At 43.2% G+C, this 71353-nt stretch overlaps 2 protein-coding genes across 3 annotated transcripts; one reads left to right on the forward strand and one right to left on the reverse strand.

Annotated features, from left to right (window-relative positions):
- Nucleotides 1–34550: 34550 nt before the first annotated feature.
- TMEM179 (transmembrane protein 179) lies at nucleotides 34551–46580 on the forward strand. The gene is made up of 4 exons (XM_039712946.1): nucleotides 34551–35015; nucleotides 38868–39005; nucleotides 40496–40574; nucleotides 41500–46580. Exons 1-4 carry the CDS (start codon nucleotides 34714–34716, stop codon nucleotides 41677–41679), a joined length of 699 nt encoding a protein of 232 aa, XP_039568880.1. The 5' UTR covers nucleotides 34551–34713; the 3' UTR covers nucleotides 41680–46580.
- Nucleotides 46581–52211: 5631 nt separating this feature from the next.
- CUNH14orf180 (chromosome unknown C14orf180 homolog) lies at nucleotides 52212–61533 on the reverse strand. Of its 2 annotated transcripts, none has more exons than XM_039712848.1 (4): nucleotides 61054–61533; nucleotides 58639–58765; nucleotides 56887–56913; nucleotides 52212–54097 (listed from the first exon to the last, which is right to left on the reverse strand). In XM_039712848.1, the coding sequence occupies exons 1-4, from the start codon at nucleotides 61516–61518 to the stop codon at nucleotides 53898–53900; spliced, it is 819 nt and encodes a 272-aa protein (XP_039568782.1). In that variant the 5' UTR covers nucleotides 61519–61533; the 3' UTR covers nucleotides 52212–53897. The 2 variants fall into 2 exon arrangements, with proteins under 2 accessions (XP_039568782.1, XP_039568781.1); XM_039712847.1 differs by having other exon boundaries at nucleotides 52212–54100.
- Between the last annotated feature and the right edge of the window lie 9820 nt (nucleotides 61534–71353).

The raw sequence follows: 71353 nt of genomic DNA on the forward strand, positions 1-71353 counted from the left end.
CTGTGGTCTGTATGCAAATATGACTATGACTCCATTGTCTTACTCCACAAATAGTGACAGCCCAGAGCCTGTTGAGCTCCCTGGACAGGAGCAGAGTGTGTACCAGGATTCCCCTTGAGTAGGAATATCTTTCCAGGTGCCTTCTTGAGGCTGAGAGGTTCCTTATCATATCAGATACTCAGAAAATGAATTGTGAATATGTGCACTGAAAGTGAAATGATACAAAGGATTGATTGTGTTTATACAATGCTTTAGACACAAATTGTTGATGAAGCATGGATCCAGCTGCACATAAACTCTCATTTGAGAAGCTGTTTGCAACCCTAAGGGGGTTCTTTCTGAACCTCATGATGTGATGGGAGTACATGACAGCTTTGTCTGACCCTGTCCTCTAGGCAGTAAATGCCCAACTGTACCTTGCCATCAAATTTTGTTAAACCCCCTTGCATTTACCATTAAACTTTATTTACTCACTGCTCTATATTAATAAAATACGTTTTTGCTTCTCTCCTGAGAGTAAAGTGCATGATTCCACCCACAACAAAAAAGGAAGCAGATACTTTTCTGTGGAGGATGCAGCCTCTGGGGTTTGTCAGGGCTCAGCAAAGTGAAGATGAGTCAGGTCTGGAACAAGTGCACATCATTTCAGGCACATTATGTTCCTGTGGAGATGTTCTCAGTCAGGCTCCAAGTGACATATTTCCTTGCCACTTCACTTTCTTCACAGGATTAAAATAATTCCTGCTGCGGATCTGTCGTGATCCTTCTGGCTGCCCCCAGAGCCGTTGTCTTAAGGGGCAGGAAGAAGGTCTGGTTGCTTTAGGCATGTCTGAGCCTGTACCTTCAGCAAGCTCCCAGACAGTCTGGGAGTGTTTTATAATTATATCCTCCTCTCTGGAGTGTGCAAAAAACTACCAGAGGCATTTGGAGCAGGACCCAAAGGCCGGATGGGTGGAAGTTTGGTGCAGGAGTCAGGATGGGTGGGAGAGCCAGGAGGGAAGCAGGGGCTGTTTGAGGGGTGCCTGTCAGACAGAGCTGCCCACACACAGCAGGGGGATCAAGTGGCACTCTTGGCATCGAGGTGCAGATAATTGTCAGGATATCATACCAGAAAAGTGACAAATTTGTGTGTCTTTCAGAACCCCTGCCTACATGGAAAGGGAATTAAATCAGAGAGCAAGGAGGTGCTAGCCTTGTCTTACGTCCAGAGGGGAAGAGAGGATGAGACTGGGAGTTAGGAAAGAGACCAAGATAATTCCTGTATCCCTGGATCATGAAGTTTAACTAGAAATCCTTTAAAAACATTTTTCAAAGTTCATGTCCACTGGTGATTTCTACCTCTTCTGTCAAACTCTCACTCTGTCATTTTGGACAAATTGCCATAAAAAAATCGCATGGGTGGAAAATTTCAGCCTATGTAGAAATGCTCACCAGTAAAGAGGAATGAGAAAACTGATTGCCAGTATTGATCAGTGTGCACCTAAAATTTTGCAGATCCCTAATGAGTTTGTCCACCCATGATCTCATCTGACAGGGGGGTTTTGGCAACAATAACAGTTTGTCTTGATTCTGTGGCTTCATTTTGTGTACATTATGTTTGATAGTACCAGAGCAAAAAGAGTGTAAAATGTATCTTTTCCCACCTGAGAAGCTCTAGTCACACAATTCATGTAGATTTAAAATGATGGCATGCAATCAGCACAGTGAAAAACGCTCTGAAAACCCATCACCCCAATAAGTGGATCTCTTTAAGTAAGAGAATGAAAATAAAAGCTTGTTTTCTAAGTGCTGAGACTTCCCAGGAGAGCAAACAGTAGGAGTGGTGGATGGAAGGCAGCTCATTTCATGGGAATGGAGCAAGGTTGGTGTCTGGTGCTCTGAAAAATCCTGACCAAAGGGGGGAATATCAACATACCCCCTGGCAGCAGCAGGAATCAGGGTCTGTCCAGTATAAACACCCCTGCAGAATAGAGAAAGGAGGAGGTTTGCTCAGGGATGCTGGATTTATGGCTCCAGAAGGGGATGTTGATTCTCTTGGGGCTGGGTTTTGGTGCCCATTCGTGTTTGCTCTGTGTGCACCAGCACAGCAGCACCCACTGGGACTGATGGGAGCTGAGGGACTTCTCAGCATGTCCATGCACAAAAAAGAGTGACACTGCTCTGCAGGGTGCCAGAGGAACCATAGATGAAATGTCCATTTCCTATCCCTCCCCTAGGTACTGAACTTGCTGTTTTGCGCAAAAAAAAATTTTTAAAGTGCCAAAATTTGCCAATAGTTGCAGAAACTTGCCAGCTCTTCTTGCAACCAACTCATCCAATCCATTGTGTTTGGCTTTTTCTGGGGGTGCTCAGCTGCTGGGGTGGCAAGTGTTGTCTCTGGGGTTGGCTGGAGATGGTGGGGAGGGCTGTGAGCAGCAGAGCAGAGCCTGTCACGCCGCGTGCAGCTCTTGGGTAACCACATCACACAGCCCCATCTCACATCTGCATAATCCATCACTTTTAAAGACGTTTCCTTATATGGGTTAATATAAAATGTTGCTCATTGTGTCAGCCAGCGGGAGGTTTCATAGGTCCTTTAGGCAACTTAAACAGTGATTAATCAAAAAAAAGCCTCCACCTTCTTCGTGCTGTTAATGTTGTTGTTAGGTTGCAGGCAGCATAATTTATGGCATTTTCTGATCCTGTTAGCTAGGATGTCTGATTAATTTTGGCTCTGGGATTAAGTCAGCAAAAGAAATTTGACTTCCACAAGCAAGTGATATATATCATCCACCCGAGAGTGGGAGGGACACAACACTATCTTTCTGCCAGCACTTTTATAGTGTCCTCAACTATAGCCAGGAGGTGGCATTATGTACTCATTTTGTTACTGCTGCTGGCTGGGGACTAAATAGATTTTAAAGTCCAGGACATGGTCAGCTTCCTGATCTTGACCAGGAAGGAAGAGCACTACCAAGAGATGCTGGAGACCCTGCCCCTGCTCCCCAACATGGACCACAATGTGCAAACTGACACATTTCTCATCCTTTCTCCTGGATAATTCAGAAAAATGATATATCAATGATTTAATTATTAGCCAGCATCTTGCTTTTCACATATTTTTCATTCTTGGTACTCAGGTGTGTTTTTGATACTTGTTTCATTTTGTCTTACTGCTCATATCTTGTCTGTGCTTCTTGGGGCTGGAGAGCAAAGTTGGGGGATAAGACAAAATACTCAGTTTATCTTTGCTTTTCTTTTATATATAGAGCTTTTCTTTCATTTTGTTTTTTTTTCCCTCATTATGGAGCCCTTTATGAATAAGGCATTAAGGTCCTTTAGTAGCTCTGGGAATTTGTCAGCTGATGAAACAATCTTGTCTAGGTAGGTTTCTATGAGGTTATTTAAGCCACCCTCAAGTGCAGACATAGCAGGAGCGCCTTCATCTGGGAGCGTTTGGTCTTTTTAGGTGGGATCCTTGCCTGGGAGGCCTGGCAGCAGCCATGCTGCTCTCCATGGGTACAAACAAAGCATGGCAATTAAAAACACCACCTTTCTTCCCATTTCCATGCCTGTCACCTCCATTCCTTCACTTTGGGTAGCAATATGCAGCTCATAGACTAAATATCTCTTCTACATTTCTGCAGGATGAAACGAAAGGAGAGAAGGGTCAGACAAACCTCAGGTTGCTGCAAGTGATTCAGTGTTTTGATGGAAAGTTCAAGAAGAAATCTCTGCCCCACCTTGGCCTGGCAGTCCCTAAGGAAAGGCAATTCCACATCACAGCTGGGGATGTGACTGCAGCCTGGAAAAAAGCAGCAGAGATCTGGGTCTGGAACTGTCAGGAGGTCACTATTGAGAGGTGACTGTAACCCTAAGATGCTGCAGTTTATATTCTTGCTCCATTAACTCTGACAACAGACTTCAGAGACCAGAGTTTTCTCAACCTGGTTTATAAATCATGCTGGTAAAATTGCACTGGGATTTACTTGTGCATAGCAGGAAGCTCTGCAAGTAAAAGCAATCCTTTGAATGAGAACTGAGTGAGTGTGAAGCAGAAGCTTGGCACCTATGTGAGGCTGCTCAAGCTTTGGGTTGGGTTTATGGAAGCCCAAGAGCAGATACTGCACACCCTGAGCTTCAGATATTCATCTTTTCCCCAGCCAGACCCAGACAGCTGAGAGGGCAGAGCTGGTGGGATGAGACCAGCCCCAGCCTGGAAGGTGTTACAGACATATCCTGAAACAGGATGGTCCAATGCTGGTCCAATGCTGGACCTTCCCCTTTGCTTCCCAGCAACCAAAGATTCCAAGCCTCAGGCTGGGCTTACACCAACCTTCTCAGAGTGATGGAACTTAATAGTTTTTGTACCCAAAGATTTCCTCTGCCCTTGGAAAGATCTGCTTTCCAGAACCTACCAAAACCTCTTCAGTTTATTTGTGAAAATACAAGCCTTTAAAAATAGCTCAACTGCTCACCCAGGCAGAGACCCACTTGAAGTCATGAGCTGTTTTTCAAAACCTTCACCTTAATCTCTGAAAGGATGCTGCCTTCTGCAAGACCCAGGCAGTCCTGCCAGGTGTGTGGGGCTCGAAGCTGTGCCTGTGCACACAGGCTGTGTGTGGCACTGTGTGACAGGGTCACAGTGGCTCTGCAAGAGTGAACCGGTCACTCCTCACTCATGCATCAGCAGCAAAACTGGGAGCTCAGTGCTGGTGGCAGGACCTTTATCTGCAGTGATGAATGGCAGGGGGGATTTTCATCTCTTTGATTAATTTTGCTTGGCTGACAGAAAGATCACATCTCGGCTCCTGCACCAGGAGATTTGAGTGAGGGAAGGTCTGGATGAGCTAACTTTACTTCTGCAACCTCAAAACCTTGAGCCCTCACAGCTCCTGAAAGGTGGGAAGTGCTGGTGGGCTTAGGGAAGCAACACTTGTGCTGTCAGGCTGGGAAGAGAAACAGTGATGGTCTGAAGTCATTGTGCTTGTAAAGGAAACACTGAGGCAGGAACAATCCATTTTGCTTACAGGAAGAATATCCCTTCCTTCTGTGGATGTTTGGAAAATAAAGACAGAATGAATTTGACCTCTGTTTTGTTTGATATTTACTGATTTGAGAGATGGAGGTTTGCAGTCCAGGGCTGCTGTGGCTGTTCTGTGGCTGGGGAGGAGGGAGTTGGACTGCAGCAGCTGGAAAGTGTCACGAGTGCCACAGGGGGCATGAACCTTCCTGGACAGAGGCTCAGGGTGGGAGTTTTAAGCAGCTGGAGCTTTTCCTTTGCTCATCACCTCTTCCCTTCTGCCATGGCTCATTCATTCTCCTCACCTCTCCCCCAACAGTGCTTCTGAGCATCTCTGTCCTCAGTGACCTGGGTCACCTATAGAGAGCAATTCTTTGCTTTTCCTTCTGTCAAAACCAGTTATTCCTTACTCAGCTGATTCCTCTCTCACCCTCATGCCCTCCTGTACAGCCACAATAAGGATCTGGATACCTTCTCGTGAGATAGCTACCTACAGTCTGAGTCTGACCATTTTTTTTTTTTTAATTAGGGCAATGCAAACCTAATGTTACTTCACCGCTCAAGAAAAAACCTCCCCTTTAAGCATAATATGTGATATTTCAGCTGGGACCGTGAACTCAACAGATGAAGGGACCTCCAGCAGTTCCAAAACCACAGAATCTTTTTCTCCACATTACTGTTACAAACAGTGTAGCATGATAAGCAAAATGATGGAATATGCTGATTTTTTTTCTCCAGTCCCATGGGATGCTCTAATCTCTCTATGGGTCTTCAGATACTGAGTGATCTTGCACTTAATCTATTATTAGACTGTGGAATCCCAGGCACAAATCCTAAAGAGGGCAGCCGAATCAAACCCAGACCTTTGCCTGTGGCCGGCCAAAACAGTGCTGGTGCTGCTAATTGAATGTGCTTTATGTACAGGAGCAGTTCAGCACACACCCAGAACATGCTGCACATCCTTTGGTGATGTACAAACCGACTGGGACAATTTACAATGGTGATTTTTCCACTGACGGGTAAATTAATGCTCTCTATTATAGGCATTTAATCAATGCCAGCTCCCCAAGTCTCTGAACAGGCCACCAAGATAGAAGATTGATTGGGCTGAATGCATCATATATAAAACAGGGATACTTCATAAGGGCATAAATGATGTGTTTGTTTCCCAAAGCCACAAAGACAGCTCTGTGGTGGGGAGTGTTGACAGCCACTTGCTGAGACACAGTGAAGGGACAAGACCTGGGTTTAATGTGGGGTTTTTGTCTTGGTTTTGTCTTGGTTTTTTTCAAGGCAAGGCTGAAATTACCTAGAGATGGGGAGCAAAACCCTTGCAGCTCTGCAGATGGGCAAGGCTGTTTGCTTGGAGGGGATCCTGGTGATCCCTGCACTGCCTGTGTGGCTTATGGAGATGCTGCTCCTAGATGCTGCTCACCTTGGCAGCAAAATTTGCAGTTAATCACAAAGTACTGAAATTTGGCTTCATATATACATAAGCAGCCAAAACCTCAGAGGAGTTGTTCCCCCCACCCCATCCCCTTTTCTATGTAATTTTTCATTTTATTCAGACCAATATAATGATTTTTTTCTTAGCTCATCCAGAGGCTTAGCCTCATTTCCGAGCTGTGGTTTGGATGCACAGGGGTGTGGAAAGGATATTGCTGGGACCTTGGGAATCCAGGGTCTGTCTGAGTGTGTCCATTCTCTTAACTGGGACAAATCTCAAATAAAATACATGAACACAGGTCCCCCTGAAAGATTTATTAAGTGTCTGATTGTATCTCACATGAGAAATGGGTTAAAGCACACAGAGGGTCAGTTTCCATTACTTTTAACCTTTGCAAAGTCATCAAGCTGAAGTACTAAGCAGTGATTTGATTTGGAAACTGAGACTCATCCTAAATCAATGGGAAAATGTATACCTTTTATTAATATGGCTAAACACACCCCTAGTTGCATAATTTAAAGGGGAACACATGAAGTGATGGTCACTGTCAGGATCCTGAGCCCTGACTGCCTGTGAAAGCCAGTGAGGCTGGGGAGGCTCAGACACAAACCTTAATCATGCTTAAAATGGGATTTAGCTGTCCATGTGCCTTAAAATTACATTTCCTTTGGCTTCTGTCAGGTCTGTGAGGCTGTGATTAGAAAATCAGTCTAAATTCACAGCTGGAAAGTTTGCCGCCATATTCCTCCCAAGTGGATGGCCAGGGCCATGTTTCTCATGGAAAGATAGAGAGCTCAATAAATAAAATCTGGCATATTGAAACTTCATGACTTTACTTCCACAGAGTATTTTGGGTAGACCACTGAAAAAAGTTTAAAACAGGAGTTTGTGGTAATGTTTCTGGGGCAGCAGGGAAGCAGTAGCATCCTTTTAATACATTCTGACTCTGTGCTGCAGAATTCAGTACAGGGATCAGTGCAGGTTTTACCTTTAGTCCTGAAAAGTTCTGCTTTGTGAGCTGGTTTATCTTCTCAATAAGACACACAAGGGTATCATTTAAAGCCCAGTAAATTCATACTTCCCACATTCAGTGGCACATGATCTTTAGGCTCCCAGTTAAGAACTCACAAACATGACATGCTGTGCTGTAAGTCACACTCTTTCACAGCTCCTGGATTAATTATAAAGCACTAAAAATGTGAAATAACAAAAATAATTACTGTAATAAAGTAATGAAGTGAAATATGTTATGTTGAAATTAAAGAGGTCACTGTCCAGGCTGAAAAATCCAAACATTAACCTGTGTGGGGGGACTAATAACAGTGTGAGGTATATGATGGTAATGATGACTTCTGCTGTACTGTTCTGCTTCTGAGATCAGATCTTAATTGTAGGAGGAATAAAAAAATCCTTATGTTTGGATAACACTTCCAACAAGTTTATTTGTTTCTGTGAAATCTGAAATCCCCCACTGCTGTGGGATATTAGCCCAGGTGGATTGGACTTCAGTGGTCCCTGTGGATCCCTTCTATCTCGGGATATTCTAAAATGTTAGGATTTTATGATTGTGTTTACAGTGAGCCAGACCTGGGAAACAGCAGAGACTACATACAAATTCTCCTGTTGTGTGGGGAGAGGATCCAGTGGAAGGCAACAAAGGTTCTGAAGGGACTGGAGCATTTCTCTTATAGGGAAAGGCTGAGTGAGCTGGGCTTGTCCAGCCCTGTTTGGGGTTTTTTTGTCTGTGAAAAACAGGCTTTAATACATCAGTCTCATGCATTTGACTTCTAAAAATCAGTGTTTAGACTTCTGAAATTGGCACCTGTTGGAACATCAAAATATTATGCTTGGTGTCTCTTCTGCATGCACTGGATGTATGATAGATGTCACAAGGACACCAGTTTTCATTGATAATGCAGTCAGGCAGAGTCAGATTTGCCTTGTTGACAGGAGCTAATGTGTTTGGGCCACCAGCTGACAGGGCACTGGCCATCTCCATCCAAGAGGTGTGTCCTGAAGAAACATAAATGTGATCTGTAACATACCAATCCTGTCTTTAAAACCACACTTAGAAGTTCCTGTAGCATCAACCCGTTTGTTAAAATTGCATTTGGAGCAATATCCCCATGGCTCCCCACTAACAAATCCAAAATTTACTGCACTGTGGAAATAGGCAGCTTTACAGAACTGTGGCCTTAACTGGCAAAACACCAAGAGCAGAAATCGTGCCATTGTCTTCCCATCTCACAGACCCACTGCAATGGTTTTTGGTAATTTTTCATATTGCTTTTCATGGATATTAAGCTTTTTTCCATAGGATTTTTGTGTTTTTAAGTGTCACACGTGATCTCAGTTGTCAGGGCCCAGTTCATCCACCACAGAAGGAACTTGTGCTTTTCCCTTGGTGTTACCTGGCTGTAAAATGGCATCTGGGCATGGCAGCTACTCACTAATCTGTGAAAGCAAGAATGAGAATTGTGTTTAATGGGCCTGTTCAGTAATGCCTGCAGTGAGGATTTCACAGTGTCTGGGGTTCCTGCTGATTGTGGGCTGCCACGCAGAGAACTGTGATTTGCAAAGGTGCCCAATTGTTGTTGGGATTGGCTCTTGCTGTTCTTGTTTGTAAAAATACATTTACAGTAAGAGCAAGCATTTAATTGGCATTTTAAAATGCCAATTAAGGGAAAAGCTTCAGAGTTTTGCCCTGCTCTCATTTTTCACCATTGAAGTTAAAATAAGTTATAGCCATCAACTTCTATACCAGGTTTCAGCACAGGACAGGGTTAATGAGAAAGCAAGTGTTTGACAGCAGTAATGCCCTGGTAAACTCCATGAGCACATCTCTGCTAAGCCTGGGCCGGGGGGAGCAGAATTAAATTTTCTTCACACAGCCCTGTGTCTGGTTCCCATCCCTGCTCACATGCACCCTCTGAGTGCCTGAAATAGGGGGTCTTCCCTGCAAAATAAATCTGGCTGTAGGTTTGTGCTTAATTCCACTGTCCCTTACAGTCTGGGCATGGGTTCATTGAGGAGAGAGTACATTGACTTATTCCCACCCATGGTACCCAGGACTCAGTGAAAGGAAAGTTTTTGTAAATATTCCAGAAGCTTTAGAAATTCTATGGAGTCTCCACATCAATCACATGTCTTTCCAGGGTATACTTGGGCAGAAATCTTCAACCTGGATCCTCTCTGAAGTTTCCAATGGAATAAAACCATGGAGTATGAAAAAACCCCCACCTCTTGGGGACCAGAAGTGCTTCTCCATATATCCTAGAATCTTAAAATGGTGTGGGTGGAAGGGAGGTTGAAGGTTTTAATTCCAGACCCCTCTGTTATGTTAAGGGACAGCTCATACTTGACCAGGTTCCTCAACACCCCTTCCAGCCTGACCTTGAATATTTCCAGGGATGGGGCATCCAAAGCTCCTCTAGGAAAAATCTGCCACTTTCTCACACCCTTACAGCAAAGAATTTCTTCCTACTATCTAATCTAAATCTACTCTCTTTCCGTTTAAAGCCATTACCTCTTGTCCTGTCACTCCATGTCCTTGTCAAAGGTCTGTCCTGGTTGTTTTTTAGCCCCTCTAGGTATTGAAAGGCTGCTAAAAGTGTCACCTTGTAGGAGGCAGCCCTGGTGCAGATGTGTCCAGCTGTGTGTTCTCAGGGAGGTGCTGAAGGAGATGTCCAGGTGTAGCTGGCAGCATTTACCCAAAACTGCTGATTGTCCTTTAGGGTCATGTTAGAGGCTGGTACTTGCCCTTGCACAGATCAAAAGAAATTTCATGTTTAGGATTATCAGATTTCCAGCTCCTCTGCAGAAACAGCTGTCAGCAAGTCTGTGACAGCAGATGCTGGGATGTTATTCAGTGTGCTGTGGGCTAATCTGCTGCTCTGCCCTCCACAATTACAGTCATTTTTTGCTATCACAGGAGGAAGCTTGGACAAACACTGTGATAAGAATGTGCATCAAAGTTGTCTGGGTCCTTCCAGAGTGAGGAGCCTTAGGCAGATTCTCACTTTTCCAGTCAATTGACTTTATTTAAAGAGCTCTGTCAAGACAATCCATGCTTTGCTTTCCCACTACTCCATGGGCATTGTCAGGGTGGATTGCCTCAAAAGAGCAGGAAAGAAACCTGGGGGGGACAGAGACTGCTTAGAGGTGTCAGCAAAAGGAACACACAGCCTGAACTGCACTCCAGTAATCTCCAGCTACCTGGGCCTTCAGCTTGCTGGGAGGTTGGTGTAAATTGTGACATAACTTGAAAATACCATCTTTTTGTATGTGAGACATGCATTATGTCTTTGGGTATATGAGAAAGGATCTGCCAGCCAATCCACAGGGCTAGCTGCTCCTGAAATCCTTTGGCATCCCAGCTGGAATTCAGATACAGCAAGTGTGAATGCTCAGCCACTAAAACTCAGACTCAGAAGAAGCACCTAATGTAGTCCAGTTTTATGTGGCTCTCTCAGCAGCAGTGCTGGTTGGAGCAGATCTCCCATTCCAGGCTTTGAAAGTTAAAAAGTCACCATTTGTAAGGGCATCTTCTCTCCTTCTTATCTGGAAGTATACAGAGCTGGTATTGCTGAGAGAAACTCACAGGTCATCTTTGGGAGTAATGCCCCCTTGGACGTGATGCCCCTTTGTTTCTTCTCTGTGAGATGAATGTAATTCCTGAGTGAAATGGTACATGGACAAACCCAACACAATTTCTGCTTGCTGACCTGTAACCACATCATTGGACAGTCTGAATTTCAGAATGAACCACCTTAGAAACCTCAGGTTATTTTTATGTCTGCATTTTTTGAATAAAAGCCAAAATGAGTGGAAAGAAAAGTTATTATGGATTTTTACTCAAATTAATGTCCAGTATTGTGGGAAATCCAGCCATTAGAGAACTGACATGACAGATGTGAAATCAGAAGCAAAACTGAAGCTGGTTCCTGGATTTTCTCTGTCCAGTAAAGACTCTTAGAAAAAGTTGCCTGATACGTGGCCTTAATGTGTGAGTCTTCCTCAGAGCTGTCATGCAAAACCACAGTGAATGGAAAGAAGATATTGAAGAGAAATGTTCATATAATCTATTTTAGGACAAGATGAGTGATGTCTTAAAAACGTTTCTGTGCCTGTAGACAGAGTCAAGGTTACTTGCTTAGATACAACATTCACATTGCTGACTTTTTTGGCAAGAAAAATCCTGTTTGTGGTGATGATGTAACTGAATTTAGAAAAATATTGTAGCAAAACACAAAACAGAGAAGGAAAGACTATGTTTATATGGCACTGCATATTGTGGTCAGTCATTATTAAAGGCAAATGCACATTTTGAAAAGCAGTTCAGGTCTCTCAAAAGAATCATCTGTGTGAGCTGACAGGAAAGGTTTACAGAGCAGCATTTCATCATGTTTTCATTGTGTCTGGTGAGGATGCTGTGCAAATTCATTGTTTGCCTTGATCTGGAAAGACCTGCCCCTGGAGAGGAAGAGGAGGAAGCAAGACACAATAACTATGGTTTCTGAGAAACTTTGCAAGGAAATTAAACAATAACAGAGTAGAAGATCGACAATTCTAGGTAAACAAAACATCAATATGTTGATTTTACACGTATGGGAATTTTCATCTGTATGTTATTAAGGTCCCATGGCTTATGCTGTGATTTGTTTTCTCCTTTCAAATCAAGGTAAAGATTTACTGTAGTGTCTGTGGAAGGGATTGACCACAATTCCCATATTAAATACAAAAGTAATATGATTTTCATGGTGACAATCTGCATAGAAAGTTAATTTCTTTTCAATTTCCCTGTGCAAACATACCAACATGGTTTTTTTTGGTTTTTTTTTTTTTGGTTTTTTTTTGTTTTTTTTTGTTTCAGCAACACCTGGGATGAGTCTGTACCACAGAGCAAAGCTGTTGGCTACCCCAAAATGAACTCCTTTGCTTTTTGGTGTACTTACTGCACTTCTGCTGACTCCTGCAGTTTTTTCCCACATTCACTCATGTTTTCCTCGACTTAAAAATTTTCAGCTCCAGTGGAAAACAGAAAATCTGTAGTTTCAGTTTCTACCCCCTTCCCGCCTTGTAATCACTGTGGCCAAAATGGTGATTTCCTGCTTGGTTTCTACTAGAATTTCTTCTAGAATTTAGGACTAGAAAAATAGTTTTGCTGAGGCCATAACCAGATGTTGCTCTGCTGCAGCGTGGCTGTCATGGTCCTGACCACCTCCTGTTTCAGAGATGGGCATCGAGTTGCAATCCCATCCCTCTAGGATAAGATGTGAGCCTCCAACAAATGATCATCCCAGCTCATGAATGCACACAGTGCTCATAAAATCAGAGCTGGAATTCGTAAATTGGCCATAGGTGGTCCCCAGACTGTTGCAATGTGCTGCTCTGTCTGCTGTCATGGCTGCACTCTCTAAACCTCTCTCTCCCCCCGGCCAGACAATCACTTCTTCCAGGATCCACAGAGCAGCACTTACACTGAAATTTGTTCTATTTCATTCTGTTAAACTCACTCGATGCTCTCTCTTGCACAGAATGCAAGATTACCCTGAAGAATAAAATAAAGGAATTAATTGACATTTTAATTAATTGCAAGTTTTAATTAATATTCACCAGAGTGACAAGTGTTCTGGAATGCAAAACAGGAGTAATTTCTGAGGAAAAGGGGAAAAGGCCCTGCAGTTTTTGTTCAGGTTAAATGAAGACCTTGTAGCTGAATATATATCAGGTATTTGCTGACTCCATTCAACACCTGAAGTTTCACTCATTTTGAACCAGCGCAGACAGATCTTTTTTAACAATATCAGGGCTCAGGGATGGAGGACACTGAGTAGAAAGCATGATCTGTAATTTGACCAGCTCCATGTTTAATGCTCTTGGTTGAGCTCAGGCACCACAGAGAGTGAGGCCAGGCAATGGACATGGCAGGTGTCAGGTCCATTCCCTGCCTTCTCCCCCCTTTTGCAGCCTGCCTTCTCCCATGGGCTGAGGTTGTTCCAGGTAGGAGCCCACAGGAGACCTGGAGCCTGTTGATGACTCTGCAGGAGCTGAGGCTGTTGTAAAGTGTTGCATAGATGTGTTGTGTTTTATTTGCATAGTGAGGATCCCTTTCCTGAATTGCTGTAAAAGCTAGCCTGTAATTTTCTCCCTGGCATGAACTATAGCCTTTGATAAACCTGTGAAAGATGGGCTCCTTTTACTCACTGTTGGTAAAGAGGGGGGAATGGAAATTGTCCCTCTATACAATTTAATATTCACTTCATAATGCAGTTTTTATGTCAGCAATACTCCCCTGATTTCAAGGGATTGTGTGCTTACAGGCTGTGACCTTAAAGGATGGGACAGGAATGTACTACAGGCAGGATCAAATGTTTGACAAAATAAAGCAACCAATCTTTTTATTTTTTCCCCCCAGATTTTAAGCAGCTGTAGATCTTCCTGGAACAAGATGAACTAAGAGCAGTGAAGAGCTCCTTGTTCTGCCTTTGCAGCATAAATATCTGTACCTTTTGAAGGGATAATAGAGTATTTCCCAAAATTATCTTACTGCTCAAAAATAGTTCTTAGCTCATTTGACTTCACAGTAGATTTGAAATCATGAAGGTGGAAAAGACTTTGCATTCCTTGGCTGTTCTCTGAAACAGAAATTTCTCTTCCCCAATGGTAGGCATGACCACACATCACATCAAGCTGACTCAGTTATTAATTTTCACTAATAAAAACCTCTCCCTCCTTCCTCTCTCTTCCTTTCCTCCTCACCCCTACCTGCAGCCCAGCAGCCTGACCCTTGCATGAGCCAATGCAGCTTTTTTGCTGCATTCATTTTCTGCCAGGATGGTGAGCTCACTCAGTCCAGCAAGGAAAACCACCCCAGTCACAAAGAAGAGGAACACATAGCTGGGAGAATGGGAAAAAGAAGACAGGTAGGATGCAATGACCATTAGAACCAGACTCTGATACTGTAAAAATTTACCTGGAAAAACTCTCCTGGGTTGCAAATGATCAGTTGCAGCAGCAGAGCAGTCCTGGCAGAGGCTGAGCCTGCTCCTTTGGAGGGCTGAACCTGCTTTTGTTCAGTCATGCTCTCTCATGGATGGTGGTGATGGCTTCCACGTGTCAGGGAATGGTCCCAGTCCTCTGGTGACCTCTGGGTGATGAGAACCCTCTTTGTTTTGAGTCAGGTCTACACTCAAGTGCTTTGGAAGCTGCTTGGAGGAAACTGGGGACCATCCTTGAGTTTCTCTGTCGTTGGTTATGTGATATTACAGTAGAGGTGGAGTAGCTGGAGTGGGACTTCTCTGTCCATGTGGCAGCTAGGCTGTAGGTTACACTGAGGCAAAGAAGAGTTCTTGACTCTTCCACTGTGAGGAAAAGATTAAACTGAAATCACTGAGTAGGAGAACAAGGTAAACAACCACAAAACGTGATCTTTTGGCCACTACAGCACTCCAGAAATCAAGAAAACCAACTGATTTAAGGATGAAAGTACAGTTCCCTCTGTGCATCATCTATGCAAAACCAAACCCTAAACAGCAAAATAATTTACTGTAATCCCATCTTTGCCAATTAAGTGTCTTCTGCTTCTAAATTGAAAGAAACTTCAATGTTAATTTTAAAATATTGCTGGCATTTATCATAGTAATTACTTTAGCCATGTAAAACTCCAGACACCATAAATACTGTTGATACTATAGATTAAATGCTCCCAAGGCACATGTTACTGATGCTACAAAATGCACAAGGAGACAAGGATATTCTCCAAGCTCAGCATTTGTTGGGCTCATGCAAAGCCATTTGAGCACACAGTTGCCTCATCAGATTTTTGAAAATGACTGATGTTCCTTGTCAAAAGCCATCCATCTTTATCAGCGACTGTATTTTGGAGGAGCACACCTGGGCAAACACACTCACGAGCTCTGATACCAACATATGCTTCACTGCAATTACATTTTCCAATCAGTAACTTTTAAAGATGGGAAAAGTTTATTTCAGGGACACTGAATTGCCATGATCTTCACTTGCCAAATTCTCAGACTCTAAAAATCAGATTTCTTTGATCTCTTATAGGTATTGTGGGTATATAACCCATAAATGAATCATTCTGAATTACAAATCAGCTTAGACCTAATCTACTGCTGTGGACCTCTGCACCCAAAAGCAATGAATGGTGTCTGTGTAGGCAGGAAAACACAGAGTCTTCATCAGACACATTTCTCCAGTGGACAGGCTTGGAAAGTTGGAGAGGGTGAGAATTTAGGGATATCAGCAATCAGCTGGGATCTGGTACCAAATCAAACTGTGAGGTACTTGAAACCAGAAACTGGCCAAGTTTACGGAGGTAAAGTGTGACCATTTTTGTAATAATCTAATGTGAATATTATTTATAACACTACTGATTATAGGCACACCTGACAGGGAAACTTTTGCTACCTTTCTGTGAATATTACTAAAGGGTAATATCTTCAAGGAAGTGAAATTGGTTTCTGTTAATTTGGCTATGGTCTCTCCCTGCAGAGAACCTGCCCCTTCACCTGGTGATGGCACGGACAAAGGGGTTTTGGGGTTCTCTTTCAGCAGGTTTTCCTGCTGGCAGGAGGAGGCTGAGTGGAGTCTGCATGAAGCAGGAGCTGGCTGAGCCCTTAGAAGCAGCAAGATGCATGCACAGTGATGTGTATTGAGTAAAATACACATTTATCACTCCATTGCTTTTTATTAATAGGAGGAAAGATACTAAAAAATAACTCAACCCCAAGACACAGAATGGAGATAAAGCTGTTTTATAGCAGCTGAAAGCATGTGGAAAAATTGTTGCGTAGCTGGAACTTATTCGGCACTAGGGAAAATATTTGTTGGGCTGCCAGTAAAACTGTAGAAGAGGAAATGCTTATAAGAAGACATCCAAACAAGCACTGAGCTTCCTTTCCATGAAAATCAAGGTCAAATAGAGCATTTGAAATCATCAGGAACACGTAAAAAATTAGCTCATATTGTTACTGGGAATGATTCAGACAACAATTGGAAATACGTGTTTGTTGTGGTAATCACATTTGTAAGGACCCAAAAATTTTCTGCCACCCATGAAATTGCTCAGGATTTATTTCTTGAGCATTCTGACTGGCACAGCTTGGGCAGAGTTCCCAAAACTCAGCTTGTGTGGCCGGAGGGGTGAGCTCTGCCTGCAGTACTGTCGCTCTTGCTCGTGTTTAGCCCAAGGGGAGATTTCCTTGCCCATCACCTTCCATCCAGGAGAGGTGGCAGCATGCCCTGCACAAACCTGGCCAGCTGCTGCAGTGCAGGGCACTGGAAGGCTGTGTGGATGATCTGACTGCTTTAAAGGATGCAACTTCTGCTGAAGAGAACTGCATCCAATTTGCTTCCATATGGAAGCATTGGCTCAACATTAGCACTTTGTGTCCTGTGGCTGCAGTGGTTTTGTCCTAAATATAACATAGAGACCCAGCTGCTTAGAACATTGATGTAGAAAGTGTTCAGTGGCAGTAAGAAATCCCAGGCAGTCAGTGCACTAGAAAGTTTAGTGTTGTAGGTGGCTTTTGATTTTCCCTGGAGTTACACTGGGATTTTTTCAGATGACAAGCTGACTTCAGGAACAGAATACAAGCTCTGTATATTTTGGCATCATTTGAAACTTTCTTTTATTTTGTATTGCGCTTCACACAAGAGAAATAAGGGGTTTCTTTGCTGTTTTCAAAGCAAAATATGCATTTTGCTCTGTTTCCATGGGCTCTAACTAAGAGTTTTCTGTGATCAGCTTTTGCAGCCAGTGTGTTGCTGGTTTTTTAAGAACTTGTGGTCATTATGGAAGATAAATGACAGTCCTTGGAGCCCATGGCTGAAGCACACATTAGTCACTAGTAAATGATGTATAAAAAATATTCAGCTTGCAAAAAGATAATGGTGGTTCCTATTTGAAAATGCAGAAAAATGCACATATCTGGAGCACAAAAGTGTCTCATCAATATCTCTGTGGGTAGAAAACTAACCTGTCAAGAAGAAAATGTTGAAGAGATGGGGATATTTATGCACTTGCAGCACTGATCGTAATGATCTAAAGGACTATTAAAGCAAACTTAAAACATTAGATACTGGAAGTAGACCACATAATTGTTTTTTTCCATGCAGCCTAGGAACGCTTTAAAAAAATTCAGTAAGGAATTGCTCATTCCACATCTTTGACCTCCAGTGATCCTGCCTTTCTCCATTTCATTGTTATCTGTAAATTTAATAGCCCTTCCTGATTTGACCTTTTACTAACAACCAAGTCCTTCAGCCCCTCCAGTGCTGGAGCTCAGGACTGGGACAGGGAGGGAGCCCAGATGTTCCCTGGCTCTCCTCCCCCAGATGGCAACTCCCAGATGAGACATCAGCCCTGCAGCACACAGAAAATCTCATTGCTTTCCCAGAAGGGGGCAATTCTGCCTTTTCCCCTGGTGGGGAAATTTGGTGCAGTTATCCCCCTGCAGGGCTCCAGCCCCCAGGCTGGGCTTGGCACCAGGCTGAGTTGAGTGTCCCATCACAGGGCCAGGATGATGGTGTGTGGTGGGAGAGGGACCTGCCTGCCAAGAAGGGGGAATCCACTTCTAGCCAGTGACTTAAATCCTTGTGGACCTGTTTTTCTCACCTTCCACTCCTGTGTCTGTAAACCAACCTAAGGCAGAACCAATTCTCTGTGGGTTACCAATAGAGCTGAACTGGTTTGCTGTTGTTGTGGCTGTTGGTGCTGCTGGCAGACCCAGAGCCTACTTGATCCACTCATCTAGAAACCCCCAAATATCGATGTATATCTATAAATTACCCAGCTTGGTTTTCTGCTGGTTGTGTGAGATCAGCAGGAGACCCTCCCTGGAGCAGGGCAGCTCAGGCAGCAGGAGAATGGGAGGAAAGGAGTCAGGGGGTGGACACTGCAGGACCACCCCTTCCCAAGTCAGTGAAACTCTGAAGCAGCCCATCTGTGCTTTTGAACTAGGTTTACCCACTTGGAGAGCTGGGACTCAGACCCAGATAGAAAAGTCAATCGACCAGGTTAATTTTAATTTTCTTTTTCATTCATAACTACAAAATCTGCAGAAAAGCTGAAAAATGGCAATACAAACTCCTTCACAAGAGGCCTTTCTGCATGTGCAATGCTCTCTTGTCACTCTGTGCCTCTACTGACTGATCTCAGAGAGAAATATTCACCTTTAATTCCTCCCTGGCTCTCTCTGCTCTGAAGGGGGTGATGCAACACCACAGACTGAAGGGTTATGTATTCCTCCTTTTACAGGAAAAGCCTGTAAGGTGCAAAAGAAAAATCATTCTGTGGCTCTGGACATCAGTAAATGATGTATGTCAGTCTGTCAGGTGCTGCCCAGCTGCTCAGAACAGAACCTGGGGTCTTCAGCTGCCCTCAGCTGTGCCTGAAGTGTCTGTCACAGCTCTCCTGTTGCAGCAGAGATAACACTGACTCTGAGTGCTTCTCTTCATCCTCTACAGCTGGGAAGGCTCTCAGAGCTTTGAAATTTTGATCTTGAGTCCTTCTTTCCAACTTTTAAAACCCGTGGAAATTTTGTGTGAAGGGGAGGCTTGGAGAATTCATCTTTCTCCTGCCAAAGGTGCCCCTGTGGTCTGGACCTGTGGGGGTTGGAGGTTTAACTCTCAGCAGAGCTGGGAGAAGCTTTTTGGTACTGCACAGCAAAACAACAAATTGAACCTGCCCACCCTCTGACCTGCTCAGCTCTGCTGGAATGAGAAGCAGTCAAATTCAGCGTGCTGCAACTTTATTATCAGAAAACAGAACGAAATCTCTTTAGCAACACGTTATTTACTTCAGAAATAACCTTGAGTTGTCAGCTGGAGAGAAATATGCTCCTTTTCTGTATCCACTTCGCATTTCCCTGGCTTCCAAGGCTCAAATCTGAGGCAGTTTCTGCTGCTGTGGGAGAAACAATAGCCTGTGCTGAGTGCCTGGTAAAGGTATTTATAGGTGTACATTTAGAGTCAAAGAAAGTGCTGTAGCATTATGTTTCCTAGACACAAAGAACAGCTCCATGTTTTCAGCTAAAATGTTTTTTATTTGAAATGAAGACAGCATCATAAAAAGTAGAAAATCCAACTCACACTGAGGAAGCTTGCTGAGCATTTTTCTTGTGAACTCTGCTGCAGGAACAATGACAGCAAAATTGGGTTTTTTTTGCCAGGAGTACAGGAAGATACTTTAGGAACTCAGTCCCCAGCTAGCAAAGGTATTTACCTCATGTCTGCCTATTAGAGCAGGTTGGAAAAGGTACTTGCTGTCATTCATGACATTTCTATTTTGAAACAGTGGGTATGAAGATACCCTGAAGTTTTCACTGAAAAGGGGAAGGTGGGAGGGATTCTGGAAGTGCCATCCTCTTGTTCATATCTCTTGCCCTCCTCTGTCTCCCTGCTGCCACACTGCTGGGCTATCTGGGGTGGAAACAACCTTCCAGGCTGTCTTACTTTGCATGAAAGGTTTTATATTTGTGCCCTGCATCCTACAGATTAAGGAAGATTTATACAAAGAAAGGAGAGTAGAAAAACAATTAAATAGACTGGAACCTGCCTGGATTAACTTATGTAAAACAAACAAAACTCCCATAGGTGTCAATTGGAAATATTTTAAATTTAATACATCCTTGTAGTTTGAGTAAAGTCAACACAAGCAGTTGACTGTTGAGATTAAAAAAAAATATAAAACACAAACCTCAGCCAGCAGAAATCATCACAAAATTATTTTAAATGTTTCATATGTGGGGCTGAAGTGCAGCCATGTACTGTTATGGGGAAAATAAAAGCACAGCGAGGCAGGATGCTAAGGGAAGTCTAGTAAAGGTTTTATAGTTTCTCTCTATGGCCAAGATGATTTTATAAGGCAAATTTTCTATTGCACATCTCAGCAAGTTGCCCCTTACCCACTGACAGTCCTTGTGCCTTATGTATTTTTCTCTTGTTCCATTTTCTTCCCCTCTAAGGAAGAGAAAAAGTGATCTCTGAGCAGTTTAGTGAGAACACAACTTTTGGGATGCTGGGAGGCAGCTTATGGTGGAGTTGTTTTGGTGGCCAAGGAAATGAACTGGAGGAAGATTCTTTCCTGAGGCTTGTGGCCCTTTCCAGTCCTGGTGAATCTCTCCTGGCAGTGCCTGGAAGAGAAGAACAAACTGTGCCCTAAAGGAGCTGTGTGGGACCCTGCCCAATCTTCACTAGATACACTGGGGGAAATTCAAAGTTTCTGAGCTCAGACAAATGGCTTCTAGCCTGTGATCATTGCCTGGAAATTAAAAGGTTACAAGACAGACAGTGGCTTTTGGAAAATAATGTCCTGTAAAATACTAAAAAATTGGGCTAATTAAAGCTACACCATCCTTTGGGAATGGGTCATTTGTATGTTTGTTCCAAGACTAAATTTGGATTTTGGTGGATGTTTGCCAGCAGTGATGAGTAGGTTATATATTTGTTTTAAAACATCTCCAGAATTTCAGCTTGCAAATGGAAGTGGAGAAAAGAGGCAGACTTTACTGGAATAAATAAAACCCTGTGGTCTAATGTGTCATTTGAATAAATTACATTAATTACATAATACCTTGGAAATGTTTTTGTGCTGGATTTTGACAGGGTTGGCCTCCAAATTATAAACTACACTGGAGAAGTTATCATTAAATTGAAGACCCTGCGTCACATCAGCAAAGCAGCACTATCAGCATCACATTTTTGTTAATTTCTGGTGCAAAGCCAAACAAAGCAGTAAAATTGCAGCATGGCAGGGGAAAGAAAGGCAGTGGAAGCAGCCTCTGCAGTACCTACACTGTCCTTTTAGAAAAATACCTTCGGGGAAGTGGGAGGTGTTTGCCACACCAGGTAATTCTTCTTCCAGTGCTCAGGAATTGACACCAGAGTAATGAAGTGCAGGGTGTTTTCATTCATTCAAACAGCTCAAACAACTCAATGCTCTCAGCTTTCAGGCATCCCATTCCTCCCTCCTCAGAGGCAGCACAGACCCTGCCATGGAGCAGGAAATCCCACTGCTGGCTGGGCGTCCAACACCTCCCTCACCATGCCTGGATCACTGGAACATTGCTTCTTTAGGTCCTTCTCTTGATTTCTTTCAAAGAATAAGTATCCACATCCTGAAATCCTGAATCACTTTATCAAAACAAGAGGGAAGGTGAGGCTGCCTTGGTTTGAAGCTGCTCTCCTGGTGCACTGTGGGGAGCAGATGGCAATTCATGCAGCGAGATCATCCTTACCCACAGACCTCTCAGAGAGCAGAGAGGCTGAATCAGAGAGTCCTGATTGCAAATTGTCATCAAATATCCACTGGGGTGGGCCTGTTTTATGCTTGCCATCTCTTCAGACTTTCCTGCCTCCATCCTGGCAGCACAGGGGTGATGGTGCTGAGAGCTGGCATGTGCTGGGAGTCTGACAGCCAGCTCTGGGAGGGGAGCTGGCAGCATCCTCCCTGCTCCATGGAGGCCTTGTCATGGGATAATAAAATATTCACGTGTGAGAGACATGTATTTCCCTCACACTTGGGCACTGCAGGTCAGAGCTTGTTCTCAGTGGTGAGGCACAAATCCCAAATAGCTGCTTTGCCTGTGAATGGGTGTGTGAGATTCTTTTTGCATCAGTGTGAGAGGTATCAGGGAATCTGATGCCTTCTACAAACTATTTGGAAGCTGTTGGTTCAGGAGGAGAACCATTGCCAGGCTTTGGGGATTGCTATTTATACATGTATTTTAAACAGCAGTTGTTCTCGGAAAAACTGATTTAAAAATAGCATTATGCCTTTGTATTCCTCTGATTGCCAGATGAGATGCTCTGAGTTCCCAAGGATTTGTTTGGGTTTATTCCTCTCTTAGTGCCAACACTAGAAATTCAATCTCAGTTCTGACAGCAAACTACATCCTTGTCTTCTCACATATCCTCACCAGTAATAAAAACCTAAAGATCAAAGCATGCCCTTGGTGACACCTCTACAACCTCTTTATTTGCAGTGATCAGCTCTCAGCTGGAATCCTGTCAGCACTTCTGTCCTGGGTGCCTGAGGAAGGGCAGGAACCAGATTCCTCCTTGTGTTTTGCCTTCCTCGACAGCAAAAGAAAACCAAGTGCAAGACAATCTCAAAATGAAGGAATGGGGATGTGATTACATGTGGTAGTACCTCACTGTTACTGGGTGTAGGATTATGTCAGTGTTCACCTGCTGAGAAAGTGCTGATTTTGTCTTTAGAGAAAAATTTTACATTTCAGTGCACCTGGACTGAGAAGTGCCAAAGTTGCTGTTCCCAACAATTGTCTTTTAAGCCCAGGGAGCAGAGGAAATGAACTCTGAAGCCTCTAATCCATGGCTTCAAACCTGAGGAGTTCAAACTCCAGTGTCACTCCCTCAGGCTGCAGCTCATTCTCTCCCCTCACACCACTGTCCTGGCCCCAAAAGGACACCCCCCCAGAAAACAGGCTGAGACACCCCATCACACAGGCTGCTCAAGCATCCATGAGCACTTCAGACATGACATGGCAAATTTAATAACTTATTGAAGCAGGTCCTATGGGCATCCAGGTCGTGCTTTGTGCCCTGGAGGTGGCAGGGAGGGCTTGCAGTGCCCTGTGGCTCTGAGCCATGCCTGGAGAACCTTGCAGCTCACAGGGATGCCCATGCTGTGCTGGCTGCAGCTTCCAGCCCTCATCTTGCTGGCACCAAAGCTGTGCCCAGCCTTGGATGTAAATTTAATCTTGTTGGGAGCTAATGGAGTGAGGAATTTGACACACCTTTTCCTTCTCTCTAGATGGGAGCCATATGGCTCCTGACTCTTACAGCGTTCCTCAGGCTGGAGATGAATGAGTATTAACATATGTTCCCTGGAGTAATTAAAGATGTGATCATAAACAGAGTCTGACTCACTGAAGGCAGAATGTTGTTATCAGGGAAAAACTGAAGTCGGGACAGTGCTTCAGAGGTGAGCACCTACCTGGGGTCCCAGGTGCAGGTAAGGGTGCAGGAGTTTGCATTCAGCATTGGTAATGAGCACACCAGGAAAAAAGAGGGAGATGTGTTTGGTGTAAAACCCATTACCTTAAAGCACTCGTAAGGAAATTTGAATTAAAGCATTTCAAGGGTTTGGACAGATGTGGCTGCTGCAGCTTAGCTTGGTGAGGCAACTCACTGAGCCAGAGGAGTTTAGTTCTGTGCCCAAGTCCTAAGAAATTCCAGTTGCTGAACAGAATTTGAGGGATGTTTGAGAACTTCCCTGGGAAGCACCTGAGGACTGCATAGCTCTGCAGACAGAGAAGCAATCTCTAAGGCTGGGGGAAGAGGTTTTCTGTGTCTCAGAAAAGAGCTGTGTTCCACAGCCTCGCTCTACCAACAACAGAGACACAGAAGTATTCAAGGGAAATTCAAGTAACCCATCATGGAAAGCTCTCTGAAAAAGGAAGACGTTTCCTGTTTCCCATCTCTCCTGAGAGGACAAAGTGACTGGGTGTGAGTGAGAAACCACAATGGTTAATGGCTTAAACACTGTTAAGATCATTGGAGGTTTTTAGAGCAAAGGACAAATTTTAGGAAACTAAACTATGAAAGGTTAATCTGAACCCAAGGAGAGGTTTGGCAGTGCTGAGTTTATGGTAGGACTTCATGAATTTAGAGATCTTTCCCAACCTGAACTGTTCTATGTTTCTGCGAAGATGGTGGGAAAACTAATAATATAAAACATAGGAGAATTTCACCTCAGGAAATACAATATTAATAGAGGTATAGGGTATTTTAAAGGTTTCAAAGTGAAAATTTTCAGTTGGTGTTAATGAGAATTACAAAGCAGGTGTTCTTCAATTGATCAAAGGTTCTTCTTGCTTATGACTGGGAAATTATAGACAAGGTGTGTTGACTTCTCCAAATTAATGAGATATAGTAATGGAAAAAAAATAAAAAAAGAAACAGGCTATTAAAACCGAGCTAACATCAATAACCTCCCCCCATGATGAAACATATCTCTTTGAATTTTATGCTTGATCTGGTGGCATCAGCTACTTTATTTCTTGTTTCAGAGAACAGACATTTTTATTTAAATTACTTTTGTAGAGAATTTCCAAATGTATCATAGGTCAAAAGGCAAGTAGAATAAAAGGCAAATTCAATATAAATAATTTTTTGCAAGTATTTTGCTTAGTGAATGATGAACCAGAATAACAGAACAGATTTAGATCTTCTGCCCCTCTAGGTCATGATATATTACTGCCTGCAGGTCCATTCCCATTCTTTACCCACTCATGTATCCATAAAATGTCTTGGAAAAAAAAGTGAGTAATTACCCAAGTCCTGTTGTCCAGGGACTGTCAAATGGGTGGAGAAAAAAATGCATCAAATGTAAATGTAAACTCCACTCTGCAATGTGATGGTAGGGCATGATTTGCATAAATATTGTTTGCAAAGAGCAATTAGCACTTCATTTACATGCAGTGAAGTAGCAATTTGCACATTTTCAGGAAACAATTTCTTTACCCATATGTGCAAATTTTGTGCACTCTAATTGACATGCTAATAAAAAGATCTTAATAGACCAATTTTTTTTTATTTTACATCACAGTGTTCTGAAATATTGATTCACTCTCCTGAAATATTGATTCAGTGGGCTATTTGTAAAAACAGAAAAATGCAGATTTGAATTTTTAAACTTGCTTTCTAGAAAAAAAATCAAAATTAATTTTAGATGTCTGCAATCTTCATGCTCTTTAAGTGGTATTTTAATGGGTATTTTTGTCAGATAAATATAATAAGCATTATTAAAAAGCATTAGCAAATTCAGTCTCCTAATCTGCAATAACAATGAGTATATTTGCATATTGCAGTATGGAAATAATACAGTCCATTTCCTTGTGTCAATATCACACTCAATTCTCCATTAAATGTTAATAAAAGTACTTCACATTTATATAGTATTTTCTCCACAATGAAGAAACTTCCTAATTAAGAGACAAATTTCATACTTACAGCAAATAGAGAGAATTTTTATAAACAACAAAAATTTACTTGGGAGTTGGACAGGAAAAGAGCAGCCCAGTGAGTTCAGCCAGCTGTTGTCAATGGACATTTCTGGCCTTTGCAGCAGGAGAAATTGATATTAAGTGATTTATTTAGACCTCCTGCAGCTGTGTCACTAACAATTGCTCTGCTTGTTTAGTTTCCTTCACTATTCTGTCACTTCTCCTATGAGATGCACATTTGGGAGGAGGTAGGGATTGGAGCTCCCACAGAAGTTGGGTTGTACTGTGCTTGGTAGCTTTTGGAGGAGAGAAATCTTTTGGGCCAAGATTGCTGATATTTGGAACATTGCATTTTTCCCTTCTCAGTCTGAGTCTCCTGGAAGGGGTTATTTTTGGAGGTTGTTCAGTTGCCCATCCTGGAAGGGTAAGCCTTAGGACACAGCAGCAGAGGATGCAGATGTTCATGGATCTCCCTGCCAGGCAGGCTGGACACAGGCTGCCCCTGCTCTGCAAGCCTTGTAACAACATCTCCTGCACAGCAGGTCCCAGCAGGAGCCTCTCAAATGGAAATATTTGCTAAATTTTCCCTAGTTATGAGTTCAGGCAGTCAAATGCTCAAAATTCTGCCTGTTACTCTTCAGAGGCAGTGCAAGTGAAACATCCAAAACATCACAGGGCACCTTTGAAAACCTTCCTCATACTGTGCATTTTAATAAAAGGCATTATTTATCAATCTTTGAACGATCACAAGGAAAATGAATAGCAAATATGACAACAAACAGCAAAGCCCCCACTAAATCCCAGTTTTACGTGCTTATTAAAGTAATTGTTACAATAATCATCTTGTATTCTTTGCCTTTTCATCTCTGTCACAAGAGAAGGGATCATTATGGTTGCACCCAGGAGTGTGACATTCAGATCTATTTTGAGGTCTCATTATTGTTGGTGTTGTCTTTTTACTTCACAAATCACATATTTATATTTCATCTCCTGTGTCAGGTATTCAAAGCTCTGCTTTGATCAGTGTAAATTGCATGTGCCCCCCACATAAGGTGGGACCTCTGTTTGAACCCACAAAGTAGTTAATTTTGAGATCTCATGTGAATCTCTGAGTTACTCATCATTGGTTTACTCTGTTTTTATTTAATAATTTTTTCTTCTTTTTCTGGTTTTTTTTTTTTTTCCCTATTTTTCTTCTTTCTTCTCTTATTCTTCTTTGACTCATTTTTATTTCTAGCATCCTACAGAACCTCTGAGGCCTTTGGCAATATTAACCCCTGATGCAGCTGTGTCCCAGCCATGCAGTAAGTTCTGGGGTGCTCAGGAGTTACCCAAGCAGTGGGTGTTTTCCTTCCTGTACAGACATTTAAACTAAAAGTCCACCATATAATTTTGTACATTACAGACAAAAAATACCCAAATGAGAAGGGGCATAAATATCTGAACCATTAATGTTTCTATAGCCTCAGTGGGACCACATTTTGCAAATGCCTTGTAACACTACAAGAGAGGCTAATGATAAGAAAGCAGTAATGATATGAGAAATTTAGGAGTCCTCTGACCTTCAGAAAGACCATGGGTTTATTGTTTGCAAAATAAGTAGATTTATCCAGCTTTCTGTTGGCTAACAATAACTATATCCAGTGACAGCTAGTGATCCATGAGCAGGAGCAGCCGTGGCCAGCCTGAGTAGGTAGCTGGGAGGTACCTGGGGCTTGGGCTGCAAGATGGAAACTGAGCTCTGCAAAACCACCTGGGTTATGTGGTTTCATCTGCTGAGTTGCTAACTGCACCAAGCCAGGAATGAGATTATTTAAAAAAAAAAAAATCCCCTTCTTTCTCAGCAGCCTTGAGAGATGATGTACCAGGTCAGAGCTCCTGCTGGCTGTTTTTAGGTTGGTTCCAGAACCTTCAGCTGAGAAGCTGAGCTGAGGAACATCGCTCTCCATCTCACACATGAGCAACGTGACTAGTGAAGCCACAATGCAAGACACAGCTGTTTGAGCCACACTCATCTGATTTCCCACTCTTTGTATGTGGTGTTTTACTGGGGCTGCTCTCAGCTGTCACAGCTACCTGCCCAATGTGCATTTTGGTGGGGGGACTGAAGCTGACAGTCTTTAGGATGCTGAGTGGGCTGTGACATGATTGGGGGATAAAGAAGCCACAAGGCCCTTGTGCTTTACCCTTTAGTTATGGCTCCAGAATCATTTTAAATCTAGTTTTGCCCATTACAGCTGCATTGCCCCATCTACAGCCAGTAGAATAACCACATCTTAATGTTTTGGGTTTTTTCTTGCCACCTCATCAGAAGTAAACAGTCACCATGAAGTTCCTCCTGTCTCCAGGAATTAAGGATGTTCTTCTGTCCTGATTTATTCACTTTTGAGACAGAGTTTAATTTTGCAAAACGTCTCTCTCCTCAGTCTTTGCATTTATTTTTGGCAGGAGCAGTTGCCTGCGGCACGAGCACTGAAGACTGGCTCAGTGTTAATAGTTGTCAGGGAAAATGAAGAGGCTATTTCTCACAGCAGACTTTCACCCTGCATGACAAATGCTAGTATGAGCAGATTAAAAATCAGTGCATGGTACAATATGTCACACATAAAGCAACTCCATGTTATTAATTGGCATGCTACCCATTAGCTGCTCTCAGTATGAGCCTCCGTGAGAGGAACAGGAGCTGGTGAAACCAGGTGGGTCAGAACCTCCTTTGGTATAAAGTGCAGCAGTGATGGAACTAATTGAGGTATTCTGATTCATAGCACCCAGTTGCTTGAATAAGGGTTTGAGATGCTTTCCCCCTCCACTAAAATGTGATTCAACCTGCATTTCATTAAAATGAATAGCAGAGATACTCTGTGATATGTGTTCCCCTGAACCCTAAACCCTTTTTAATCACAATGGGTCATTTAAAACCATGATGTGATTTTTTCTTCTTTTCTGCTGTTTTTGTGACAGATCCTTAATTATTGACCTTGAAAATTTCCCAAGGAAGTTACTCAGTCTTAGGATATAAATTAGTTTCTGCACACAAAAATGGGTTTACAAAGCAAACCAAATCAGCAAATGATGAAGTTCATTTTCCAAGTCATATTAAGGCTGGGAATTGTTTCAGTAATCTTCAGGAAAAAACTAAAAACCTGAACATCATTTTCAACAGGTTCAGAGTTGGAATAGCAGCGATGCAAGTGCTGGGCATCCCCTACACCAGACTCTGTGGCCAGCCTCCCTTCTGCAAAGTTTCCATCACAGGTAAAGGCCTCAGGATAAAACAGCTTGGAGGTCTTCCCTAACATTGGTCCTAGACTTCTGCATGCTGTGAGAGTTACCTGGTTAAAGACACTTTTCTGTGAGGGGTGTGAGAGGGATCAGGGACAGCCCAAGGACGCTGTTGCCGCGTGGCAGGAGAGGCACAGCCTCACCTGCCCTTTCTGCTCAGTGCCTCTCATGCCTCAGGGACGTTGGAAAGGGGCACAGCACAGCCTTGTGCCAGGGGAAGTAGTGCCTTCCACTGATTGCACAGGTAGGAAAGAGCAGTTCAGATAGAGCAGAACCCTGTAACACACTTTGGTGTAGCACACAGGGGACTTTTGGGTGTGAATGGCTGCAGGTATAGAAGGCACAAGCTCTGAAGAGTTTTAAGCAGACAGGACTGCTCAGACACACAAGACCTCAGTGACTGCTTGACTTGTGGTTATGGTGGTATTGCAGCCCTTGGCAGTCACAGGTTAAGCTGCAGATGTAAGATGTTGGTGTCATATGTAATGACCCCATTTAATCTGAAGTTGGGGCAGAGTTATATTTATCCTCAGGCTGGGTTTTATTGTTTGGACACTGTGGGTTCCTAATTTATTAATCTCTCTTCTGTCATCTTTTTTTTCCTCCCTTTCATTCTTTTAAGCAGTCTCCAACTCTCCCTTGCTTTCCCAACATCTCGATGCCAGAAGAAAATTCACATTCACTCCTGAAGCCTGTTTTTCTGATGCACTCTTCACCTGTGCAGAACCTGGGATCAGAACCTTACAAGAGTTTGTCCTACCCTTGTCATTACCTCTATCATCCTCAAGACAGGACAGCAGAGGCAGTTGACCAACTCATGTGCCCTTTTGGGGCCACATTCCTGTCACAGCTCTCACAGGCTGCAGGGTGCTGTGGAGTCTGACACGCACAAGTCACCCAGAGATTTGTGTTAATAATGCTCTGAAAATCTCAAGCCTTTTTATTATTATTCTTATTATTTTATTTAATTTTTAAAATGTATGTCTTAGCCACAGCCTGTGCTTGTTCAGTTCAGAATGTGAACATTTGTTTTTTTGTGGCTATCAGAATAGAGAGGTTATTCTATCTGGACACATTCATGATATTCAGTTGTTTCCTGATAACTGCTCCATTAACATCTGTCAGCATGGCACCCTCTCTGCTCATAACCTCCGCACAGACCAGACAGCTTTCCTGGCAGAAGGGACATGCTTATAAGAAAGTAAAAGGCAAAATGTCAGCATGTTCCCAAATGAGATGCCCTGGGAGATTCATGACACAGTGGTAGCTGTGAAGAGATGCAGATGTGACAGGTGGCTGACAGTTTGGTACTTTGTCTATAATCCTTCTGAACTAGTGGCAGAGACTTTCTTAAATACAGTGATTACCATGAGAAACCTCTCCCTGAAAGTGTTGTTTACATCAACAACCATAAGATGATAAGTGACAGGCCTGGGTCCTTTCCATTAGTTTCAGGGACAAATATCATAGGTCAAGACTTTTGTAGTAGTAGTAATAATAATAATAATAATAATATCAACAACAGCAACAATGGATTAATATAATAATAAAACAGACCAGTGAGTCTGAATAAAATAGAACAGAATCTGAGTAAAACAGACTCCAAAGCCTGGGGCAAACTGCATTTGCTAAACCATTTGGTAAAAATAGGCAGATATTTAGGCTAAAGTAAATCAGGCAGAAGTTGCCTTTGAGTGTCTGAAGGATGGCTCAAAAGCAGCCATTTGGACTGCCCAGAATACAGACATATTACTCCCTGGGCATCCTTCTGCAGAGGCACTGCTGTGGCTCTGTGCTTCTCTCCAGAAATAAGCAGAGCATTACTGGTAGCAAGGTGGTAGCCACCTTCTAGACATGCTGCTGCTATTTTTCTTGGATCACAGAAATGATATATCCAAGGTAAAATAAATATAAAAACAAATAAAACTGCTCTCAAAAATGTTTTTGTCTGAATAATTAATTCCTCAGCAAATTTTCTCGTAATAAAACATGTCCTAATGAGCTACCAGGAGGAGAGGAAATTCATCACTTACCTCACAAATATCAACTTGAGAGCACTGCTCATGTCAGATGGCATAATTAATGACTTGAGAGGGAGCATGGAGCAGCACAGCCAAAAACACCATCCCCATCAGTCATTCCACATCAGCCCAACTCATCCATGTTACTTGATCTACAGAGGATTAGCCAGGCAGCTAGAAGGAGATATGGGGCTGAAGGGAATACAGGCAAACATGGTATATCTAATCTTGATTTATCCTGGTTGGCTTCCTGCTTATCACTGAGTTGGTCATGCATTGTGTTTTATTTTTGTGGCTTTTCTTTTTTTCCCAGAGAAATAAAATTTACAAACTTTGAACTTCACCCTCCCTGATGCTGAGCAAGACAATCTTCATCCCCATGTCAGAACATGGTTCTCTTGGGGGATCATTTTCTGTGCAGCAGGCCTGGGTGGGTGCACAGAGGGGGTGAGAGCTCTCTGTGCTGTGGTGAGAGGGGAGGTTGTGGTCAAGGTGATGCTCATGGGGGGTGCAGCAGGAACACATCTGAACTGTTCCTGTGGTGGCACCAGTAGTGCTGGGGGAAGCTGCAGCCTCCTTTCATCCATCTCTTCTCTCTTCCTGCAGCTGCAAGAATTGCCCCACTGCTTCCTGCACGGGTCTGCTCTGGGGGCAAACCCCTCCTAAGGACATTCACAGGAGCCAAGGCATGGGGGATGCTTTGGAGGGACAGCTCTCCCCACTTGGATGGGAAAGCTGAGACACCAGGCTGGTGCTGCCAGCTTGGCAATGAGAACCTGAAATGGCCAAGGGGGTCAGACCAAAGGGTGATCTCATCTCCAAGGCCTGCCAGGAGCAGGTGCTTGCTTTAGGGAAGAATAGAGGATTCTGGAGATGTAGAGGGATCATTTTGTGGCTCCACCTTCCCAGCAACCTGCTGTGAGGGAATCCTGAGCTGAAGGTTACTTCCCGGCTCTGCATTTCTCAGGTCCTTATGGAACTCTTTTTACCATTACTTTACCTAATATCTTTTGGCACCAGCATTTATTTTTGCCCTCTGCAGAGTGCTGTGATGTGTGTCACAGAACAATTATATGAAGTGAGAAAAATGTGCATCTTTTCCTGTGTTTCAGACTTTCTGCCTGGCCTGTATATCTCATGTCCTCCATTCCCTGTGATAAGAGAATCCACTTTGTCTTTCTCCCTCAGTTTCACCACGCTGCGAAAAGTAAGCCTATCAAATTTACTCCACTGAAATAACTCCATGTTTCTGAAACCAATTCCAGCCTAGCAGGATTTTTTTTTTAGGAATTACATGAGAGAAGAGTATGAGAAATCCAGGCAGCTCCAAAGTGACGGCTGACAGGTTTTATTTCCATCCCTTTGCTCACTCCAGTGTGTGCTCACTGCTTGAGCCCAAGCTCCAGTAGCTGTCAGCCTGCTAAGTGCAGCTGTTTTACATGTCTGCTCACATTTGTAAATGCCTGGCTGTGCTTTCTGAAACTCTCCAATAAATGCTCGCTTGAGTTAGTTCATCAGCAAAGACAATTTTATCTGCTCTGTAAGTGACCCCACGCTGCCCTGTGCAAACAGCCTCGTGCAGCAGAGCCCTGTGGTTGCTGCTGGCAAGATCTGAGCACTGGGCTTGCCCCAGGCAAAGCACCCTTGGCATCTGCTGGCCCCCTCTGTGGGCTCCAATGTAAGCAATAACTGGGCTTTTATGCTGGTGCTGACCTCCCAGGTTAAGTTCAGAAAACATTATCTGGCAAATCTGATGTGTCACGTATCAAAGAAAACAGTTTTCCACCTCAGTCCAGGTCTGATGTCTTTACAGCTAAAGGATAAAACCCTTTGGGAACCAAGCACTTCTTGGAACCAAGGTTAAGAGTAATAAACTTTCCTCTTTACCAATAGACTGAAATATCAGCAAAATCTTTTCTTTTAGGAGCACACATCTATCCCCACAGGGTCAGGTCAGTGCTCTATAACTCATGCTACAAAACTGAAATACAATTTTTGATGATCAGTGCTGGGTAAGGATCAGAAAACTGGCCTGACGCATTTCATTTGTACTGAAAAAAGTTTTTATTGAAGAATACTTCCCCTGCACAGATAGAGAGATTTCAAGATAATATGCATTACAAATGATTTATAATGAAACTGTGAATGAATGTCTTCTTGGAGAATCCCCCCAGTTCCCTCCTTAGAACTGTATCTGTAACCTCTTAGCAGCACACAGAAATAATTGTTTGGTTGCCCAATGGAAACACCAGCCCGAATTCCCATGTGCACTGTTTGGGGTCTCTGTCCCTCATCTGCTTCTCTAAACACTTCCTGAGATGTGGCACAGTGATAAAATGAGCGTAAACAGCCCTGGGATTAAGAGGTGATTTGAGACCTGCAGCTGATCTCAGACTGGATGTGGTTAGGAAATTAAATTAGGAAATTACTTTACCTGGAACTGGACTTTAATTGTGGTGTCTTGTGCCAGAGAGAGGATTCATGCTGAGATGGAAAAATGAAATTGGGATTGTGGGGAAACTATAACTTGAGGTCAGTTTAATTTGGATTTTTGTGCCAGAGTGATCTGAGCACAACTCACATTCCCCTCTCTGATGCCTTTTGCTTTCTGGCATCCTGGCCTGGCAGTTTTGGGCCCCACAGCAGAGGAGTGCTCTGGTGTCTGCCCAAGCATGGTGTGGGGCAGGGAGCTGCTCACCCCCGGGGATAAAATGCCATCTGTTCCTGCTGTGTGTGTCCCATTGCTGTGCTGGTCTGTTCCCAGCTCGACGTCCAGCAGGAACTTGCTTAAAGTTATTTTCTTTCAGCCCTACTTCACCTGCCAGCCAGGGGAAAACGGAGCTGATCCCAATCCCAGGCAGCCCCTAAATGACACCAAGGCTCAGGAAAAGTTATTCCACTTCTGGTGAGAGGAATTCCACTTGTTTTCTCCCCTTGCAACACGTTGGTAGGGGTGTGACCAGCTGAGCTAGGAGCAAAACCACTGGGTCGGGGGTGGCTGTGCACCCTCTCTGTTATTTTCTCCCCTTGCAACACCTTGGTAGGGGTGTGACCAGCTAGCTAGGAACAAAACCACTGGGTCGGGGGTGGCTGTGCACCCTCTCTGTTACTGCCACCGTCTGAGGCTGGGGCCCGAGTTTCAGAAACTTGGGTCAAAATTTCCTGGGATCCAGCAGCCAGGATGAAGCCAGTCAGCTGGTTTGGGGCATTTTTGTGTGTGTGTGTGTGTGTGTGTGATGGTGATCAACAGGGGTGACATCAGTGTCCTGTGTCATTAGGGGGATCCCCCACCGGCGGTCCCCAGCCCTGCTGGAGGCACACGGACTCATTTAACCCCCTGCGCGCCAGGGCGTAGTGGCAGAGGGATACCCCACAACAGCTCTTCCTCTCTCCGCTCCCCTCTTCCCCTACAAGCCCTGAAGCCACTCAGAGGGGCAGCTCGGGCTGCGGGAGAGGGAGCAGCCGTGTCCGGAGGAGGCATCGGACCGCACCGCACTGCATTGCATTGCACTGCGCATCCTCCCTCCCTCCTTCCCTCCCCACCGCCTACTGCTGCAGCTGCCTTCCTCCCTCCATCCCTCCATCCTCCCCGCGTCCCACCTCACATCGCTCCCCTGCGTCTCTACTTCCTCGTTCCTACATTCCTCCTCCTGTATCCCTCTCTCCTACATCCCTCCTCCTGCGTCCCTCTTCCTGCATCCCTCCCTCCTACATCCCCCTTTCTACATCCCTCCCTCCTGCATCCCTCTTCCTGCATCCCTCCCTCCTACATCCCCTTTTCTACATCCCTCCCTCCTGCATCCGTCCTCCTGCATCCCTCTTCCTGCATCCCTCCCTCCTACATCCCTCCTCCTGCATCCGTCCTGCATCCCTCTTCCTGCATCCCTCCTCCTGCATCCCTCCCTCCTGTATCCCTCTCTCCACCCCTCCTTCCCTCCCTCCCTCTGCCTGCGCAGAGCCGCGGACATGGCGCTCAGCAATTTCCTCTTCGCTCAGTGCATCTGCTATTTCCTGGCCTTTCTCTTCAGCTTCATCGTGGTGGTGCCACTCTCCGAGAATGGCAACGACTTCCACGGCCGGTGCCTGCTCTTCACCGAGGGCATGTGGCTCAACGCCAACCTGACGGTGGAGCGGCAGCGCTTCACGGTGCAGGAGTGGGGGCCTGAGGCTGCTTGCCGCTTCAGCATCTTCACCGGGCTCCTCTCCCTGCTGCTGGCCACAGTGCAGGCCTGGAGGACCCTCTTCTTCCTCTGCAAAGGGCACGAGGAGTAAGTATCCCAGGGGATAAGCCCGTGCCTCCCGCAGGCTGGGGCACGTGGGAGCAGTGTGGGGTGAAGAGCTGGGCTTGGCACCAGCCAGGTCATCGGGCTCCCCAGAGGGCTTTGGGGAGAGCTGCTGTGTGGCCCCTGTCTGTCTGCACACACACAGGCACGTCCCCAGTGTGTCCAGGCCCTCTCCAGAGGATGCTCCTTTGGGATGAGGGGATCAGATCCCCTGCTCTGCACCCACTGCCCTTTGGCAGTCCTGGTGTGGCCACTCAGCTGCAGTGGGCATGGAAGGATTTGGGGCTGTGGGGTGATGCTGGAGGCTGGGGCCCACAGGTGCCTCTTGACCATGGTGCCTCTACACATCTGTGCCAAAGGAGACCTTCCCCAGGCGTGTGAAAAACCTTGAAACAACATGGTGGTGCGTGGGGGGCCAGGAGGGAGAAGGTGGTGCCTCCCCTCTCTTTTTTGTGCTGCTTTTGCTGTGTACATGGCAGCTATTGCAGACAACTATTGCTTGGTTACAGCAGGAGGGCAATGCTGAGCGCTCCTGCAGCAGCTCAGGGTGGCACTGACTGCTGGTTCCTGTGCTCACACAAGCCAAGGGGCACCCTGTAGCAGCATGGGGAAGGATTCCAGAGCATCCCACCCCAGCAGGGCTAGTGAGAGGCTTGGTGGGCCAGGCAGCAGCTCAGGAGCACTGTGGTGTTCTGTGCTTGCCTCTCTGGTGGCCTGAGAGGGCAGAGACCCTGGTGCAGGTAACCCACAGGGCCAGGGCTGGACAATGCACTGGTGCCTGTCTAAACTAGGTTTAGGAGCCATGCCAAGGGTTAATCACTTCTGTCCAGGTCTGTTTGGACTGGAGGTTTCTTGGGTAAGGGGCTGCTACATCTGGGCTTGGTAACCCTGGAGACTGGGTAGCAGTGTTGTCTTTCTGGCTCTTTCCAACCACTCTCAACCTGCCTAGTACTCAAACATGCTGTAGTAAGTGAGGACCAGAAACTTATTCCATATTAAAACGCACCTTACACTAAATATAACCACATACTTCTTAATGTCTTTGAATTTGGTTTCCTCAGGTGATCCAATATCTGTAGAGGGTTAATTGAATCTCAATGCTTTGCAAGTCAGAGCTAGCTAAATTTTAGAAGAAACCAGCAGTAAAAACCCTGTAATTGTGACATTTGGATTAGATGTTTGGCCTACTTTCAAAAGTGGCTGTTAACTTCAAAACTGTTGGGCAGGCCCCTGAAAAGTGTCCCTTTAGGAGCTCCTTCAGGCTCCTTCGGGTGTTTTATAACACTGTTCATAGCTGCTCCAGGCAAGAAAGGCAGAAGGCTGTTGGGTGATGGGGAGCAGAGATGGAGCAAGTTGGGATGATGAGATAACCACAGAAGACCAAGGAGGGTACAACATGGCAAGATGCTTGGGAACAGCAGTTTCTTGGGAAGAAGGAAGGTCTGTCCTGTTCCACACCAGCCACCATATGAAAAGCAGGCAGGGCTCACACTGTCCTGATTTCAGACAGCCATTTGTTAACAGTTCAAATGGGTGCAAAAACATTTCTGTTTGTATGGAGAGATAAATGTGAGCTCCTCAGCAGTAGCTGAGGAAGAGCCAGAATGTCCTAACTGAGGATCCTGTTGAGGAGGATCACTGCTACTGGGCCAACTCCATGGTGAGCCAGCCAAGGCAGTCAGGGTTAGTTAGCACCCTTTGCATCTTTCATGTGCAATGGCTTTGAATGATTGCTGACAGATTATTTTCTAGCAGTTGTGACTACCAAAAAACCTTAAAAGGGTCTCAGCACCCCTTACCTCAGCAGCCTGGGGCTCTTCAGCTCAGCTGAAGGGTGGAGGTATAACTTCATTGCTAGGATTGCAATGGATACACAAACTTTAAGTGTAAGCACTTATTATTAAAGGACATTCACTCAGTTTGCAACGCATAGCTTGAAGTTCTAATCTAAGGAGGAAAAATCAGATGATCTAGAGATCCAAATAAGCAGTTTTGTGTCAGGATGCCCTGACATTGGTGATGGTTACTCTTTGCCAGATGCAAATCAAGTGCAAGGCTGAGCCTTGCTTTGTCAGTGGAAGGTCAGATCCTGGGCCATGGAACCTCTCTTGCTGCAGGGTAGGAAAGAGAAGGAGAGCTGAAGATCCTGGGCTGTGATGACCCACTGAATAGTCCTGGTAACTGCTCCTTTTCTAGAGCTGTTGCTAATTCTTGTTCCAGGTCTGTTTTACTCTGTGAACAGCTCAAGTCTTTTCTGCCTCTCAGGCCAGCCTGCCATGCTAAGGTGCACACAGATAGGATGAGATCTGACTTCAGCAACACTCGGGATGAAATCCAGGCTGGCTGTGAAATCAGGGCAGAGAACATGCAGAAATCTGGTATCTCATAGCAGCTCTCACTGTGTGGGTGACCCCAGCACACGGAAGAGGTGAGCTGATCTACTTCACCAAGCCCAGCTAAACCAGAGCAGGATTCAGCTTATTGTTCATCCAGAAGTCAGGTGTCCTGGCATCCAGCACCCACTGCAGTCTATAGGGGCACTTCTTGAAGGTGATTTATTTCACTTTTCTATCAGTCTTGGGGTTGGACAGCTGTCACTTTGGAGAGAACCTAGACAGTCCCTCTAAGGCCTCACCAACCCAGAAGCAAGAATCCTAACTCTGCTGATAATTACTTTCTCATCTCATTTTAAAGAAATTCTCCTGAGGTCACAAATGTATCACATATAATCTGTAGAAATTAGGATTCTCAGCCCAGAACCTTCCAGAACTCAAACACTCATTTAAAAAGCCTCTTGGCTTTTCATTTGGTGAGCAACCAGGGAAAAGAAGTGACTGAGGGTTTTTTTCTTTTCTGGGGTGAGTAGATTCATTCATCACCAGCACAATGAGTAGCACTGGTGAGAAATTTGTCTTATTCATTTTTACCACACACTGACTAGGATGACCTGCCTCCTGGAGCTGCCAGTCTTTCTCCAGCCTGGAGCAAATGTCCAGTTTTTACATAATGTCGCATTCCAAGGTGTCCTATTCCAAACAGCCACTTAGAGAAGTTTCAAGTGGAGAAGGGCTTTGCCAGATGACTGGGATTAGAAACTTTTCACAGCTAGAATTCAGGTGAGGAGTTAAAGAGTGAAAATGAGAGAGTGATTCCGTGGCCTTATGGGAAATCTGTAAGCATCCCACCCATCCCACTCCAAACACTGTGTGTGCTGAGGGCAGGCCCTGGTGGGGCAGATTTAATGGGGCTGAGATAAATTGATATTCAGCTGGTAGACATAGCATACTGACACCAAAGCCAGAGAAATCCCAGGAGAAGCTGGCCTGCTCTGCAAATTGCCCATAAAACTGAAGTTCGTGTCCTGTGATGGCAGTACCTTGTGTTACATTGCTTAAAATGATTATAGCTATCAGTTCTGTGTTTTTATTTTTAGTTTCCCTCTTCTAAGCAATTTTTGTCCCAATTATCACTTAAGTCATGAAATAATTTTAGCTGCAGTTGCTACATAATTTGAGCTAATGACATTTATTTTAACAGTGGTGATTTTCATCATTTCAGCTAATGAAAGCCACATTGTGTATGAACAATCACCACTTATTATATAAAGCCACATCTTCTTATGGTTAAAAAAGAAATCAAAATCAAAAGCATTTGCAAGTGAAGGTAGTGTGACTCAAAATCAAGTCCATAGTGTTTCAATGTATTAGGTGTTCTTAATTAAAGATGTGTTTTAAATGGAAACTGATATCTTTGTGCCCACTCTGTGCTGCTTACAGAGACTGCTGATGTTGTGTTTCAGCTGTTTATGAGTTACATTTTTCTTCCCTTTTATTACAGCTCTTTCTTTTACGCCTTCCTGAATCTGCTGATCAGCGCCTTTGTGGTGTTCATCACATTTATTGCCAGCACTATAGTGAGTGTAGGATTTAACATGTGGTGTGATGCAATTACTGAAAAAGGAAGCATGCCAAATAGGTTAGTATTGAAGAATACATTTTATTCATTTTATTTTTTTCATATAGGCACAATTGAGCTGTGGTGTTACAAGTGTAGTTATTACATGCAAGGTGAGCAAGAGGGAGAAGGCATGTGTAATATGAAAATCCAGAGTTTTTTCATGTGGAACAAAACAAAGCAAATCAAATTTCTTTTTGTTTCCTTATTTAGAAGCCCACAAAGAAAAGTGTGTTTCCATCATATTTTGTGGTCATGATCACATGAAAAACAAATCCATTGTGTTAATTTTTTTTTATTTCCAAAGGAATGCTAGAGTTAGAGGTTTTGTAAGAATGGGGGGAGTGTGGCCTTGTGAGCAGGACAAGGGGCTGGGGGCCAGGGCTTCTGGCTTGCAATCCTGGTTCTGCCCCCAACCCACTCTGTGACACCAAGAAAGTCACTGATCCTGCCTGTGCCACAACTCATCATCTAACTCATCATCAGACAAAACATTCCTTGCCTTGTAGTGATGCTGTGGATGTCCTGAGAGCCACAGATTGGAAAGCAAAGTACAGATGGCTGATGCTTTGTTGCAGTCACAAAATGTACAGCTCCTAAAATGGTCCACTGTATCCCACAATGCTTGTGCTCCTTATAGGAAACATGATAAGTTGAGGAAGATTTGCTCCTGTCAAACAGGAGAGGAAAATGTGACATTTTATGTCATATGATACCGAATAAATGTACTACTTAAAGCATACATTTGTGTTGCACATTGTCATATGTTGTAAAATGCCATAGTGAATGTTCTGTTTAGGGCTGCAACGATTAATCGAATTACTCGAATATTCGGTTAAAAATTCAATTACAAAAAGCATCTAATCGAATATTCGGGTAAGAACCCAAGATGACCGACAGCACTGAAAAGGAGAGAGAAGAGGCTGCAGAAATCAACCAAGAGGTAGAATGACAACCTCAAAATCCTGGGATTTTTTTCACACCAGTAATGGTCCAAGTTATTTGTAAAATCTGTAGGCAGCCCCTATCTTACCATCAGAGTATCGTCTCCTTGCTGGAGCATCTGAAACAAAAACACAATTCCTTCTTCTGAGGCTTTTCCTGATGAAGTCAAAAGGTAACAGAGGATCATACACTTCGTTTCATTGAGGGGTGAAAAAACCAACCTGGGGTGATGTCAGGGGCAAATCTGTGGGAGGTGAGGGGCAGTGGGAAAGAGGGGTTTAAGGATGCTGTGTTCATAACAAATAGTACAATTCCACTTTTGAAAGATTTGTGTTATCACTTACATAATTTTTTGGTAAAATAAAGTAATTCTTATCTTAGTTTTAGAAAAGATCAGCAAACAACCTGATGATTGCAATAACTTAATTATCCTTCGATAGAATGTGCCATTATGACTGTTCAAAATACGTTTCATATGTTGTTTCATTTTATATTTGGTTTACCTAGAATCTCTTAAATTTTCTTCTTTTTTTTTTTTTCCCCCTTCCAAATGCCTTTCTGGGTAGCTGTGAAGAATTGCAGGATATAGATCTTGAGCTGAACTTGGAAAACTCTGCTTTCTATGACCAATTTGCTATTGCACAGGTAGGTCAGACTAAGTCATGGTTCTATTCCAGTTAATTTGCCATTTGCTTATTGACCTGGGGTTGCTGGAGCTGAACTACCATTCTCAGCAATCAATGGGGATGTTTCCACTGACTTCAGTAAGTGCTGAATCAGAATGATAGTGATGGGCACATTTGCCTTTTAAATTCAAAACAGACAGTTTTGAATACAGGTATGTCAGAGCTTCACCCTACCACTGATCTTGTTAATCATGACAGAAAACTCATTTGTTCATCCAAAGGATTAGGTCTGCAAAAGTTGCAGCACTCTGGTGTCCTGGATCTCTTCATTACTGTTCAAAATAATTTCTGACCTGCACCATGTTGTGGGGTTCCTAGTTTTACCTTCCTTAACTTTAACTGAGATCACCTAAGCTACATACATATCAGACCATTGAAAAGAATCAAAGATTGATTCATTCATATAGGGTTGTTTTCTGATGAATCCATGAGAATTAGACCTCAAAGGCTGTCAGACCTTTCTATTGAATATTCTAGCTGTAAGTCAATGATCAGTCAGTGAACACTGGGACATGAGCACATACTAATTTTGCATCCCTGCAGGGCTGCACCCTTACAAAGGCTTATGTTGCCCCAGGTGGAAAGAGGCATTAGCCTGCCTGGAACATTCCTTGAAGGTAACCCTGCCTCTTGGGCATGAGCCAGTTTTTTTGTCTTTGTTGCCAATGTTGGCATCTAGATGCCCAGCTCAGGCATAACTACATTTAGGAAAGAATATGCTAGAAAAGTGACTCCTTTATATGAAGAACCCATGATGTCTCTAGATTTATATTGGCATGACTCCATGGGTTTTGGTCCAGCTGAGGTTTGCATAATCACCTGGACAACTGCCTTTGTTCTCACAATACTGTACTGACCTCTTTATGATTTCTTTCCTTCTCCAGTTTGGTCTCTGGGCTGCCTGGCTGACTTGGCTGGCAATTACCATTCTGGCTTTCCTGAAAGTTTATCACAACTACAGACAGGAGGATCTGCTAGATAGCCTGATCCATGAGAAGGAGCTGTTGCTAGGAAGATCCCCTTCAAGATCTTCTTTGCAAGATGACAAAAGTGGCATGATCTAAAGTGTAAGCAAATTTCCAGGGCAGGATCTAGATTTTACTATTCAGTAATGTGTGCTGAAGCTGAGTCAGGGTATTGAGTGTGTGAGATCTTTTCTTTTCCTGAAATGAAATGTAATTGTGAATTACTCACTTCCCCCATGAGAAACTGTTGGCAGAAATACTGATATTAGGATAAAGAGGATGAACTGCCCTATGTGCCTATGGCACAGCAAACTTTCTGTCCTGTGCAGACAAAATTTGTAACCTGCCCTTGTCAGCAGAGCTCCCACGTGCCATCGCTGGCTTTTGGGACAGGGGCCATTTTTGAGGACTGAGCTGGCAAGACCAGGCTACAGCATCCCGGCTATTTCTTCAAACTATTCTTCAAAAGCAGTTGTAACTGGATCTGCATTCAGTCCCTCCTGTGTCCCTCTCCTCCCTTTTGCCAGTGAAGCTGCCCCTGCTCTGCCTTTACCCTGGGGAGCTGCAGCTCTGGTTGGGGTGTGGGCTCTCGCTGTCTCTGCTTTCGCTGTGTGTGGATGCAGTGCTGACAAACATGTTGCTCCTGCTCTGATTTTATTTCAAACATAGAGACCTGTGTTCCAGACTTGATATTTGGTATTGGACAGTGTTAATGAATTCCATGAAACTCGTATATTATTATACCACCTGTCAAAAACTGTGTATAATATGGAAGATGACGGAGAACATTTGTGGATTTGTTTCATCTTAGATTTTGGCATGAGCAGCATTTATTATGACTCCTGAAGTGAAGTGTAGCTAGAAATTGCTGAAGCTTGCATACTAAGAAATTAAGCTGAATAGATAGTATTTATGCTTGTGCATTTATAAATGTAACTTGGTCCCTAACATTGTATACTATTCTGTTTTGAATATTGGAATTTATTTGTGATATTTATTTCATATAGAATATGCAAAATTACTGTAAGCATTTGCATCGTAGGTTTCTCTATATAAACATAGCAAGGAGTTCAAACAGCTGAGTTATTTTATTGGTAGTTCAGTGCTGATTGGGTCCATTCTCCCCACTCATGGGCAGGAGTTCCAGGGCAGATGAATTTTGCTGTGAAAAGGAAGAAGAATTGCTGTTTACACAAAGCTCACTGGTGACTGTGTTGTTGCTTTCAGTTTTGCTTGGCCAGTGCTTCAACAAATCAGGTGGATTGTTGAGATCAGATGTAGCTCTGATAATTAAGAAGAGTCACTCAGAGGAGTGTGGGATTTGCACGGCAGAGAAGTAAAGCTGTGCTGGGATTCAGCATTTATCCCCTGGTGCACATTGCACAGAAGACCCCAAATCAGCAGAAAACTTAAGAAAACAACTAAGTTTGGACTGAAGATTTTTTTGGGAGTATGCTGACACTGCCTGTGGTACCTGTGTTTGAGTGGAGACTGAATTTATTGTAACAGAAGTGCAAACCACACACGATTATATGACCTGGTAAATCAGAATGAGGGGAGAGAGGACAGCAGGCTTCTACCACATCAGAGCCCAAGCCTGGGGTTAGCACAACCATGCAGATTTACTGTTGTCTTCTAGGGACTCTCTGATGCTTAGTTAAGTACCAGCTTAAGCATTTCATTGAAACAGAATTTGGTGTCGTGACAAATCCCTCAATTATTAAGCATTTTAGGGCATAAAATCTGACATAGTATTTAACTGCCAAAATGTTCTTATAGACTCCTCCGTGGGCCTTAAGCAGTAAGCCAGTCCTGTGAACATTGCTCAGAGCCCCAGCTGGCCACAGCTCTCTGTAGAGAGGCTTTGCCCTTCAGCATGATTTCTGCCCACAAGAGAATGCAATTCCTTTGAAAGCTTTGCAGCAGTGTCTTTTTTTATAGTTGGGAGCTGACATCAGAGGAGGACTCCTGGAGAGGGAATCAGAGATCAAGTTAATGAATGCCAACTTAAAATTCAGATATCAAGACTGTCAGAGTGCCTTTTTAAAATTCATTTGGTCTAATACTTTGGATATTAAGAAAAGTCTCTTCACTGAAAGGTTTGTCAAGCACTGGAACAGGCTGCCCAGGGAAGGGGAGGAATCACCCTCCCTGGACATATTTAAAAGAAAGGTAGATGTGGCACTGGGGGACATTGTTTAGTGGTGGCCTTTGCAGTGCCAGGTTAATGGTTTGACTGGATGATCCTAGAGGTCTTTTTCAACCCAATACTCTGTCTCTAGTAGGAGATACACTTTTGCAGGTACCTGAGTTCATTGCCAGGGAATGACCTTCTTCATACCAAGAAGAGCCTGGGTCTTTTAAGTTAGGCTGTTTTCCCAGTTTCTCCAGTTGTAAAAGGCAGTCTCACTTTCACTCAGCAGTGATGTCTCTTCCCACAAATTACTTCAGTGCATGCCTTACTCCTTGTGTGGAACCAGGATGCTGCTTTGTATAATATATTTTATGTATATGCCAAATCAGGCTTAGGCTGAAGTGAGGTGTGGGTGGGGACCACTGTTCCTGGTGTTGCCTGAGGGTTTGAAGAACCATGAGACAGAAGATAACAAATGTCTTCTTGTGGTTCTCGCTCTGAGGTACCAGGGCCCAAGCCTTGTCTCTGCTTCTGAAAGAGAGGATGCTGCTTGTGGGCGAGGCTCTCTGGAGCTCATGCTCTCTTCTACCTCTCCTGTCTCAAGGTCTTTTTCCTCCTTTCCACTTCCATGAGAAGTAGCAAACACTGGTCCTGGGCTTGGAGTTGTCATGCAAAATGAAAAGAGGCTGAAGCTCTTCTATGAGTCCCATGTGAATGGGACTGTTTTTCACAGCTTTCCCATGTCAGTTTTTCACACCTTCCCTGCCTTGACCAGGTGGGATGAGACTGGTACCCTCTTGCAAGCATCAGTGATGCTTAAAAGCAAAGCTGCTTTTGATGGAAGCCCCTGTGTGAGTCAGAAGGCAGAGCGCATAGTGAGAAGCTCTCTGGCTGACCCAAGGAGAGGGAGGGTATCCTGCGACTCCCAGTTTTTGGACACACTTGGTATTTTTTATTTGCCCTAAGTTTTCTGCAACCTTTTCTCCTAAAGCTTAGGCACTCAGGCCAGGCTGGTGATGCCAAGCTGGAAATGTGCTAGAATTCTGGTATAATTTATGCACACATACATACCTACCTGTGCTCCCTCTCATGCACTTCTCTCTTTTGTACATTTCTGATGTCTGATTTTAGTCACCCATTGCCAACTAGCACATTGTGGGGCTGAGTCAAATTTTGCATTTCTGTGACATTTCAATACCTTTAATTTGCCATGTTCAAAGGCAGGGAACACTCTAGCTAGAGTTGTATTCAAAGAACTAGAATGCTGTGTGGTACTTATACTCGTATTTATTTATTTATTGTCACATGGTGCAAGGGGAAAAACCTTTGTGGCCTTTCAAAGGCACTGGGCTGTTGCCACACTATTATCCTGTTGTACCAAATATATTCTCTGGCTACCATCTGTGGTTCAATTCCCCACCAATTCCCTGCCAGCAGTCCTCATTGGGCTAGAAGAATCTAAGCTAACAAGTGTTATCTGAGCTTTTAGATCAATGCTGTTTCTTACTATTTTTTATAATGGAGAAACAATCGGAGCCATCTTTTGGAACAGAACTTCCTCATGAGTGCATTCATGCACAAAACATCCTGTACCACTAACTCATGAGGCATCTTTCAGTTGGGAAATTTCAGTGGGAATCACAAAAATAAGAGCATGATGATTAACTGTAAAAACTGAAGGACACATTCATACTATAGCAGCGATTCTGTGGTCCCTTAAAAAAGGAGGTGTTACAATAACCAGTGATGGATGATGGAGTGTACAGACCTTGTCATGAAAGCATTTTCTGTGTATGTACAATGCACACAGATAAATGCCAGTTCCACTGCTCTTCTGTGATGTGGATATGGGCTCTTCTCTAACCAAGCAGCTTTGGCTGATGTAGCTGTTAGAATGCCTTAAATTTCTACATTTCCTTTTACTCAGCACTGGGACTTGTGCAGTGACAATGGTTCTGATAGCCAGAGGTGGAATTGATGTGGGCAGAGTGGGAAAGCACTGGCCGATGCATAACCTCCCAAAGGCTGAGATGAGTTTCTAATGCAGGTTTGCAGGTGTTTCAATTCCTCCCCTTTATTTGAGTAACGTCCTGCTGCTACCCTAAATGAGTCCAGTTAGGAACAGAATCAGATTTCCCTTCAAGGCCTTCCCTCCCCAGTATGGAACACTGCTGATTTAACCTATGCAGTGTTCAGGATGCAAGGAAGAGGAGCTCACACTTTACAGTCACATTGCACACAAACCTGGTATTGGATGTATGTGGGATTTGTCATCTCCCCTTTTCAGAGACTTCTCAAACATACTGCATGTAAAATCACTTCTACCATTTAAATTATAACTTTAGCAAAAATCTGGACAGTAATTTATACTAGAAAGACTGGCAGTACTTTGTGAAAAACTAATCTGGGTTATGACAAAACTTTTGGGTTTTTTTCTGTATCAATGGCCTGAGTATCCTTGAGTGAATGAGCATCCTGGCTGTGTCCAGATCCTAAATCTGTGCCTCAGACCATTTCCTTTGCTGATGGAAAGAGCCCATTTTTATCTCTTGGAATGTTTGCTTTGGAGACCACAAATATCCTTTCCTTCTGGTTAGACAATCTGGGAAAAAAAGAAGGCTTTACCTGCAGTGACAAAATGCTAATGTAACTTCATAAGCACAGAAATTGTTTTCAAACTATTTCTGTTCATGGCCCTAGTGCCTTGAAGTACATGTTTTTATTTTTGTCCTCCATAAGATGGAGGAAAGCTATCCTGAGTTGTACTTTAGTACTCACATATATGCATCTAGTTGTTTTTTTTTTTTTTTTTTTATGGATGTTTTTTAAATGGACAAAATTTAACTCAGTGATTTATGAAGTTAAGAACTGCATAGAAAGCAGCACTTTCATGCTCTCCTGATATAGAAGAGAACTGCACTCAGAACTATCATTTGTTTCTGAACAAACAGAAGGTTAGAACAGAATTTATTTAGGTATAGCAAGTACTGCTTTATTTCAGTGCAGACACTTTATGAATAATGGTTTTTTTTTTTATTATGGATGTTTTTAAAATGGACAAAATTTAACTCAGTGATTTATGAAGTTAAGAACTGCATAGAAAGCAGCACTTTCATGCTCTCCTGATATAGAAGAGAACTGCACTCAGAAGAACTATCATTTGTTTCTGAACAAACAGAAGGTTAGAACAGAATTTATTTAGGTATAGCAAGTACTGCTTTATTTCAGTGCAGACACTTTATGAATAATGTTTTTCCATCCTGTTGTTGAGAAGAGTATTAGCATAGCCATGCTTTCTCTTTAGCTTTTTTTGGTCCATGCCAAAGAGTGTAATTGAACTGCTATTGCAAACATAGATGAATGTGAATGTATTCACACGAGTGCTTAAAGACCTCTACCTCTCACAGCTGATATAACTGCTTGAACTGTTGTTGCACACAGTAGAGAAAAAAACCTGAATCCATGTGAGAGGCTAAATCCTATTTCCATAGACAGCTAAAGGATTTAGGATTTAATGCTTATTAGCTTGCTGTCAAATCCTCATTGCTAAAAAAACTGGCATAAGTACCCAAGAAGTGCTGTGTGAATAGCACTTTGCATTGATCAAATAATGATATAATTTTGGTTTGGGATTTTTTTAATTTATTTTTTTCTCACCAAAATAAAAAGACAAGAACAGCAATTCGTTAGACATGAAAGGTTATCCTTGATCCCCCTTGAATCCTCCCGCTGGAGCTCTTCTGCTTGGCTTGAAATTCCTAAATAACAATTATTTAGCGTGCTGGCTCTGGTGTTTATCAAGGAGATAACTTGGAAGCAAGAGCTGCTCACTGAAATAGCTGGAATTTTTTGTATGTGGTAGAAACCCAATGTGAGAAGCTTTTGTTCCCCCTTGCCACTTGACTGTGTTGTAAAGTGAGGGCTGAGCCAACCTGCCAAGAGGTGAGAATGATGATTTGTAAGTACTTTGGTATCTTGGATGATTTCTCACACAAGTGAGTAAACTGTCCTGAGACTAAACTAGTCTACATCTCCTTATTTTCTCCTTGTTTTCCCCTAGATTTGGGCAAATTTAACTCCACTGTGGATACAGACTGAAGTGTATTTATGAATATGAGAAAAATTGCAATCTCTATGGAAAATTTTGTCCAAAAATTAAGAAAAGCAGTCAAGGATTTTCCCTGTTCTCATTCAGCCTCTCTGGATCATGCCACTGAACCCTTCCCTTTACATAAGCCAGGCCTGATTTGGGTGATGTGTTGCTCTGGGAGGTTTCCAAGGCTGGTGCCACCAGTCTCTCCAGGAACCTGATGGAATTAAATGAGTGCTATGTTAAACTATAAAAAACTGTTTGAAAACTGTCATGGTATCCCACATTACACAGTCCAGAACTCTTCACCCCATCTCTCCTGCAGCAGAGAGAGTTATTTCTCCCAATTAACACTGTGAAGACCAACAGTCTGTGTCTGAAAGGCAGCACAACTTCCTGGAACACACAGGATCTGGGTTGCATCAGTGAATCCATTCCACTTTCTAGGCTGCTGCAACACTTTTAACCATGGCTGTTGAAACAGGGTCCAGCATTTGACTTCATAAGCTGCTGGCAGCCTCCTTATTAAACCACATTCTTTGAGAGCAGCAGGCAGTCCCTTTGCTCAGTGGTGCTGAGCAGCTCTGTACTCAACAGGATCCTTCTGTGGGGGAACCACTCCACTGGGGTCCACAGCCAGTGCAGGCTGCTGGCATCAGAGCAATTCTGGTCAAACACACTCTAATTAAAACAGCCCAAGCTACACAACTGAGAAATCAATATATTGTGATCTGAAGTACACTCCAGAGAGGTTTTTGAATGCTTATAACCAAAACAACAATAGCAAAACACTCCAACAGTTCCACTGAAGTTCCTTCTCTCTGAATCCTACAATCTTCAAAAACATTCCTGCAAACTTCAGAGAGGATTTCAGTGCTATCAAGCTGATTGGGTCTTATTTTTCACATCTCTTCCTGACAGAGACAAGGACAGCTGAGGTGTCAGGACAGTGGCATCAGTCTGAACAGAAATAGGTAATAAGGTGTCAGTGCATTTCCTGTGAGGAATTTCAGCTTTTGGGCTGTGACATGAGGGAGTGGTATTGATACCAATTTCAGCCTCTGCTTGGCCTGCTCAGCCCTTACCTGCTCATGTGGTCTCACAAAGCATGTGCTGACCTAAAGTCAGCTTCAGGAGAGAGCCACCTGTGCCAGCTGTGCAGGTATCTGGTGTAAAGGTTTGGAGGAAAGCAGATTTGGAGGAAAGCAGATACAGACGCCCTACACAGGCCCTTGGTCTGGTGCAGCTCTTGATTGCCCAGGGAAGGAAGGACTGTTCCCAAATCTCTGTAGAGTTGGTATTTGTGAGGGTAGCTCAGTAGCACCCATAGTTTTAAAGGGTTTAGTAGTTTTGTGTGGTACCACCTGCAAAGATCTGAAGCAGATCTTTCTCGCTTGTAAGTCAGTGCAGAGCCTGAAAGCATTTCAGCCTCTCGGAAATGTGTCCTCTGATGTATGAATTCATGAGCTACTGTCTCTTACAGCCATCTGGGAAAAGCTTTATAAGAGTCTAGATTATCTATTTATTTTTTTTTAATGCTGCTTAAGAGGTTCCTACAGTGGGTATTTGGGGAGAAAACAGAACACTTTTTCATAATTTGTTTAACCACTGAAAGCAGGTGAGGAGCAGATCCTTCACCAGTGTACATAGATTATCCTGCGAGCAGCCACACCAGTCCACACAAGCTGAGGGTAGAGCCTGGCCTGTTTTGAATATTATCTCTGTTTATTTGTATGATCTTTTGCAGTGTAATGACTGCTTCAATTGCATGTGTTTGACAAAACCAGAAAGGGAGTGAGATTTATTATTGTTTTGATACAGTCTCAAAAGGGAAGCTTTTTACTAGCATTTTAATACAGCCCTTTGTAAACACCCAGCAAAGAAAAATGCTGAATCCAGTCCTTCTGCTAGTGCAGTCACTGAGTTTGCTCCTGTGGCTTTAGGAGCTGGACTGGGTTCAGTGTATGTGGTACTCTCCAGCATTACTGATAATGAGTTAATGTGTTTTATATATTGATGCTTTTTGCTGAACAGTGCATCGGCTTTTTATGATTTGGTGAAATATAAAAATAAATTATTTGAAAAGTCAATGTTTTTGTGCCTGTTCTTTGAAAGTGAGTTTAAATTGTTACAATATAAGATTTTAAAAAATGTTCTCAAAGTCAGTGATAGAATCTTTGTAGTCATTCCTCAGCATCTCCATGCCACAGCTTGTATAGATAAGGGTATGCCCAATCATCCTCAGCTGCCTGAGCCCTTTTGGTATCCTCTTCCAGCAGTTCACCCTAATGCCATTGGAGACAAGGAGAAAATGGTCCTGTGTCAACACGCAGCTGGTTTGTTACCAAATGTAAGGGGAGACCACAGGCTGCATGGACAGGCCATTTTTTTAAATGCCAGCTGGTTAATTTCCTTCGTGTAGCATCAGTCTTTCTCTTCAGCAGTGGGCATAAAGGTTCCCAACAGATATCTTGCAGCAAAGAATTAATAAGAAACAAGTGCACACTATTATCTACTAGGTTCCTGAGTTATTCCTTGGAGGCAGTTGGTAACACCCTTTTATAGCCACAAGCTGCCAGCTCTTCTGCTTGCTTCTAAGTGGCAAAAGGCAGAAATGACAATTGCAACTGCTGCTATGGGCTCATTTCCAGACTATCAGCGTTGGAGAGATGAAATGAAGGAAGGGGACTCGAGGCAGTCTTTGGGACTGCCTTTCACTGGTGCTAATGCTGAGTGCATCAAAAGGTTAATGCAAAACCATCCAGTGTCATGTCTCTGTGTCTTTTGCTATCTCCTCTAATCACATGGGTATGGATACTGCTGCTGCTGCAATCAGGTGCTGTGGATGTGCCTGAAGAGGGTGCTGGCAGCTGCCCTCCATCCGTTCACACTGCAGGAATGGGCTGAGCACTGTCAAAACAACACCCTTCTGTTGTGGTCTGCTTATTTCTGCTCTGTGTTAGTTACATACTCACTGCATCAGGGAATTTAAGCAGCACTTCCACCGTTAGGGACTGCAATTAGTCCACTGTCATGCCCAGACCTGCTGCTCTCTCCTGGCCTCTTGTCTCCTGCCACCCCAACCACTGCTCCTAGGAATGCCTCCTACCACTGTCTGCTTCAAAAACTGCACCTCAGGTCCTGTCCTACATCACTCCCTCTTTCAGCCCTTTATATCTAAAACACAGCCATTTCCAAGCTTTATTATACACTTGCCCAGAGCTGGTTGGCTGCAGCACTTCTGACATCTGAAGTAATTCACCAGGCTGGCTCCAGTGTGAATTCAGGTGAGCATCTCCATTGTTTGCAATAAATTTCCTTTTTGCCTCTATTGGGAAATTCTCAGGAGTGGTACTGAAGGCAAATATTGCCCAGCATGGCCAACAAAGGGATTATTACCCACCACAGATAATTTTATTTGACTTTAGAAATCCAAACTCATAAAGGTATCACGCCCAGAAAAAGCATCATTGAACAAGAATAAGGAGAAATCACATCCAGCTCACAGTGGTGAGGATAAAGCTGTGATGGTTAAAGAATGAAGGGGCAGAGAGGGAAAAGGGGTTGTGTGTGTTTAGGCAGTATGGATGAATGGAAAAAGAGCTTCAGTGTGAGAAGGAAATAAAAGAGGTAAGTCCACAGTGAAGTTGTGCAGCAGTAAAGAAATGTAGGCCCAGGAGCTGGAGTTTTGTCTCCTATTCCCAGTCATGTTATTGACCCACTTCATTCACTCCCACATGCAATGGCCTTAGCTTCGGTTTCTTCACCTACAAGATGCCACCACTCTGCCAGAAAAATGTTTTAGCCTTCATTTATTTCAAACCTTCTGGCTTGGAGGCAATTTTAATTTGGCTCTCTGCTGCCTGCCAAGTATCTGACTGACCACAGTAAACAATCCTGACCCATGAGACCTTGTAAAGCCATGGTGAGACCTCCACAGTGGTCTCAAGATAACTCGAGTGCTGCCTTTTCCCATGCCTAAAACAGTCCCAAACAGAGCCAACACAAAAGCCAAAAATAGCTGTTCCTCTGCTAAATATCCCTGGCAGCCCAGATGTGATAGCAGTTCTCACTCACACCAATAAATTGTGCCCCAACAAGAGGAATGGGGACATTTTCCTTTCATTGCAGGCTCAGTGTAAAGGTGATCCTCTGTCCATCCCCTGGGGAGCTGTGCAGGAAGGTGAGCACATGTGGGGTCTTCACACCACCTCCACATTTTCCCTCACAGTCCTAGGAGGAGTCAGACCAGAGCCAAAAAGAAACACCACTTGCCAAAGAGTTTCAACCTGGACATTAAACAGATCACAAACAATCAAAAAATGCAAAGAGAAGCTGAAATTACCCCCCTGCCCCATGCAGGTACCAATCTAAACCTTCTCCTCCAGAGATTCACCAGCACACAGGTTTAAAACCTTTCTTCTTTATTACCTAAACAGCAGGGCTGAGACAGGGTAGAAGGGAGGGAAGCAGGGGTGGGACTCACCCTTTGAGCTGGGGTACCTGAGTGATCTGCACACAACCCCCTGAGCCAAACCCTGCTCCTGCAGTACCCTCTGCTTCCCTGAGCACCCTCTGCTCTCCAGGCCAGCCCGTGTCCAATGCCTGCCTGTGGCTTTGACAGCTTAGGAGAGGCATAAGAGGAGCCACTGAAGGCACTTCTTTATGTCTTGGGCTGCAATTTTTCTGACTTGTTCTCAATCAAGCTGCTGCCCCCTCTTCTCCGGAGAGGAGATTGCACGTTGTGTTCCTGTTTATCCTCTCCTGGTTAAAGTTCTTGGGCTGCCTGGGAGAAGGTTGCTGGGGCAGATGCATGGCCCTCTTTTAAAAAAATAACTAGAAATAAAGCACCATTTTTTTCTTTTTGATGGTTGCAATGGCAGGGGGAATATAAGCCAAGGTCTTGCAGACATCTCTTTATCTTCTCTACAGTGTTCCCCCCCCCCGACTTTTTTCCTCTTTTTCTTTTACTTACAGGTTCTGATGTCAATTTTACCATAGTAAATAACCCCAGGCAGACATCAGGTGCTAGCTGAGCAGAATCTAAGATCTAAAAAGCTGTTTGTGCTGGTTCTTTGAAGCTCATGAACTTGCAGTCATTTGTTCTCCTCTCAGATAGCCAGAGCACCGTTTCACATGATCTCCATTAAAAGGATTCCTTTCAGAGAAATGCATAGGATGGTGGGATAATGATAAAGGAACTTTGCATTCCACACCTTCATAAGCAGTCCATATTATCATGATATAAGGCCTTGAATACTCAGGCATAACCTCTGTCTGAATACAAGCACTATCATAAATCCTGCATGTCAGCCTGTGGGGTTTATGGACTGAATCAAGCCCACAGGATTAAACTACTGTTTTGATGATTAACCTGGGTTTCAATGCTGCTATTTATTATCTTAGGCAAATAAACTATTTTCTGTTTATTTGTAGAAAAGAACAAGAAATGAGTTTTCTTGTTCTTTTCTACACCTGGGAGTCAAGTGAAGCATTAAGAACCAGCCTTTTGCCCATGGATGAAAAAAATGCATGAAAGGAAACAAGAAAGCCATTTGCTGGGATTTTACTAATAATTGTTTCAGGTGTATAAATATAGCAGCTTGCCAAGCCTTTGGCCAGCAGAGCAGTGTCTGTGCAATAGCTCAGCTTTATTTTAACCTTTGCAGAATAATTCTTAGGAGACTTGAGGAGAAAGATGGTTTGGTATCTAAAGCCTTGACCCGAGACTCACAAGACTTGTGAGTTTGCTGATGCCTGCACAGATCAATGTATTTCTCTCTCCGCTTTTGCTCCTCATATCAGCAGCTTATAAACTCTGGGTAACCAAATCCAGATACTTGTTTGCTCTTCAGGGTGGATGGAACATGAGTTTGGTGGGACCTCAAGGCATTAGTATGAATGTTCATTGATGGGAAACAAAGGAAAACAACAAAGAAGGAAACAGGAGAACAAGTGTTTGCTGGATGGTGCACAGCAGGGGTGATTTCCTTGCTCTTTGAGGTGGATGCTCATGTGTTCCTTGCATGTGGCTGCAGTAGGCTGGGAGCTTTGCACTGATGTTTCTTAGCAGTGTCAGGCTGGAGGACACTGCTACTGCCTCAGAAACCAAGTCCAGCACCTCTGAGCAACGTGTCTTATGTGAAGAAAGAAGATGACAAGTCGGGATTGAAATTCCTCCAGGACTGTGACATCTTGCTTCATGCTGGTGTAGTAGAGACTCACAGCAAGGATCAGCACTGTACAAAACAGGAGCCACAGGAGCACAGGCAATCCAGATGATGTCCTGTCATCTGCTGAATGGCGATGAGGAGAAAAAAAGAAAGCAGCATTATTTTAGTGCCATCTTAAACGCTTCCTAAATTTGATCCCCTGCTGATGCCTTTGTCCCAGAGTTCTGGCAGCAGCAGGGTACAGAGGGCTCTGGTGGTGAGCACTTCTGCAGGCATCAGTTAAGTGATAGTGAGTCACACCTCCTGATGGAAGGTGGTGAGTATGAAAGATATCATCTAATGGAGCATTTAAAGAGTTTAATTACATACAATAAGAACAGGATTAGCATAGCTAATGCATGATCTCAACTTCCCCTCCAGCAATTATTTTTTATACCTTCACCCTAAGTGTTAAGTTGAAGGCTAGGAGAATATGAAGCTACTTGGTCTAATTATTTAATGTTCACAAATGCTCCATAAAAGAGAGAAGCTATAGATTTCTGTCCTTTTGCCTGGTAAATGAGCTTGTTTGGGGCTAATAATGGGAAGAACCCAAACATGGCTCCCTTAACCAAGAGGCATGTTCAGAAAGCTCTGGCAGTTTGAACCACCCTCAGAGTGCTATGTGTGCTAATTACACCAGAACATGCTCTGCACTTGCTCTTCAGCAAGAGGATACTGTAAAGATTTTTCCTTGCCTTCAAAATATTTTTTCAAACATGTTTAAAGTGCTGCAGGTCGGGCACAGCACACATGTGAAAATCCGAGGGCTGCATTCAGCTGTGTCCCAGTCCCTGGCTGTGTGTATCCATCCCTGGGCCTTGGGGATCCAGTTGGATTCAGCTCTGGCTGCTCAGGCTGCCTGCATGGCCATTGCACAGTCGGCACTATTTCATAAAGCACTTAGAGTATTAAACATGCAGCATAAAGCCAAATTCATGCCTGAATAAAACCCATAGTGTGCAGCTATTTTCCTGCCATATGCACATAATCAATAAGGAGATAAAAATGTGGAGTGTATTATTATGGGTAAAGGGCCAACATTAGCTGTAACATATTTAAATTAGCTTCTACTCCGAGCCCTGGAATACACACCAGTCAATTAAACTGTCATACAGATGCACAGAGAGGAAGGTAAAAGTCATAAAACCAAGCCAGAAACACATAATAATGTATCAAAAAGTGTATGGGGAAAAGGTAAAATGTTAATAGGCAGTCATTTTATAGCTAACCAGAAACCAAATCAATGTCCCATAATAGATCTGAGTGAATTATTTGCAGCAAGTAATTTATTCATTTGAATTTAGCCCTTCTTTCTGTTTTCAAATTTTCCATGTGCAGGCTTCAGATTTTATAAATTTGTTTATTTGGCGTTATTCTATGAAGGGTTGATATGAAGGTGTTTAGCCAGGGAATTGCTCACCACTTTCTAGTTTTGCAGAGATTTGTTAGTTGGGAGTTGGTGTTTCCCTGGTGAGATTTCCCACACCACAGGCTACAGCTACTGGGTGCCCCACCTGCCTTTTCCAATGTGGGGCTTGGCTGATGAGCACACGTGGGAGCAGGGAAACCTTCCTGTGGAAGCTGAACAGCTTTTCACATCAGCCCTTTCATATGAAGTGCTTGTAACCTGTTTCAACTTTTAAAAAGTTGCTTTCCATGGGAAATTTCTGGGCGAGCTCAAATGTAAAACTGGACTTTCCTTATATCCTCTCAGTTATGAAACATGCTCTATCCATGAACAGAAAAAAATAATGCAGAAGAGTAATTCCACCTGCAAAATTGTGATGAGCTGTGCACATAAGAGCTTCAGCCTGTCACTACATTTAGGTGTTGAAAATCAAATTTGCTTTTCTAGATTACAATTAGAATTTTAATGCTTAAATTGGTTAGTTAAATTGCTTGTTGGAAGACATGTGCCCAGTCTCATGGCAATTCATCTGAGAAAAGCACTGGACCTGAATACAGGAAATTTTGTTTCAGTTCCTGCCTTGGGTACACATTTCCACCATGCCCTGAAGAATATTTGATCTTTGCTTTTCCCCCAGGCCCTTTTCTGGCTCTAGTACCCTGTTTGTAGCCCAATAACAGCCCTAGATGATGCTTCCATTGTCATGAGCATACAGCCCCTCTTCCTGGACAAGAGCAAAAGCTGAGGGATATGGGGACATCTCCCTGAGAGGCTTTTTGGCCTCCCAAAACTACAGCTCTGTGTGTGTATATATACATGTGTATAGGTACCCCTCTCCCCTTCACTACCTACAGAGGGGCTGCATGTTGCCCAGGCCCTCTAGAAATTATCACCATCATCAGAATATCCAGACACACTCATGTGCTTGGGGTCTGCGAGGCTGCCAGGCCTCAAAAAAAAAACCAAAAAAAACAAAAAAAAAAAAACCCAAACCAAAACAAAAAAAAACCCACAAAAAACCCCAGAAAAACCCCCAATTATTTTTATTATTTCTACCCTGCTGATAGCATATAAATGAATTGCCTCTTCCCCTCATACAAAACTCAGCAGGGAGAACTATTGTTTAGCTTGGGGTGCTTTCCCTGCATATCTTAGTGAGAAACCTGTACCTATTCTAATGCCATAAAATATATTAATTATATTTAAATTAAAAATAGCTTCAGGGATTTAATTTTTGTTTCCACTATTTGTCTTACTAGATGTCTTGTTTAAAATTGCACCAGATCTCATCAGCACCTTGTGCTGCTTATGCTGAGAAGAAAAAGCAGCAACCACTGACAACACAAACTGCTGTGTATATGGAGGGTCTATTTGCACAGTGCATCCCACCAGCTGCAAAAGCAAACTCAGGTTAATGCTGTGGATGGCTCACAGTTATAATGTGAAAAATTCAACTTACCCACTACGTAGTCACAGCAGGAAATTACTAGAAAACAAAATGAAAATGTTTTTACTTGCCTGGAATGATCTCTTGGCAGTGGGTGAACAAGAAAAGCCAGAACCCAGCAGTGCCTCTGAAATTGCCTGGCACCTTGGAGATGCTGGGCAACCTCTTACACTACTTTTGGCTCTGGGTGAGGATCTACCCAACCCATGCAAACATGCAGATGCAGGTGCACTTCAGGAAAGTGAGGAAAAATTATTGTGTGCAAGAATTCAGAGGCAGGATTGCTGCTGTTGCAGGGAGGTCAAGAAACAGCTCTGCTAAAACCCCTCCCTATTCCACATAATTCCTAGAAAGGAAAGGATTTAGACCAGCAGGCTGAAAGAATAAAGTCAAGAAAGCACTGTCAGAATAACTTTCATCAACAATATCTTGGAAATGTGTCTGCTTGGCAGCCAGGTCCAGACACAATCCAGGATGAAAAGTCCTGGATTGGAAACGGAAAAATTTCAGTGGTGCCAGAAACCTTCATTTTACCAGCCTTAATGTGAGTAATATTGTGTGGACAAACAGCAAATAATCTAAATCACAGACTGTTTGCAACACAGAATACTAATGATGGGTTGGAACATTTCTCATGTCTCTATGACAAAGAGTCAGAGTCATCTCCATGCTTTCATCTCCCTGCACGAGCTCCAGCGTGGCTTTGCTGAAGCCAGAGCCAGGGGAGACCACCCTGGTCCCCTGGGCTGGACTGACTGCAGCATTCCCAGTGCTGATGTGGGGCATGGATTCTGGCAGAGAACTGAGGCAGTTATTCATTCCCATCAGAATCCTGCTCTTGAGCAGTCAGATGAGCTTCGAGGAATGTTAGGCTGGCTCACTGAGTCTCTCCAGGAGTTCAGTTTTGGTGGGAAAGCCCAGGCCATGTCAACAAGCTTATCAGCTTCCCCTTCATGCATCCCAAACAACGTATTGCCAAACAAATGAGAGTTTTGTTTATAGGCACAGCAGATGCCAAGATTTATTTTCAGAAGCTGCAGCAGTCCAAACAGGTGGCTGACATAGAAATTTTACCATTCTGCCACCTGTGTTTTGACCAACTGACATATAAAACCCATAAAATTTTAGTTCTCTACCAATAAATACAATTTTCTTGGTTGGATGGGTTTGGGAAAGTCAGAAGGTAACACCAATTATTATTTGGTATGGCATTCAGCACGTGCAGAATTGCAAACTGGATCCTTGTGCCAGACCTCTGCTGAAGGTCACTCCCAGTTGACCTACTTGCAATATTTTGGCTCATGAATGAAAAGACTAGAGGTTTTGTTAGCGGTGTCAGTCCTTGGGTGCCTTTGTTGGCAGAAGTTATTACATCCTGGCCGCTAGGCTCAGACCTCTGCTGCTGTATTCTGTGCCATGCTAGTTACCCACAGTGACATAATTATGTTTAAATTTGGTCTGAGTGGAAACCTTGCTCTGGGGAAGCCCTGGGGCCCAGCCAGGCCCAGGGTGTACAATGTCCCCTGTGGGGGCAGACTCAGGAGTCACTGTGACAGCAGCTGAGCGTGAGGCAGGAGCCTGTGTCCTCCCAGGGCAGGCAGGCAAATGGACCAGAGCAGTTCTGCAGAGCACAGAGCAAACATCACCCATCCTCTGCTCTGTGCTGAGCTGAACATCATCAGAGGGGGAAGCTGATGTGGACAGACAGAGTGGATGCTAAAAGCTGGAAAAGTCACGCCAAAATTCCTGCTCGCTTGAGCATACCATGTTCAATGACTTCTTCTGGCTCACGAAATCGAACCCTTCGCTCCGCTCTCCGCTTTTCCCCCACAGCTTGGTCCACAGGTGGCCTTTTCCTCAGTATGGAAGGAGGAGAGCTGCTGTCATCTGTCTGAAGAGTTGACCAAAACACAAAACACGTGACCATTCAAACAGGGTGAAGTATCTGGGTGAACTTTTGATCTTTAGTGGATGTGTTAGTGTCCCTCGAAGGACATGATATGTCACACCTCTGCTTGGACATAGCCAGACCACTGTGATATTTACAGCCAAACAAAAGGGATATTCCTACATTGCCATTCATCTGCAGTACTCTGAAGCTGTATTCTCAGGGAAAAGGCTAGATAAAGCAATGGACAGCAAAATGTTCAGAAAGGATTTCTCTAACTTATAGTAACAAATATTTGCTGAAGGTGGCAGCTCAACAGCCTTGGGCTGTTCTTAGAAGAACATAAATGTGATATGAAATATATGAAATATATGAAGCATGTCATTTGGAGCACCTTTGAAATGTTCTGAGCTAAGCATTTCCATTCAGAATACAGTGTTATCATTTCAGCAACTGGGACTGTGCAGCTGACTTGGGATTGGGCACTCCTGATGGGTACAAGAAGGTAATTTATTTTCATTTCAATATAACAATTATGCTGTTGCTCTGATTTTTGCTTGGAAACCACATTTAGTCTTTGACAACACAATCATAATGCAGTGGATTCTTTGAAATTACAAGAAACAGAGCTGCAATAACATTAATAACTCACTGTTCTGCATGGGAGTGCTCCCACAGTCAACTGCCCAAAGTGAATCCAAAGAACCTTGATTCAGACACCCACTGTCCTCTGGCAGTAGAGAGCAGATGGCAATTTTTCTGCTTTTCAAAGTGAGGAGTAGAGATTCTTAATGTTTTATTTTTAAGACTGAAGTAATCTTCTCTAGCCCTTTCTATCTCTCCCCTCTGTTCCTCTGCTAGATAAAGGTTATTATTTCTTCTGGATTTCTCTCTGCTCCCTTTTCCCCCCCTTGTTTGTTGTTCCCCCATTCACTGATTGCATGCTTCTTACTTCAGTTCTGCTCCTTGCTTTAACCTTTCTACTCCTCAAATATCTACTTTTGTCCTTTTTTAGACCCAAATGCCATTGTCTTGCCTTCTTGTTGAATGCTTTCCTCATGCTCACCATTTCACACATCCACTCCTTGGGCTGCAGAAACAGGATTAGGTCCCATTGACTGCAGTCTGGGGATGTCAGACCCCAGAGTAAAGGGGATAAATAGGTTTTCTTACACATCACATCCTGGATAACCTCAAAAGACATATTACATTGCCATCAGGAACTGCCATGGGGTGAGGAATGTCTTCAGCTTTGATTCCTTCTCCTGAGAGATTCATAAAACCAATCTCATCACTGCTAAGGATGCTTTCTCTGATCCTGGGGTCATATCACCTCTGTCTCAGGACTGGGGACAGTGTGTGTTGGAGCTCTGTGTTTTTCATTCACCAGCTAAGAAGCTGGAAGCCCCATTCAGGTTATGGAAAACCTGGATTTCACTTATTTCTGAGTCCAAAGAAATACAAAGCTATGTCTTATACACATGCCCTCATCATCAGGGTTATAGTGCAGGGAATCTCAGTCTCTGCCACTGGAGCTGTCTTGTTTGGCCTTGAATAATTAAATATTCATTGAGCTAAAGAAAGAAAGAAAGAATGACTTTACAGCCTCGTGTTTGGGTGCTCCCTTGGGGGTGGCAGAAGTCTGCTCCTATCCTTGCTGCAATGAATACTTAATATGTAATACTTAAATATTCATTGGAGCGGTCACTGGGAGCAGGGTCTCTCATCTACCAGGTGAATACCCCAATCCCTCTGCAACAGCCACACACACACTTACTAACATAATGAATATTTGATTATTCTGTGTAAAATGAAACAGGTTTAGGGAGACACAGCCTAGCTCAGGCTAGGGGTGCTTATAGCTATAAGGGCTTCTCCTGTGGCACGACCAAGGAAACTGAACCTTATGTTTGAAGAGATTTATAACTCCAAGTGCAGCTGTTGCCCATATGAGCTTTTCCAAACTCTTAGCAGTGACATCACATCAGAAGAGAAAAACATGAAACAACGTGCTGGTTGGATAGCACCTAGCCAAGGAAGACCTTAAAAAGGAAGTGATTTCATGATATTCACTAGACTTTAATAGCTTACAGAAATCAAAGCTCTACATTGTCAGAATGAACAAAACACTGTTCCCTCAGACAGAAATCTGGTGTTAGCATGCTGTGACAAGAGCTGGAAACCTACCAAAGTGATAGCTGGGAAATTCTATGACCCTAAAAACAACCCATTTGTAACAAGCTCCAGGCACTGGACACAGGGACTTCATCACCCATGAGAAGATTACTTACCTGCAGCTCTTTGGCACTAGGATCAGAAAGTGAGGCTGGACATATTTGGGACATGTACTCTGGATGCCAACATGAAGCCTCCCACACGAAGCTTTGGATGGAAAGCCTCTTGCCCAGAAACTGAGAAGGATCAAGGAAAAGTGTCCGGAGACCCCTGAGCAGCAGGGACGGAGCCGGCAGCGGCACCGTGCAGGACAAGGAGTGCAGAGAGGAGTTTGTGTCCTTTGTACCAGGGCTGGCGTGGGAAGGATGAGATGTACTCAGGAGCCAAAAATAGCACCCAGTGATAATGCTGCCTGTGCAGCTGGAAGCAGAGCTGTCCTGGCAGTGGGAGAGGGCCTGAATAGAGCAAGTCACAGACAAACACCTACGTGTTTGTTCTCTGTGAATGTGAAGTTGGGAGTGTTTTTTTTGATAGCAATTGCTGCATTCTGTGATCATGTTGATTGCCTTTCCAGAATCCATTCCCAATCACAAAAATCTTGCAAGTGGGATTGCTTTTAGTCCTTCCTCCATTCAAAATATGTGGGTAAAGTCACCAGCAAATTATAGAAATATAGTGGGATGACAGATATCTCCCTCCAGAACAGTTATGGCCTCACTTTATATGTTTTACAAATTAAATCCATTATTATAGTAATAAAGTGGGATTTAAACATTTGACATTTCTACTCATATTGTAATAAGATTATTGATAGAAAGAGAGGTGATTTACTGTTCAAGAGGCTTTAACAGTCCCTTGTCAAATGCTGAAGGCTGGGCATCATCAAATACACAATTTTTAGTTAGAAATACCTGCCATGATTGCTGAAACATACTGGTTTGTTGTCCGTGCAAGCACAAGCTTGTGCTTTTTTTTGTTGTTGTTGTAGTTCCTTTCCTGGAGCTATTTCTTTGCAGTGCCATGTGTAATGTACATGGTTTGGTTTTATAGCAGGTGGTTGGACGGATATTTCCATGTCATGTTCAGGCTGGCCCTTGCTCTGCAGCACAGAGAGGGTGGTAAGATGCTCATACAGGCTCTGGGAGCCAGAGGGCACAGCTGCTCAGTGGGCTTCACTATTTACTTTCTTCCTTTTAGGGATATGGGGAATGGGTGAGTAGATGGAAAGGGTTTGGACCTCCCCAGAGAAAACTGGGCCAGAGCAGCAGAGGAGGCTTCTGTGGCTGATGGGGTTGGCAGACTCCTCAGGACTTGCTGCTTCCTGCAGCTCAGCCTCTGCATGGGTGTGCTGTCCTCAAGCCTGCCCTCAGTGACATCAGCATCCATGTGGAGAGGAATAGATTTGGCTGGTCTAGGGCTCTCCACTGAATGCACCATATCTAAAATTACCCTGAAGAAAGTCCCCTTACCTTCTCTTTCCTGTGCATTGGGGTGATGGAGGGCTTTTCCTCATGCTGAAACCAACTCACAGCTGCAGGCCTTGTGAAATGCTTCCAAAATGCCCTTTCTGCTGTGTCCTGCAAGTGTTCCACAGAGGTTATTTCAGTACAACTAGGATGGCTTTTGGTGGGGAAAAGACAGTCTTTGAGATTTTGTTCATAGTAGATCCTAGACAGAAAGGTGACAAAACCTGTCAAACCATGGTTCCTGGCTTCTCTGGCTCCTCCTTCCTCCTGTTGTGGTAATCACTTGCTACTAATTCATGTAAAAGGAATTTACCTGCCTGGTTTGGCCAGAAAAACCAATGAAGGTGGGATTAGGGAACTCAAACGCTAGTCCTCATCTAGTTTTGAGTTTTCCATGGGAACTGTCTCATTTATTTTTATTAGTGTTGCCCAGCAAGGCACATAAGAAGGTCTTGTGCAGCCTCTTATTCCTGCAGAGTGGGGCAATGCATTTGTCAGCTCTTAGATCCAAAGGAAAAACCTTGTTCATATCTTTTTCACTGAACCTGGCTTTGTTCAAAGGAAGATTTTACAGTTTTCTAGGTATTTGGTCAAAGATATTTTGGTAATTTAAAAAAAAATAAAAACCAAAAAACCACCAATGCAGAAGTTGATGGGATTTGTTGTGTACAAGAAATGGACACATGGAGACAACATTTATAATTTTTCATGCCAGAAACCATTTCTTTTCAGTTCTAGATTCCCCTTAAATGTAAACAATTTTTTTTGTTCATTTGATTGAAAAATAATTGGGCAGCTTATAAATGTTTTCATGAAAGATTGCTATCTAAATGCCAGGGATGATAATTTCGTAGTGGCATTCTCACTTTTATCTCAAGAAGTGCTAATTATATTGATAGTAATGGTTGTAAATGCTTGAATAATTAGTAGTTACCTGGGCACTCAAGTTTCAGTGGATAAAGATGTCAGGAGTTCAAATCTCATGACAGGGACAGTTCCATTCCTACTAAGTGCTTTTGATTGTAGTTTAACAATCCAAAATTGGATATATGTTAGAAATAAAACACAGCCCAATGCTTAAAGCAAAAGAATCCAGGAAAATAACTTCTCTAGCACTTGAAATCACTAGTAATAAATAATAGTTACTATAGTGGGATATTCCTGTATTAGAATCTGTAAGAATTTCCTTTAATATTGCTGTTCTTTTTAAAGTAATTTTTCATCTAAGATTTGATCTCATTTCATGCAAAGAACATCAGAAACAAAGCTGGACAAATAATTCATAAATGAATTATTTAGCTTGTGAGTGTCACCTCTATTTCTTTCAGCTAATTGTTCACAAATAGATAGTGACTTTTGTCAATGTATTCATTATTCAGATTTATTCAGTGGATAATTGCTGGGAGTAATTCTTTGTCTGTAGATTGCTTGGAATCATTTTGCTGTGAATGTTTAATAGTAAAAAATCTATCCAGGCTTTCAATAAAAGACAAACTAAAATTGTCTATAACTACTGATGTAGCCCTTAAACACGAACAATATAATGCAGTCTTAAAGAGAAACACCAACATTTTAATCAAGAAATCCACTACTTCCCATGGTACATAGGAGAGAAAGCAAAAACATTTCAACTCTCTGTGTAGCTACTGACACTGAATGGTGCACATTGTATATGCAAATAAGTTTTTACAAGAAAAGGGTTGCTTAAGTGTTTGCTCAGCAGAAAAACAAAACATGCCTAAACAAAACATGATTGACTTTCCAGAGAATAAGTATGAACAGTCCACACAAAGGAATTAACTGCACAGCCAGTATTTTTCTACAATACCTCAGTGGAAGATGTCTAGGAAATAAACATAACATGATAAAACAATTTTACACTCAGAGGATAGCCGTGTAACCATATGAACTCTTTTTCCATTTCCTTCTGTGGGAATAAATATTTTAGACAAGCAAAGTACTTTGTAAATGATGCCTTTGTGGGGATTCGTCTGGCCTGGTTCAATTATTCTGAAACCTAGCAATTTTCTCATATCATTGAATCTGCTTTTATTGCAAATAGGGTCATAGAAATAGTCACTCATTGCAATAATGGACTTCGTTTATCTTAACTATTAACACTTGCAGTAGGTTTACACACACACACACACGTATATATTCAATATTTATGGATATGCACAGTGCATATATTAATAATGAAGTAACTTTATCTCCAACAATCTGAAAACAAAATCACGTAATACCATACAGTGTGGGGTGCAGTGGTAACTGGAAGCAGCATATCAGGATAACAGAACAGAAAAGGAATAAATAAATTAGAGGGGAGTCTTCCATAGCTTCCTCAACTTCCAGAGTGTCAATTGAGCCTTTGTTCACTATTCCACCTTTCGCGGTTCTGTGTACTCTTGATTAATAATTTAGAGATGCACCTTTTGGAAACAGGGTAAGTTTTGTGTTTGCCAAGAGTGATTTTCCACTAGTCAGGGAGTACATCAGGAAATAAAACAGCAAATTGCCCCACAGAGTATAATTAGCTGTTGCCTTCTTCCTTTTTCTGCCTCTGGAGAAACAGATTTACTGTTGAGAGTTCTGGGACACCCATGAGATGTCATACAGCACCATTTCTTCTCCTCAATTTTCCAGTAAAGAAAGCACTGTGTAAATCCCAGCCTCAAGACAAAAATCAGCTCTTTGGACTGCATGTTTCCATTCCACATCCAGAAGGATCATGATTAATCTGTTGTCTGGTGATCAATCCAAAGTGGGGTTTTTTCATGGAGTTGGTGAAAAAAAAGAGCAACAGCAAAGCATAATGGAAACAGAGCACTGAATGTGAAGAGGTTCTGGTAACACTTGGTGTGTGTAGCCAGCCAGGATGAAAGCCATCAGTTTTCCTTCTTGTATATCTGTTAGTTCCTGTGATGGCCAGGGAGCTGTGTGTCCAGGTGTGTTTTTCCCCAAGGAAGTGCAATTGTGATCAGTGCAAAGTGCAGCACCAACAACCCCTGTGTGCTCCATGAGGGACACACAGAGTTACCCTCCCTGTGGGGCCTCTTTGCCCTTTAGTTGTTACTGCTCTGTGCTGGAAGGTCTCATGGTCACACAGGTCTGTAAGTGCCCCTTTGGTGCAGGAGGGCAGGCCTGGGCCATTCACCCAGGGCCTGTGGGCCTGGATTGCTAACCTTTGTAAAATTGGATTGGGGTGGTGTGCTGCATGTGGCCATCTGATCCATCACAGCAGAACTCACTTCTGAGGGCAGAGTCATGGCACTGCTTGCAGATGGAGCATCTCAGGATTGTTTTAGTTGGAAAAGATGTTTAAGGTCAGTGAGTCCAAGTGTCAGCCCAGCACTGCCAAGGCCACCACTAAACCGCATCCCCAGGTGCCATATCTAAATGTCTTTTAAATACCTTCAGGGACCCGTGACCCGACCGCTTTCCTGGGAAGTCTGTTCCAGTGCTTGACAACCCTTTTGGTGAAGAAATTTTTTTCCTTATATCCAATCTAAACCTCCCCGGGTGCAATCTGAGGCCTTTTCCTCTTGCTCTATTTCTTGTTAATTGGGAGAAGAGGCCAACACTCCCCATCTACAATCTTTTTCCAGGTAGATGTAAGGAGTGAGACAGTTTCCCCTGAGCCTAATTTTCTTCAGTCAAAACTGAAGCTGCTTCCTCAGCTGCTTCTCATAAGTCTTGTGCTCCAGACCCTTCCTCAGCTCCATTCCCCTTCTCTGGACCTCCTCCAGGACCTCAATATCTTTCTTGTAGTGAGTGGCCTAAAACTGAAAACAGGATTCAAGGTGCAGCCTCACCAGCGCTGAGTGCAGAGGGACCATGTAGCAAATTCTTCAAAGTGATGATTGTGTTCCTGGAGCTGTGGCACCAGTTTAAACCCACAAGGTGCACAGATTTTTCCTGGTTTTAAACTGGGCACTTTTTTAAGATAAAGATAGAAGCACGGAGCAGAAGTGTTGCAGGGTTTTGCATTATGGTGAGAACATCCCTGCTGCAGGGCAGAGCAAGCTCTGCTCTATTTGGACTGACTGGAAGTGATTTAACTCTGTTGAGGAATTTGGTCTCAATTTATTCCTGGCATGAGTTCATTGACTTATAAAAGGCCTGGATCTGTATCCATTTCTTAAAATTGCCTCTCTTATTCATGTGTCTTTCCGGGTAGATGTTACAAATAACCACAGAAGACTTGTGATGATGTATAGTAAACATAGAGAGAATTTCTGGCTGCTGAAATGAACTTTCTAAATAATTACAGAATGATTCCACATCCATTTCATAATTAGACTCCTGAGATTGCAGCCAAGCTATTATTTGTGATTCAACATGCATTTTTCTTTTAGAAATGTCCCGCTGCCATTAGGTTTATTCCACCTGAGATTTTCTAATTTGTTCTGATCATCCTGTCACTGGGGCCCAAAATGTAAAATATGTATTGATCAAATAAGAGTTACCAAGGAACCAAATGCTAATATCTGCTGTTGGCTCACTGATTCCAAATCAGTCAGTCCTGCTGATGTGGGATGTGGGAGATGGACAGGGCTGGATCGAGTGAGGTCGTTCTGAGGCAGCTTTTGTTACGCACTCATTGTATTTCAGGAACGAAAACTAGTGGAACTGTAACTTCTGCCCTCAGCATTTGGGCTGCTGTTGATGGCAGGGCTGCCATCAGCCGTGAGGTGAATTTGGACAAACCCACTGCCAGCAGGAGGACATCTGAGCTGGCGTAAAAGAGAAAAGGTATGCAAAGAAAGCTCCTTAGAAGTAGGAAAAGTGGAATTTATCTTCAGGAGTTCTATTTTAGCAGTAATTTCTCTGTGCTTGATGTTGTGTTCATTGGGGCTTCCTGCCCACATTCCTTGGTGAGCTTTGACCTGAGGAGAAATCCAGCTAGGATGACTGCAGGTTTCAGCCTCAAAAGGGGATTAGTGGTTTTGTCTTAATCCCAGGTATCAAAAGACTCCAAATTACTTCTGTGAGCCACGGTGCCTCCCCTAAAAAGGATTTTAGAAACCTGGCAGCCATTAATGCCAAACTGGCCCTGAGAGGGGCAACAAGCAGGGCTGACAGCAGTGGGAAGGGAAGGAGCCAAGGGAATCACAAAGCACCAAGGCAACTACACAACATGATTTGAGGGCACTGATGTAAATGCACTTGAGCTCCATTTGTAGTGTCACCTTGGAAGAGGATGAGATTAGATTAATGACATGAAAAAACAGAAAAATGGAGAAAAGAGCAGATTGAAGTGTAACAAAAGCCCAAATGAGTACAAAACCCCCATGAATTGGAAAGCATTTGGATGATGATATTGGATGATAAAGATTAGAAAAAGAAAGTGGCAAATCCCTCTGTCATTGGCAGCTGATTTACATTAATGTTAAGTCTATTACTGATGATATTTGTTTTTCTAATTAGCATGTAAGTCTCTCTCCTCCACCTCTCCAAGCCCTGGAGACTGGTGATTTCAGAGAAAAACAAATAGGTTTAACAAAAAGTAATTGGTACAATTTTCAAAACTGACTGAGAGCTTTTAGAGTTTATATTCAATTTCATCTCAGTTTAAGCTGAGGCAAAGAAAATAAGCAAGGGAAAATTCAGGCAGAACATCAAAGTACACTTGTTGGCATCAGGCTATACAGATAAGTCAGGTTGAAAGCCAGTTATGTTTTGCAGAGGCAAGCTGAATATTTAAGTTGTGCTTTCATCCCAAAGCAGAGCATCCTTTGGCATTCCTGCAAGAGATTGTAGCATCCTGCTCACACCAAGACAATTTGTGTCTTACAATGGGGTAGCTGAGAGCAGGATGTGCTTTGAGAGCAGAGTGGGAAAACAGGGTCTGCCTTTGTCCCCTGGCAGGTTTGAATCAGAACCTTCAAGTGAGATGCCCGTAAGATGCAGCTTCTTATTAGCTGCCTGCTAACAGCTCAGCTGCCTCTCTTTCTCCCCCATTCTCTCCTTCATTCTTAACAGAAATTTGGTCTAGGACCAGGAAACCTCTCAGCTTAAATTAATATGCAGGTCAGAATCATCTCTGCCTCAACAAATATATTTTTTTTCTGATGTGGAGTATTTTCATTGGTATATTTTTCGTCATCTCAAATGTAAGAGCCTTTCAATCAGTCTCCTCAATGAAACAATAAAAATTACTTTGCCTTTACTTTTAAAGGCAGAGAAATGCAAAGACAAGGAATGGAGCTTCATGGGACTGCTGTGGAGATGCTGAAATAATAGTGTCTGAAGGGAGAAACATGGAAGCTGAGCTCTTGATCTGCTATGTGATTCTGACTACATGGCTGTTCCCTGACAAAGACAAAACTTTTGGGTACACTGAGCTGGTGCAGTGTTTTGCATTCTCGCTTTCATGCATTATACCCACTCCAGCAAGTGTTTCTGGGAGAAGTTCTGAGACTGGAGTGTTCCTATAGCTAGCATTTCTTTCTTTGTTTGGAAATCTGGGAAAATATTAGATTCTTTCTGGAGCATACCAGGCCACAAGGCTCTTTGCAACTCGAAAGTGAAGATGATGGAAAGGTGACACCATCACTTCTCCTTCCCAGAAGTTCTCTCCTGCCTTTGTGACACTTCTGTAGATCTGAAACATAGTTTCCTGACACTCCTGCTTTTGGCAAGGTTTGTTACTTGCTGTGTGGATAATGCCAGAATCGGGAAATACTGTAAACTTCTTCAATGGTACATTTGACAGCCCAAATCAAAAGGTTCTTAGCAAGGGATGCTCCAGGAGCCACCACTCTGTCATGTCTTTCAAGAGGATCCAGTTGAACCAGAATCAGTGTCAGAGATTTAGACTAAGAAGTGCCAGGTTAATCAAAGCTGGTGGGTTTGCTCTCTTCTGTGCTCCCATTGTCATTTCAGAAAGGAGACCTTCAGCTCCTTTGCCTTTACCAAACACAAATCAAATAACTGCCAGGCAGCAAAATGACGCCTTCCTTTTAATTTTTTTTTTTTTTTTTTTTTCTGTGAATGTGAAACATAAATAAAAAATACAGAGGAGGAAAAAGGAAATTCTGAGAATTTCGAGCAGGTGGCATTGGTAACTGTCACCTTTATTTGTCAGTTCAGAGTTTGATTTTGGGGCAGCATGTGGTGGAAATGGGCTGGCACTGGAGAGGAGAAGTTAGTGCTCCATGTAGCAAACACCTCACAGAACTCCAAGCTATCTGCTTATCTCTTTTACAGAACCAAGACTGAAAATGTCTTGGGGATGATTTCTTCTAAATCTTGGCACTACCCCAGCTCATGCAGTGGTAGTTCTGGCTTTTCTATCTGAAATCTTTATTTGTTCCCCCAAAATAAATAGATGCTCCAGGATGAATATATAGAACTTTGTAAATTCAGATACTTGTCAAAATCTTTTATTGCAAAACATACTCATCTGAATCATGATCCATTCATTCTAGGTACTTTATCTGAGCAAAACAGAGTTTAATTCCCAGGTTTTGGTATGTCATTAGGAAGGGAATATGGGGCTTTCCTTATCCACACCATGTTAAGCAGATCAGACCTCCTTTCTTAGGAGGTAAAATGGGTTGTTTGGGATTTGAAATGTTGATTATCTTCTTTTCAACATTCATGAAAAAACGGGCTCTCGGGAAATCGATTACCATATTGCTTTTATACTGAAAAATTCTAAAAAGTCTAATGAGTTATTTTATAGCAACTCCTAATAAGGGTTGCTATTGTTCATAAATAATGTGCTCAATTTCAACAGCCGTGTTTATGACCAGAGCTGTACAAGAGCTGCAGACGCTGGCAAAGAGACTGTTCCTACCCTGCAGTCTGTATAAACGGAAGGAGCAATGCTACTTTACACCAGCACAAAGATCTGGCCCACAGTTTTCAGAGAGGCTGAATATAGAATACAAGGGAAAAGAAGCCAAGAAGCTGCAGTGTTTTGACAGGAACAGGTTAAGCAGTTTAACGACAGAGTCTCTCTCCACACTGGCCTGTGCAGCCTAGAACACACAACCTTTTTTAGACGTACCTGTTGGTCACGATGAAAAATGTAGGCAGCATCTCACACTGACATGTCTGGCATGGGAGGCCTGCTCAGAAAAATCCCTCATCAGGGCAGCAGCTGTCTTCTTCCCCAGGGCAAATTCCTTTAAAGCTGTCAAAGATGCTGTAATCAGACTAGGTCATCAAAACCAGTCCTCCTGAGGACTGGAAATAAGATCCAGAGATGAGCATTCAGCTACATGGGCAAGGTCTAAAACACTAAAGTTTCCATTGAAATTAAATGAAGAGACTGTAATTGCTGTGAAAGAAAAGAGAAGCAATCACTGGGAGAGCCCTAAAGCTTTCAGAGCACCTCCTGAAATGATGCTTGCTGGGAAGCAGGGATCTGTGTACTGAATAACAGAATCTGATAACTGAGCACAGCTTTTACAGGGAAAACAACTTTGATAACTGCTGGAGCATTTGACTCTGTGGCTCCTGGAGAGGCAAATTTTAATTGAGATTTCACCACACAGCTGAGTAGTTTTATAACCAAGTTAAATAAAAAAGGTTAATAAAGTAATAAAAATGGATTCTTTGCATTCTTGACTTCAAAGCACGGATCTGTGGTCAATATGCTTAATAATTTGTAAATAGAGTGAAACAAAGCACAAATAGCCATGGTGACCATGGAGAGGGATTACTGTGAGCTTCTACCCTCCGTTGTACTTTTGCTTGCATTAGCAGCATTTCAGTTTCCATAAATAAGGTAAGGTAAAGCAAATTAACTAAGTTCCTCTCTGTCCAATGTTTACTGCTGTTACTGGAGTTGCATCTGGGACAAATTTGAGTTGGATTTGACCAAACCCTATCTTGGATAAAAGGCTATCAGTGTACTTGATTTTAGCTGTATTTGCTGTAAATTATTTACAGTGTCTCTGATTTTAAGTGATTGATCCCTGCCTGAGGAATAGTATCAGAG

Source organism: Passer montanus, unplaced genomic scaffold (assembly GCF_014805655.1).
Source record: "Passer montanus isolate IOZ18808 unplaced genomic scaffold, ASM1480565v1 scaffold27, whole genome shotgun sequence".
Lineage (NCBI taxonomy): Eukaryota > Metazoa > Chordata > Aves > Passeriformes > Passeridae > Passer > Passer montanus.

Excerpts from the sequence above, each read along its gene's own strand:
- CUNH14orf180 (XM_039712847.1), bottom strand. The coding sequence starts at position 61,518 with ATGGATTCTGGAAAGGCAATCAACATGATCACAGAATGCAGCAATTGC. Across the intron at positions 58,766-61,053 it reads CTAGTGCCAAAGAGCTGCAG|ACAGATGACAGCAGCTCTCC; the intron begins GTAAGTAATCTT and ends TCAACTCTTCAG. Across the intron at positions 54,101-56,886 it reads CTGCTGTGACTACGTAGTGG|CAGATGACAGGACATCATCT; the intron begins GTAAGTTGAATT and ends ATCGCCATTCAG.
- TMEM179 (XM_039712946.1), top strand. The coding sequence starts at position 34,714 with ATGGCGCTCAGCAATTTCCTCTTCGCTCAGTGCATCTGCTATTTCCTG. Across the intron at positions 35,016-38,867 it reads CTCTGCAAAGGGCACGAGGA|CTCTTTCTTTTACGCCTTCC; the intron begins GTAAGTATCCCA and ends CTTTTATTACAG. Across the intron at positions 39,006-40,495 it reads AAAGGAAGCATGCCAAATAG|CTGTGAAGAATTGCAGGATA; the intron begins GTTAGTATTGAA and ends CTTTCTGGGTAG.